Source organism: Miscanthus floridulus, unplaced genomic scaffold (assembly GCF_019320115.1).
Source record: "Miscanthus floridulus cultivar M001 unplaced genomic scaffold, ASM1932011v1 fs_225_1_2, whole genome shotgun sequence".
Classification (NCBI taxonomy): Eukaryota; Viridiplantae; Streptophyta; class Magnoliopsida; order Poales; family Poaceae; genus Miscanthus; species Miscanthus floridulus.
In genome coordinates, this window is record NW_027096411.1 from 1 (window position 1) to 60,000 (window position 60,000).

Here is a 60,000-nt window from a genome sequence, read left to right on the forward strand (position 1 = left end):
TTGTAGAAAAAAATAGAAAAGAGAAGAGAAAATACTCCTCCGCTCTAAATTATAGGCTATATTAGCTTTGTCATGAGTTAAATTTATTTTAGCCTGATCAAGTTTATACACAAAAATACACTACCAACTACGAAATTATTTTTGTTAAATCCACTATACAATATGTATTGATAGAGCATCTATTTGGTATTAAGTACTCCCTCCGTCCAGAAAAGAATATAATTCTCGTTTCTCAAGGAGTCAAGCAATTTAAACTTTAAATAAATTTATATAAAAAATTACTATCATTCATAATACAAAATAAGTATCGTTAGATTAGTTATAGAATATATTTTTATAATAAATTTTGTTTAGAGACATAAATGCAGTGTTCGCCTAAATGGATTAAATGGCCTGTAAATGGTAAACGGTGGTAAATTGTTTGGTTTAGGGGGTAAACGGAAATTAAACAGTTGACCATTTAAACGGTAAAAAAAACAAAAAAAACGGTCTAAACGGAACGGAGATAAACAACATTAAACGGGCTAAACAGCTGTTTAAACGGCCGTTTAGGCGAACACGAGGTAAATCTAGTTTAGTTTTGTATGGATAAATTTGTATTCTTAAGTTTATTATATTTATAAATGTATACACTTGATATGTTACATGCATAAATAGCTATATTTGGTTCTTTTCACATTCATAAATATATATACATACCAAAATCATTTATTTTTACTCGGATAAATATATATAAATGCTAGAATACTTGATTTTTTACATGCACATATATAATTATATGTATTTTTAAAAAAAATACAAAACCGTTTAGACCGTGTAACTTCGTTTAAACACCGTGTAAACAGCCGAAACGCTAAACGAAGGGCGACCGTGTAAAGACCGTTTACCGTTTAGGAAAACATTGCATAAATGCTAATATTTTTTCTCATCATGTAAAAGGTTTGCGCGTCTTTGTATTAAGGAAGAGGAAAGTTTAATGCAACACGCCTTAGCGACGCCCTAGGGGGTTAGAAGAGTTTTACACGGATGCTCAAACCCACCCCAGTGTACTAAAAGTTAAACTATTACATTGGACACTGATCAACCCAAAATGCGACGCCAGCTAGAAATCCTATAGCCGGGCTACCGAGCGGCGGCGTCGCTGCTTGCGCGGACCTACGTCACCGTCCGGTGGGAACAACTCACAAAACTCCTGCATATTGCCAGGGTCGTCGCCGTAGATTTCTTCGTACGCCTTCAAAGCCGACGTGGACGGAGAGGACATCCCGCTGGTTAGTCCCAGGCGCTTCAAGATAAGGTGCTCACCTCATTTGAACGTCGGAATATGCGACATGCTCTGTGTCGCTATCCGCCTGCTCCTCTTGGGATCGCGAGCGGTGCACGTCCATCGTGGGCCATATTTTTTCGGAACGTTCTTAGCATGTGTTTCGTTAAGAGGAGTTAGAAAATGAGTACACGCTCAACAGTACTAGATGGCGAGTTGCCACCGAGCATGCGCATAAACACGAACACAGATCACCGCCGAACGGTGGAGCTTACACGGTCGTACTAACTAAAGGTACAATGGTGCGATGAAGAGCAGTAAAGGCATGCGCGCGTAGGGTTAGTTGGCGCGTGCGGCCACCAACGACTTGGGCCCTGTTTAGTTCCACTCCAAAATATCAAAATTTTCAAGATTCCCCGTCACATTGAATCTTTGGACGCATACATGAAGCATTAAATATAAATAAAAAATAAAACTAATTACACAGTTTAGACGAAATTCACGAGACGAATCTTTTAAGCCTAATTAGACTATGATTGGACACTAATTGCCAAATAACAACGAAAATACTACAGTGGTATTTCGCCAAAAATTTTGCCATCTAAATAGTACCTTGAGGCTAGTGAAGCCGGTCGTGATCCAGGCGTTAGCCTCATCCACAATGAGGTGGAAAAGCTGCAATGGCGTCTTGGAGACCCCGTCATGGGCCATATCATCTCTGGGCGGTTCCAAGAGGCCTTCGTAACTCGCTCGGTGAAGCTATTATTTAATATAAACTCGGTCAAACTTGAGTTACTTTGATTGATACGGATTCCATAATTGTATTCATTCCTGGACGCAGGGAGTATAAATAAGTTATTTTTCTATTTGGTGTTTTGTCTTTTTTCTAAAAAAAGGAATCAGTCAAAATTTAAGAAGTTGAACTCAGTATCAAGTTCAAGTAACCAATAAAATTTGGAAGGGGAGTAAGATATAGAGTAGTAAATACAATTAAAAGTGTAATACCATTATTTGGTATCTAATAATTATTATTTTGAGAAAAACAAGTCACGCATATTACCATTGTTTAAACTTTGAAAATTTGAGTTAAACTACGATGTTTTTTTATTGTCGACCATCTCGTGAAACATGCAGAATAGTGTCACCAGGACAGGAGATTCCACACATTCGTAACAAGACATGGAAACGTGTACGAAAGGTGAGAGATTACAGAGATCAGAGCTCTAATCCATCACGCAACACCTTCCTTCACCTGTCAAGTTTCCCAGTCCTAACCAGAATCGCAGGTTTATGACAAACAGACAAGCAAAGGAGGATATCAGATATCAGCAATACAAATACTAATGCGATTTTGTTATAAGAAATCATAACAAATTAACAATGCTGGCTTTCTTGAACTAAAGGTTCAGCTGGATGCTTAGAGCAATACGGTATACCTTCTTTATTTTTTGCAACTCCTTGCTTGAGTTTTAGTGGCAAAAGAATGGCTTTATTTTCCCAGTAAGCAACATTTCGTTTGCCGCCGAATTCCGGCAGTGCCTTGTTCTCTGCATGCACTAACAATCAAGCATGTCAGGGCGTAAGATGTTTCAGAAGCAAGCAAAGACCAACAGTGCCAAAGAGGCGCCTGCGCCTACTCCATCTCTTGCTTTTCTGCGCCATTCTCTCGGTGCTTCAGATATCCAAATCCCTCATCGCAAGCCTTCTCCTTCAGCCTGCTTACCGCCTCCTAGCCTCCACCCCCTCCTGATCGCACCCGTCATCATTCTTATGCTCGGGCAGTTGGGCGCGCGGTTCGTCGTCTCGAGCTTCCTGGGATCGATGGCAGACCATTTCGCGGTGATGGCAGGCCGATTGCTGACGGAGTCGAGTCTTCAGTCCGCCATTGGTGAGGCCTCTGCCGTGCCCTCGACCACGTCGGCTCCGTGCGATGTGTCTGTCCAAGATGGCAGGCCAGCGAGCGGTGTCTTGGTAGAATGCAGAATCTGCCAGGAGGATGACGACGAGGCCTGCATGGAGGCTCCTTGCTCCTGCAAGGGAAGCTTGAAGGTAGAACGCATGCATCATCATGCTAATCCTACTTCGCTTCAGCAATTAGTTTTAAATGAGGTGTTCTATTGCAGTACGCCCATCGCAAATGCATTCAAAGATGGTGTGACGAGAAGGGAGACACCATATGTGAGATATGCTTGCAGGTGAAATTCATTCTTCACCAGGAATCTAGTACTCAGCAGAATCAAATTTACGCAAACACAACTGACTGTTACCTTCTGATTCACGGCCATGCAGCAATTTGTACCAAATTACACTGCCTCTTCGAAGCTGTTTCAACGCGGAAGAAGCACGATTTTCTTCAGGTACCTTGTTATTATAGGACTTCACTTGTTATCTCTACTATAATAGACCAATCAAATTTATACTAGGTCCTCCTAGAAAAAAGTCCCTCGCTGAGAGCCTCCAACCATTGTGCACCTAGAAAAATACACACAGTAATTCACCTACATTAAAATTAAGGGCTAATAAGACACCTAAACCAAATCCGATGACCACGATTAGATGTGGGATGCCAAGCTTCTCACCCCCACGCCCTCCTCGCACGCCGCACGCCGCGACTGTGATTTAACGCTCGAACCCAATCATCACCGAATAAAAAAAACGCGTTCAAAACCTTCCGAGCCGCCACTGCGCCATGCGACGTTGAAACATTCCGATCGCCCGCGCCCACGCCCACACCCTTCGTGGAGAGGAGGAGGAAGCCGCGGTGCCTATACGCGCCCACGCCCTTCGCGGAGGGGAGGAGGAAGCCGCAGCGCGGGGCAGCCGTCGGCCTCGGGGGAGGCGTCTTCGTCTTCGGCCGCGGCAGCACGTGCTGCCTCCGCCGCCGTCGCATGCGCCCCGACAGCCACACCTCCGCCGCCCGCTGTTGCCTGGTCACGCAGGCTGGCGCAAAGCTGCGGGGCCACGTGTACAGGCGCGGGCCGCACAGGCGCAAGGTCACGCAGGCGTGTGCAGAGGCGACGGGGCCGCGGCGACGCTCGAGGACGTGCGGAGACGCGGAGGCATGCGGGGGCCAGGACCGCGGGGCCACAGGACGGCAGGACTTGCGGGACGCACGATTCACCAGACCCCAGGACGGCAGGACTCGCCACCCTCGACGCCCCGCTCTAGGACGCATGGTGGTGGCCCTTGCCAGGCCACGCGGAGCTGCGCTCGATGCCCTACCCTAGGCCGCACGACGGCGGCCCTCGCCAGGCTGCCCGGAGTCGAGCTCGAAGCCCTGACCCAGGCCGCGCGACGGCGGTCCTCGCCAAGTTGCTTGGAGCCCCACTTGCCGGCCCGCCCCGTGCTGCGCGGCGGTGCCCTCACGACCTCACTGGATCTTTGTGCTCCGCCACCTGCAGGTTCTTCCCTCTCCCTTCCCTGAGCCCCTTCTGATTCATAATCCAATACTGGTTCCTAATCCAATAGGCTTTGTGTTCTGCCATGGATTTGTACTCCCTGAAGATGTTGGAAAGCGTCCTTTTTTAAGCCCTGAAGATGTTCGACAAATGGCAGAGTTGAATGGCGCACTCATGGTCAAGCAATGCATCTGCACCAAGGTACCTGGCAACAACAGAATTCTTTGATTCTTGTCAATTTCAGGTGTCATCACCAGGGAATTAGTTACAATCTAATCTGCATTTCTAGGATGCTTCTCAAGGTCAGTATACCCATGCATCAGTACATCAAATATATTGAATATAACGAATTTTGCAAAATCAGAGGTATAGCTATGACATGACCCTATTAACAACAGAGAGGATTACCATATTTCGTCACTTCCATGTTTCTGTCATAGGTTGTCAATCATTAGACTACGAATTTGATAATGATGAGTTTCATGCAACTGTTCATGGTACCATGCCATATCACAATCTGAGGCCTGACCTTGTTTTGAGGACCCTCCTACTTTCAATTCCAGAGAAAAAATAGTATGAAAAGCAACCAGTTTTTTTCTGTTTTCTTGCTGTATTCTGAAATGATATGTTTGGAAAAATGGTCACGGGGAGCATTTGTATCAACCTACATTTGGTTACTGCTAGTATTCACAAATTCTGACAAAGCTCATGTGGAGGAAGCTTTGCACAGACAGGGTTTACTGTGTTCACAAATTACTAGGACATGGCAGTGAGTATTCTTTTCTCTTCTCTATGTGCAAGATGGTAACAGTGAAAGAGCTAGGACTTCAACATGGCACTATGGACAGTGGAGCCAGTATTTTCTTTTCCATTCTTCATCCATATGCGAGAGTTACACATATTTTAGTTTAAGAGTATAATGTTTGGTGTAGGTTTTCTAATGTGGGTCCTTAAATGATGCAAGCCAAATTTAGATCCCCTTATAATATTCAATTATTAAGCCATTGCGAGAGCATTAGAGTTTCCTCATCCTCTGTTCTTTGTTTGACGTCGCTTTAGGAGCTCCTTTTCTGTCTCTGATAGATGTAGTGTCGTCGAGCCATTTGCTATCAAAATCATTGAATGCTACATCACCAAATTATATTTTTCCAGGTGCCAAGATTTATGGTTTTTAAAAAATTAGGCAAAGAATAATTTATGTTTTCAGACTTAGGGCAGGAGCTCTACCTAATCAATTCAATGAGAAGGGAGACTAAAGATTAATTATATTTGAGTTTTACTATATGGAAAAGAAAAAAAAAGCATTGCCAATCTAAATCCCCTACAGGATAATACTATTTGAGTTTTTGGCACTTTCTTGCATATAGGATTAGTACTGTTGCACTGGCATGAAATTTCACAAGTTTATTTTCCCTAGCCTGTCCAATTGCACTGCACTCTTTTGTCATTTCTTTAGAATGGACTTTGTTGGTTGCTTTGAGTAGAGGGCCACACTGTTGTTATCTAGCTAAGATGTGCATCTCTGCTAGCTCTTTTTTGGGTGTCATATTTTGGTGCACGATTTATGGCAGTAGTTATTGAATGAATATATGCTGATGCAGTGCTTCCTAGAGTTTCCTATTTGAAAAGGACGCAGTGCATTTCTTTTACATCAATCAATTTATGTATATTGTGATTGTGATACACTTATCCTTAATCCTTCGTTCTATCTGACCTACTCAGGTTTGGAGTTCAGTCATTATCCTTGGGAAATCGGATGGATTGCATCTCCAAAATAAAAACTTTGGTAAGCCTGCATGGTATGTGATGTACTTCTTCCCTGATTTAGTATGTGCTCATCTTCATCTCACATTCAACAATCGTCCCTCCAAATGTTTTGATTTTTCAAAAATTTCAGGGGTTATTCCTGTTTAGAAATATCAGCAAATTGATTTCAACCGGAAAGAAGTTGAAGATTGCATCAGCTATGACCTCCATACAATTTAAGGTGCAACCTATCTCTTTTACTTCACAAATAAAGTGAAAAGAAGCAATACTCATATTATTGTTTGTTAACAATGCAGCATCGAGCCATCAACGAACAGCTCCAGTGTATTAATCTCAAGAATAATTATATCTTTGCTTGAAATCTCGGACATTCGAAAATATGGCCCGTAGCGTTAGCACGGGTAATATACTATTATTTGTCTTAGAGTTTAGCTATAAACAATTGCTAATACTAATCTAATCATTATACACTACTGAAAAACGATTTTTAGACTGGTCCATAATTTTTAGGACTACACTACTTGATTTATGGCGGAGGCGGGCGCCTGCTGGATGCCCGGCCTACAGCACCAGGATCGCCGCTGCCATTGCTTGCTCTTTGCGAGTTTTACTGATGGGTACGATTTATGAATGACAGGTGTCAGGAGCTGTTACGATGAGAAAATTAATAATTTAGCTTATTATCTGTCATGTACAGCTATCAACTTCCCTAGGGATGGAATTCTTGGCGGACATTTTGAAGAGCCGTGCAAACGAATGTTTTGACAGCTTCGCTAAAGATCTCTAAGTTATGATTAAGGACTTAGACAGAATGTAACTTAGATGGTTAGTACGAGAAATAACTTTACTATGCCTTCTTATGCAAAAGTGTTTCTCAGATTGTAAACATGCTCAAATACAACTGTGTAAAAGTTGAACTATGGAAAAAAAATCATTGGTTGTTTTCATGTGGATCCCCAAAATAAAATCATGACGTTAGCACAGGCATTATACTAGTCACACGAAAGAATGCTTGGAACTGACCACTGACTAGGAATGTTGCATGGAATAACACCGTTCTCATTTCTCAATTGCAGTGCTCCTGGCTACATTCAAGCACGGCCAATGCTGAATGCAGATCAATCTGCTACATCAACAAGCTATGGATATGATCAAACTCCAGCTCCTAACGGCGTACTATGTTGTCGCATAATCGCTATAACTGTAAGTGGTTGGTGAAAGATACGGAGTACATGCTTTCTATTTGTTGGGCCCGGCATCTTCTGCACAGATGAGCCGATCGCTCATCGACGTTCTCACACACTATGGTTAAAGGTAGAAGAAGAGGAAGGGAGAATAGAGCGCGCGCACACACAGCGCAAACACCAGCGTTGGTCGAAGCTCTGCAGAGAAGATGGCAAAACTGAATTCTCTCTCTTTATTGAGTTGCGGTAGGAAGCTATATATACAACTCTACCCATCTAATCCTAGTACATAGACATGTCAGGCTACCATACTGCTACAGTACTAGATGTGACAGCAGGGCTGACTTTGACGCCTGTTCCTGTTGTGGCTACAGTGCGGCAGGGAAGCCTTTCGGCGCCAGCCCCTGCCACGGCTACAGTGCAACAACAGGGGGATCTCTTTCAGTCCCTGCCCCTGCCGCGCGAATAGAGGGAGGGCAGCAAATTACTTTATAATTTTTTCTCTAATCCTGCTGCTAACCCTAGAACTTCCACCATGTTGATCATCTTCTTCAGCCGACCCGAGGAAGACGAGCAAGCCAGAGGTGCACCGCCGTCCGTCGATGTCCCCCTCCATGTCTGCATCGTTGAACACAGTGAGCTGCAGCCCACTCCCACCGGTCTTGGGGAAGACGATCCCCTAATCCACCATCCCCTTGACGTAGCGCAACAGCTGCTTCACCGTGGCCTAGTGATCCTCTCGGGGATCCTCCATGAAGCGGCTGATGTAGCCCACGACGAACGCAATGTCCGGCCATGTGTGGACTAGGTAGCGCAAATGTCGACGATGCTCCGGTAGAGTGTTGCATCTACCTTCACCGTGATACTGGCCTTCGTCAGCTTCAGCCGCTCCTCCATCGGAGTCACGCACGGCTTGCACTCAGCCATGCCGCTCCGCTCCAACAGCTTTGAGGCATACACGCTCTAACCGAGCGTGAGCGCCTCCTTCCCCTGTCTCACCTCGATGCCGAGGTAGTAGGAGAGCGCGCTAAGATCGCTCATTCGAAAATGAGCCATCATCTCGCGCTTGAAGCTGTCGATGTCCTCCGCACGCACGTCGGTGACGATTAAGTTGTCCACATACACACCGACGACGAGCTCCTCCTTCCCCCGCCGCTGCATGTAGAGTGCGTCCTCGGTTGCACACCGCGTGAACCCAAGCTCGCCCAGCGTGGCGTTGAGCTTGACATTCCACGCTCGCGGGGCCTGCCATAGCCCGTAGAGTGCCTTACGCAGTCGGAGCACCCTGTGCTCCGCTCCCTTGATGGCGAAACCCAGAGGTTACCTTACAAAGACCATCTCCGCCAGCTCGTCGTTGAGGACGGGTGATTTTATGTCCAGGTGATGGACGCACCAGTCCTTTGCTGCTGCCAAAGCCAGCAGCAGTCGGATAGACTTCATGCGCGTTACCGGCGCAAAGACTTCCTCGAAGTCAATGCCCTCGCGCTGGGCAAAGCCTCGGGTGATGAGACGCGCCTTGTGCTTGACAATGGCGCCGCGCTCGTCCTGCTTGACCTTGTACACCCACTTCAGGCCGATCGGATGGCATCCCGGAGGTGGACCAACGAGCTCCCAAGTCTCGTTTTCCTCGATCACCTTCATCTCCTCCAGCATCGCCCATCGCCAATTTGCATCGCGCTCGGCCAGTGCGAACGTGGGTGGTTCCTCTGCACTGATGAGAAGCAGCTCTGGGTCATTGGGCAGCTGACCCGCCAGGCCTGAGGACCCTATGCCACCGACGATGCCATCCAGCCCGTGGAACAGCACCTCCTCACCATCGTGGAGAGCATCTACGAACCCGGTGATGTCGCTTGGAGGTGAGGCGAACTCGATTGGTGTCAATGGAGTCCCCTGTTCCACCGTAGTGGTCGCATAGCACCTAGAGTGCTCGGCACCCCGGCTGTAGTGCTTGGCACTACTCCTAGATCGCTCATCACCACTTCTGGAGTGTTTGGCACACTGCAGGAGTGCTTGAGACTAGTCTTGGAGTGGTCGGCACCACTATAAGACCTCCTGGCTCCGCTACGGGAGCGTTCGACATCCGTCCTAGAGTAGTCGGCACCACTTCTGGAGTGCTCGGCACCTCTCCTGGAGTGCTCGGCTCTGTTGCTAGAGTGGTCGGCACCTCCTCTCTAGCGTCTCCACCACCGTGGATGGCCAAGTGCTCGACGACGAAGGTGTTGGTGAAGCTGCCAGCATCCCCCATGCCTGGACTATCCCAGCCCAGGCCGCCTTCTCGTCGAACAGGACGTCGCACGAGACAACCACCTTGCCTCCACGTGGGTCGTAGAGCCGGTACACCTTGGTGCCTTCCTCGTAGCCTAGGTGCACCATCGGTGTGCTCCTATCCTCCAGCTTGGTGAGGACTAGCTTTGTCTTCCCGATGTGGCCAATGCAGCCGAATATCCAGAGGAAGGACACGCTCAGCTTGCGCCCAAACGAAGCATCGAACGGCGTCACGCCCTTTAGGGCCTTTGTGGGTGCGCGGTTGAGGATGAACAGTGCCGTGGTCACTGCCTCACCCTAGAACCTTGCCGGCATGCTCTTGGCCTTCATCATGGATCGAGCCATGCTGACCACTATCTGGTTCCGCCACTCCACCACTCCATTCTGCTGTGGCGAGTACGGCGCGATGTGGTGTCGCACCACACCCTGATCCGCGTAGTACGCAGCGAACTCCACTAAAGTGAATTCATCGCCGCAATCAGTCCGCAGCATGCGTAGCTTCTTGCCACTCGCTGCCTCCGCGTGCACCTTGAACTTCTTGACCACTTCCGTCGCCTCGTCCTTGCTCATCAGGAGTTGTAGCCACATATATCGACTACAATCTTCCACGAGTAGGAGGAAGTACCACCAACCACCGTTTGTGGCTGGCATGATTGGCCCGCAGAGATCATTATGGATGAGCTCGAGAGCATCCGCCGCGCGATACTTGGTCGCCTTTGGGAACAACAGCCTCCTTTGCTTTCCGGCCAGACAGCAGTCACATAGCTCGCCTACGTGCTTGATGTGCGGCAGCCCTCGGGCCATCTTCTTCAGTCGACCGAGCGTGTCGAAGCTGAGATGGCCGAACCAGGCATGCCACAGCCATGGCTCCTCGGTGTGCCGTGCAGCCAATCAGATGGGCTACTTCACCTTCAAGTCAAGCAGGTACACCTGGTTCTAGGACCTCTTCACCTTGGCAAGAAGCCGCTGCTCCCGATCCCTGATCTTGAGGACGCCTTCCTTGATCAGTACCTTGCTGCCTCGCTCATCTAGCTGGCCAATGCTGATGATACTTGAACGCAGCTGCGGGATATAGTACACATCCGTCAGCGCGTAGTGCTCACCGTTCTGATACCTGAAGATGATGGTGTCGCGCCCTCGGATCGCCACCCTTGAGCCATCACCGAACTTCACTGTGCCGGTCACGTTGCTGTCGAGCTTGGAGAAGGCTACCTTGGAGCCCATCATGTGGTTGCTGGCGTCGGAGTCTAGGTACCACCGCTTCTCCTGCTCACCGCCCACACGTCCAGGGTAGACTTGGGTGCGCGGTTCGTCGACGTTGACAGCCTTCAGAGCCTTGTCGTGCCCTTTGAAAGGATCAAGATGCCCAAGAGGGGGGGTGAATTGGGCTAATTCGAAATTCTCTTGCAATAAACAAATCCTACGGATAGCCCAATTAACCCCTTGTGCCTAGAAAAGTGTTTCTATCAAACTAAAGCACAACGAACTCACCACCTATGTTCCAACCTTACTCAAGCAAGCAATTCTATGGATGTAAAACAAGTATTGAATTGCTCAAAATAAATACTCAAAGTAAGTGCTCAAAGTAAATAGGGAGAGAAAGGAACGCGGCGATGTTTTGCCGAGGTATCGAAGAGTCGCCACTCTCCACTAGTCCTCGTTGGAGCACCCGCGCAAGGGTGTAGCTCCCCCTTGATCCGCGCAAGGATCAAGTGCTCTCTATGGGTTGATTCTTCGACACTCCGTCGCGGCGAATCACCCAAAGCCGCTCACAACTTGAGTTGGGTCACCCACAAGCTCCACCGGGTGAACACCAAACTCCCAATCACCACCAAGCCGTCTAGGTGATGGCGATCACCAAGAGTAACAAGCACGAACTCTCACTTGACCACGCGAAGCCTAATGAGAAGATGGATGCACACTTTGCTACTCTTGATTTGCTAGTGAGGCTACTCTCTTGGATTCTCAAATCACAAACACCTCACTAGGACCTTGCTCTTCTTGGCATTCACAAACGTGTTTCTCAGCTGTTGGAATGAGCAAAAGTTGCTCCACTCACGAGTGGAGCTTCTATTTATAAGGCAGCCTGAAAAACTAACCGTTATGAGCTTCTGCGGGACGACCGGACGCTCCGATCGTGATGACCGGACGCTCCGGTCAGTTCAACCCGCGAACCAGCATTCAAGTGATGACCGGACGCTGACAGGGTCCGGTCAGTACCGACCGGACGCGTCCGGTCGCTCTTGGATGCTTACTGTAAACGACCGGACGCTGGATACTCATGGTCCGGTCACATTGACCGGACGCGTCCGGTCACTCTTTTCCAAGTCTGGACCCTTACTGGAGTCGACCGGACGCTAGCTCTCAGCGTCCGGTCACACGACCTTCCAGCGTCCGGTCACAACAGACTTAACCACCTCAGTCAAACGAACTGACCGGACCCTGCGGCCAGCGTCCGGTCGCACCGGAGCCAGCGTCCGGTCAGTGTTTGACCCTCCATTCACTTCCAACTTTCGAACATATGTGAATGAAGTTTGCTCCAAAGGATCTTAGGCATTCATAGGAGCTACCTAGAGCTAGTTTTAACAAGTGTGCACCACACCTAACTCACTAGACTCAACTAGGTCAAGCTACCCGTTCATACCCCCCTTTATAGTACGGCCAAAGGAAAAAACAAAGTCCTAAACTACTCTAAATGTCTCTCCAACTCCAATCGACACTTAGAACTAGTTATCCTTAACCTTGTCGTCCATCCTTTGAAAACCGAAACGATTTCCATCGTAGGGGCATGACAACCTCGATTGCCCAATCGATCTCCATTACCATGACCTAACTTAGTTTCCTCTGCAAAACACACGTTAGTCATAGTAATCTTGTATTGACATTAATCACCGAAATCCAACTAGGGGCCTAGATGCTTTCAATCTCCCCCTTTTTGGTGATTGATGACAATACTACCTCGAGTATGTTATGGAGTGAGGTTTTTGACGGGCTTGGTTCATATAAGCTTTTGTCAATAAGAACAAAAGAGTTAGTCAAGCTTATATGACCCAAGCCAACACAATGTACTCAAAGGATATGAATTAAGCATGAGTACTAATAACAATGCTCATTTGCTTCGAAGTATAAACGCGGAAGCAAAAGCAAATGAGCATAACACAAGTGATATGACATATAGATAATGCAAAGTAGAAATCACACATGTCAAATATCACAATCACGTAGATAGCACTATCACATATATATAATAGTATGCATGAAAGTAAACACACGAATGCATAAGTAATAGTGTATCACACAAATAAAACTCCAAATGTATATAATAAGCTAATACTAGATAACTAGCTCCCCCTAAAGCTCGCTCCCCCTGAGTCTACATACTCAAAACCCTCTCCCCCTTTGGCGTCAAACACCAAAACCTAAGGGTCGGTCGGCGGGGCTGCAGCGGACGAGTCGGGCGCTGAAGTACGTGGAGCAAGATGGAACTGGGCGCCATCATCATCTGACCCTGAGCTCTGAACTGACTGACCCTCTGAAGCAGGAAGAGTCACTGAAGCGGTCTGGGTCTGAGCTGGGGCTGGTGCTGCCTGTGATGCTGCAAGAATGTCCGTCGTAGGATCTGACGAGGCGACAGACGAGGGGAGCCTCTGAGTAGTCATGATGGCTGGAGCTGCTGTAGATGGACCGGCAGTATGCATGTGAGGCGGAGTAGGCATGCCGGTCAACTCGCTGAAGGATGCTCCAAGACTCCTGGAGACTGACGACTCAGGCACGAACAGCGAGGAAGACTGCTCTGGTGAAAAACCCGTGTGGTAAGGAGTGAACTGCGGGGCTACACCAGGTGAAGCTAACCACTGGGACACCTGTATAGGAGGTGAAGTAAACTGAACTGGAGGCTGTCCCTGACTCTGAAGCCCGATGGGCTGTACTGCTGGAGTCGTCGAAGTGGTAGGAGGCTGTGCAACCTGGGGCGAAGGCTGTGGCAGTGGACCCCAATAGCTGTCACTACATGCTGCATGAATCCCATGAGCTGCTGCTGCATAAGTAACTGCTGGTGCTGAAGGAGCTGCTGCTGACGCTGGAACTCGTCCTGACGAGCCTGAAACTGAGCGAAGTTGGCAGCTGTCTCCTGTGCCTGTCGTGTCTGATCCTGCTGCATCCGCTCAAGAATAGCTATGAGAGCGGGGTCTGTCTGTGGAGCAGGTGGAGCAGAACTAGAGCTACCGGCCTCTGCATCGTGTCTGCGTGGAGGCATCTGAGGTATAGGCTGGTAGTCGTCGTCGGAACTGTCACTGTACTCGCTCACCTCCTGCTGTGCCTCTAGCTCCTCCTCCTCAGTAGCTGCAATCCCTCTGATGATCTCATCCTGCTGAGCTGCAGACTCTGGCACGTCGGGGCGACGGCTAGGCTGACTGGGTGCCTAAGGAGTGGCGTGTCTGATCCTTTGTGACAGGTTGTAGGCCGGGAATTCTGTAGTGGCACCTGTATACTCATCCATCATGCCAGGGGGCTTATCCATCACAACTCTACGGATGAGGAAGGTGATCCAGTGAGCATAGGGAAGCTGCCTGCGACCCTTGAATCCCTCAGCTATAGTATCCTCCATCTCTGACAGAAGGAGGTCCCAGATGTCAAACACTGTCATCTGCATGATGGCATTGAGAAGCCAGAGCTGTAAGCGAGTTAGGCCCTCTCTGTATCCCAACCTGGGGAGCAGTGTCCTCCTGATGATGGCCTCTAGAATTCCTCGCTGTAGGAGTCAAGTCACTGGGGTTCCTGCTCGACCCCTCACCGAAACGGCTCCTTGAAGCAATGCCGCACTAGATCTGTAGGGGGCACCTAGCCCTCCATGAGGACGCCTAGGAGGCTCCCTGCTGTACCATAGCAAACCTCATGCATCTTTACTAGGCTGCTCCTGTAGTCTCAGTATCTCCCTGGCTCTACCACTAGTCACTCTGTGGTCTTTGCCGTTGAAAGCAAAGTGAATGTATCTGTGATGAGGATCAATGTAGAGCGAGGCATAAAACTGACGGACCCAAGATGGTACAGTATATCCCCTGTCCGTCCAATCAGATCTGACAGTCCTGGCAAATATGACAAGTATTGCCGAATGCTCTCTCCGGCTGCTGCCACAATGGACTCTATCTGACAGACCCTCTGTGATCTGAACACTGCCCCACTGTTAAGATATGCATTGTAGAAATCCTCATGCAGTGGCGTGTAGAACCCCTCAGCTGCTCTCTCATCCCTCCTCGGAGGAAACCAAACCTCAAACTCGACAAACCGCAGCTGCTGAACCTGCCTGGCTAGTAGCGGCCCTCAAGTCGAGGTGAACCACTGGAGGCGGACCCTGAGGTCTGGGCGGAGGGCGTGAACCCCTGCGCCGTGTAACTGGCCTCGGTGGAACTGCAGCACTGGTACGACTCGAGCGGCGTAGCTGAGGTGCCGGCTCGGTCTCCTGACTCTCCTGAGTCTCCTGGGCTGGCTGAGGCTCTGCTGGTGGAGGCTGCTGCTGTGCTGACGGACCCTCCTCAATGGCGACCCGTCGTCCTGCAAACGTGGCAGTCCCAGCTGGACTACCATGACGACGCTCAACCTCCTCAATCGCAGCTCTGACTGCGGGTGAAACTGGCTGATCTGCAATGACAACTCCGCTGCGGGTACCACCTCTCTCGGCACGGTCTGCGGCCTCTGCAACAGCTGCTGCTCTCGCTGTCTCGGTGTCGGGGTACTTGCGCTTCTTGGATGTCAGCTGCTTGGTTGACTTGCCTTTGGATCCGGCTGGCTGGCGAGGCGGGGGCCTCCGATCATCATCACCTGGGCCACCACCAACATTCTTGGTGCGAGCCATCTGAACTGACAAAATGGTGAACTGTCGCTGATGAAGATCAACTGAACTGCTACGCTTTCGAGGCTTGGCCTCGATCCTTACTCGTGAGCTTGGCTCCGAGTTGACTGTCAGCTGCCAGACGAAACACAACGGAACCGACTCGCTGCACGATAGAATAGATGGATATACAAATAAATACCATATATCTACTAGATGCGAAATCCTAATAGAGAAAGCAATGTAGATGCGAAATTGAATCGAGTGGCTTTCTACCTGACAAACGGCGATCCGAGAAGAGATAAGATATCACGTGGGGGATACTCGGAACCGGGCTAGGGTTAGGTCAAATGCCCTGAATGCAATGGGGAATCAGTGACTTCAAATCGATCTAGGTCACAATTTGAGATCAAGAGTGAAGCACAAGACTTGCCTTACCAATCAATGGGAGGATAGGGCAATAGCGGCGAAGATTGGCAGCCTCGGCAACGATGAAGCAACGAGCTAGGGCGCGAGGAGGCCGGCGAGGCACTGAGCAGAGGCAAGGCAAGGCCGGAGCTCGGCGGCGTTTGGCTGCGACGGGCCGGTGGTGGCGCGGGACAGCGGTGAGGGGCTCGGTGGCGTGCTAGGCCGGGGCGCGAGGCTCGGCTGCGGGCTCGGGGAGGCTGCGGCGGTGCGGCTAGGCAGGGGCACGACGGCGCGGACGCGAAGTGACCGGCGCAGGTGGCTACGGCGGAGATGCGGCGGCGGCTCGAGCTAGGGTTCGACGGAGGCGCTGGTTAGGTCAAGGCAGAGGACGCGGGTTAAGTAATCCCCCAAGAACGTGACAGAAAAGGAAACGGGGAAAAGAGACTTGAAGTCGCGCGAGATCCATTGACCGGACGCTCCGGTGGTAGCGACCGGACGCTATCACTCAGCGTCCGGTCGATTCCAGAGAGGTCCAAATCCTCTGGAATCGCGACCGGACGCGTCCGGTGATCCATGACCGGACGCAGGCAGGGTCCGGTCAGTACAACTTGACCTTCCTCCATTGACCGGACGCAGAACCCTTTCTGACCGGACGCACAGACGCAGCGTCCGGTCACTCCTTCAACATCAGTTCACCTCCTGTGAACTGACCGGACGCTGGACAGCAGCGTCCGGTGCAGCGTCCGGTGCACCTTTTCCAGCAAATCTTCAACCTTCCTTCGCGCTGCCTGTTCCCAATCAAGTCCCAACTTGAATAAGATCCAAATAAACACCAATTGGGACTTATGTGAGTGACCTCTCTCAAACCCTCATATTTTTCAAAGTATTTTGCCTTAGGCTATAATTCTTTTTAAGAAAATAGGCAACAAGAGGGCAAATGGAACAAAACGACAAAACAACATTCATGCATATGTAATGTTTGTAAGTAAATCTAGTTGCTTGTCAAGTTTGATCCAAGGTTAAGCTTCTTCACACGCTCTTCGGCGGTTATCTTAACCATGTTAGACAAGCCCTATTTGCATTGCCACAAATTAAACATGTTGTATATTACAATGAATGCAAGGGACAACACAAGCTCAATATTTGGTGAAGTTACTAAAATCAAGTACATTGAGCTCGTTCCGCAATCTACAAAATGTAGCCTCATCTAGTGGTTTAGTGAAGATATCCGCTAATTGATCTTCGGATCTTACACCTTCTAGTGATATATCATTTTTAGCTACATGATCTCTTAGAAAGTGATGGCGGATATCTATATGCTTGGTGCGAGAGTGTTGAACCGGATTATTTGCAAGTTTTACCGCACTTTCATTGTCACACAAAAGAGGTACTTTCTCTAGAACTACTCCATAGTCTAGTAAAGTTTGTTTCATGTATAATATTTGTGCACAACAAGCACCCGCGGCAATGTATTCCGCTTCGGCGGTGGACAAAGCCACACTATTTTGTTTCTTCGAGGACCAAGACACAAGTGATCTACCAAGCAAATGGCACCCTCCGGATGTGCTCTTTCTATCAACTTTGCATCCGGCATAGTCCGAATCGGAATAGCCAATTAATTCAAATAAAGCTCCTTTGGGATACCAAAGGCCAATGCTTGGTGTGTGCTTAAGATACCTAAGGATTCTTTTTACGGCAATTAAATGTGTTTCCTTAGGACAAGCTTGAAATCTAGCACACATACACACACTAAACATGATGTCGGGCCTAGATGCGGTTAAATATAACAAGCTACCAATCATAGAACGGTAGAGAGTTTGATCAACCGAGTTACCTCCCTCATCTAGGTCGAGATGTCCATTTGTAGGCATTGGGGTCTTGATTGGCTTACATTCATCCATCTTGAATCTCTTGAGAAGATCTTTTGTGTATTTCTCTTGAGAGATGAAGATGCCTTCTTTCATTTGCTTGACTTGAAAACCAAGAAAGAATGTAAGCTCACCAATCATTGACATCTCGAACTCCTTAGACATCAATTCACCAAATTCTTTGCATGAGTCTTCATTTGATGATCCAAAGATGATATCATCAACATATACTTGACAAATGAAGATATGCCCATCAAGCTTCTTGGTGAATAGTGTGGTGTCGACCTTCCCAATGGTGAAGCCCTTCTCAATAAGGAAATCCCGAAGGCGCTCATACCAAGCTCTTGGGGCTTGCTTAAGCCCATATAGTGCCTTGGACAACCTATAAACATGATTAGGATATCTAGGGTCTTCAAACCCGGGAGGTTGATCAACATAGACTAGTTCATTAATAAAGCCATTTAAGAATGCACTTTTCACATCCATTTGATATAGTTTCATTTCATGATGTGATGCATATGCAAGAAGGATACGGATGGCTTCTAATCTTGCAACCGGTGCAAAGGTTTCTCCAAAATCTAAACCTTCAACTTGAGAGAACCCCTTTGCAACTAGTCTTGCCTTGTTCCTCACAACAACACCTTGATCATCTTGCTTGTTGCGGAACACCCACTTTGTTCCAATGACTCTTGCATCTTTTGGTCGCTCTTCAAGATTCCAAACTTCATTGCGAGTGAAGTTGTTCAACTCTTCATGCATGGCATTGATCCAATCCGGATCTTTAAGAGCATCTTCTACCTTGGTAGGCTCATAGCAAGAGACAAAAGAGTGATGAGCAACAAATGAAGTAAGTTTTTGAGATCTAGTCATCACCCCCCTTTGTTGGACTCCCTATGATGAGATCTTGTGGATGATCTTGTAGGAGAGGTGTATTTCTTCTATTGACCACTTGAGGAGGAGGTTGTGGAGCATCAACATCTTGTGCTTGTACCACCATTTGCTCATGGGAGATATGAGTATCTTCATTTTCTACTCTCCCAACTTTATCATCATCTTGTGGTACATTTGATGAAGAAGGTTGGTTAATGACTTGTACATCATCTTCATCATCTTTTGGCTTGATGTCTCCCACCGGAATATTCTTCATAGCCTCCCTCAATGGTTCATCACCTACATCATCAAGATTCTCATGTGCTCCTTGGGAGCCGTTAGATTCATCAAATTCCACATCATATGTTTCTTCAACCAAGCCGGTGGCATGATTAAATACTCTATATGCTTTGGACTTCAATGAGTAACCAACAAGAAAACCTATATCACAACGCCTTTGAAACTTCCCTAGGTGTTGCCGCTTCTTGTAGATGTAGCACTTGCAACCAAACACTCTAAAGAAGGAGACGTCCGGCTTCTTCCCATTGAGCAACTCATATGGTGTCTTGACAAGGAACTTTTGAAGAAATAGGCGGTTGGATGCATAACATGCGGTGTTGATTGCTTCCGCCCATAGAGCTTCGGGGGTGTTGTACTCATCTAGCATTGTCCTTGCAAGAGTGATCAAAGTCCGGTTCTTCCTCTCAACTACACCATTTTGTTGAGGAGTATAGGTTGCGGAGACTTCATGTTTGATTCCAACTTCATCACAATAAGCTTCTATGTTTGTGTTGTCAAACTCTTTGCCATTGTCACTTCTTATCTTCTTGAGCTTCACTTCAAATTCATTTTGAGCTCTCTTGGCAAACTTCTTGAAACAAGATGCAACTTCGGATTTGTCATGAAGGAAGAACACCCATGTATATCTTGAATAGTCATCCACAATCACAAGACAATAGAGATTTCCTCCCAAACTCTTGTATGTTGTTGGTCCAAATAAATCCATGTGTAGGAGTTCTAGCACTCTTGTGGTTGACATGAAAGCTTTGGTTGGATGAGTGTTTGCAACTTGCTTGCCGGCTTGACATGCACTACAAAGCTTGTCCTTCTCAAACTTCACATCCTTCAACCCTCTCACCAAATCATTCTTCATAAGCTTCTTGAGTGAGCTCATCCCAACATGAGCAAGTCTTCTATGCCATAGCCACCCAAGTGTTGTTTTGGTGAATAGGCAAGTCTTCAAGTTTGCATCTTCGGAGGTGAAGTCAACTAGATATAAGTTGTTGTATCTAAATCCATTGAATATCACTTGATTGTCATCTACCTTGGATACAACAACCTCCTTCTCGGTGAACAAGCATTGAAAGCCAAGATCACACAATTGCCCAACGGATAGCAAGTTGAAGCTTAATGAGGCAACATAGAGCACATTGGAGATGGAATGATCATTTGATATTGCCACTTTGCCCAATCCTTTAACCTTGCCCTTTGAATTATCTCCAAATGTTATTTTCTCTTGTCCATCTACCTCTTCATCTAGTGAGGTGAACATACGAGGATCACCGGTCATATGTTGAGTGCAACCACTATCAATAACCCAATGACTTCCACCGGTCTTGTAGTTCACCTACACACAAGAGATTCAAGCTTTAGGGATCCAAGCTTGTTGAGGGCCCTTCACCTTCTCAACAAGTGACTTAGCCACCCAAATTTTCTTAGGCCTACTCTTGTTTGGGGGACCTAAGAACATGACTTTCATCTTTCCACTCGAATCTTTTCTAAGCATGTAGTGAGCATTGAAAGCAAAGGGTCTAGCATGCTTGGGCAAGGGTTGTGGTGGTGGAGTTTGACACTCATGAGCAAAGTGGCCTTCTTGTCCACACTCAAAACATCTCTTTGGCTTTGGCTTTGGCTTTGATTGTTGGTGTTGAGCTTGAGCCTTTTTCTTCTCTACACTTGCCATATATCCAATGCCACTTCTATCCATCTTCATGACGGTATTCATGAGTAGCTCACTTTGGAGATGCTTGCCTCTAGCAAACTTGCTCAATCCCACTTTGAGATGCTCTTTCTCCATCTTGAGCTTCTTGTTCTCTTCCTTGAGAATATCATTGTTCTTCTCCTCCTTGAGTTTCTTGATTTCTTCTTTTAGCTTCTCATTCTCAAGGATCACCTCTTTGTCATGATCAAGAGTTTCTAGCACAATGGTGTTGTGACTTTTCATCTCTTCAAGATCTTTCATGAGCTTCTCATTGTCACTCTTGAGCTTGACAAACTCATCATAGTCATTGCACTCAACCACTTGCTTGCCCTTGCTACTAGATCCATGCTCAATGCTCTCATCAATTAAATCATCACATGAGGTAGCTATATCAATCTTAACAACATGGTTAGTAGCATCATGTGGCTCATTTGGTAAGAATTCTTGTGCAATAATAAGAGTATCATAATTGATCTTTAGAGTTGTATATTCATCTTTTAGCTTATTGTGACTAGTGATAAGCTCATTGTGCACCCACTCAAGTTTATCATTTTTATCTTTAAGCTCTTTCTTAGAAGATTTGAGCTCCTTGAGTTTGGATGATATAGAATCATTTGTTTCTTTGAGCTCATCATTAGCCTTTTCTAATGTATCACACTTAGCTAAGAGTGAATCATTTTTAGCATCAAGTTTTTCATTTGTAGCTCTACTCTTTCTAATGATCTTAGTATATTTTCTTAGTATTTTGACAAGATCATCATATGTAGGTGAGTCATCATCATCGCTATCATTATCATCATCACTAGCATGTTCATCATCACTACTATCATCACTCTTAGTTACCTTGCGTTCACCTTTGGCCATAAGGCATAGGTGTGTAGAGGATGATGGCGATGGTGGCGGTGAAGATGCAATATCAATAGCAATGGCGGCCACCTTTTCATCGTCACTATCATCATCGGATGATCCACTTGATGAATCAATGTCCGTGAGCCAATCACCGACAATGTAGGCCTTGCCACTCTTCTTCTTCTTGTAGAAGTCCCTCTTTTTGCCATCTCTCTTCTTGTATGGCTTGTTCTTCTTCTTTTCATCTTCATCACTTGAATCATCTTTCTTGCCCTTGTTCTTGAACTTGTCTTTCTTGGGCTTTGTGCATTGATGAGCTAGATGGCCAAGTTCACCACAATTGTAGCAATCCATCTCGGAGATTGGCTTTCTTCTTGAGCTTGTGAAGAACTTCTTCTTCTTGCCATCAAACTTGATGCCACTCTTATTGAGCCTTTTTAGCATCTTGGTGGTCTTCTTCACCATGAGGGCAAGGCTTTCTTCATCATCTTCATCACTTGAGCTCTCATACTCAAGTCTTGCTTTGCCCTTGTCTTGACTAGCTTTGAATGCTAAGTCCTTCTCTTTCTTCTTTGTAGAGGATGAGCCATCTTGTGGTGTGATGTGCATGTACATCTCATGAGCATTGATCTTTCCCAAGATTTGTGTCGGTGTAGCGGCGGAAAGATCACCTTGATGTAGCACGGTCACAATGTGCCCATATTTGTCAATGGGGAGGACACTCAAGATTCTTCTCACAACGTCGGATGGTGACATTTGAGTAAGTCCAAGCCCATTGACTTCCTCTACAAGAACATTTAATCGAGAATACATCTCATTAGCACTTTCTTTGGGAAACATCTCAAAAGAATTTAGCTTTTTAATCACAAGATGATAGCGTTCCTCACGCTCACTCTTGGTTCCCTCATGGAGCGCACAAACATCCGACCATAGTGCATGGGCGTCTTTGTGGTTCCTTACACGATTGAACACCTCTTTGCAAAGGCCTCTAAAAATGGTGTTGCGAGCCTTTGCATTCCATTTCTCATAATTCACTTCATCGCCTTGAAGTTGTGCGGCATTCCTAGGTGCGGGGAACCCTTGAGAGGCGGCTCTAAGAATTCCAACATCTAGAGCTTCTAAGTATGCCTCCATGCGAATTTTCCAATATGGAAAATCATCTCCCTCAAAGATAGGTGGAGGTCCATCCCCGTGAGACATCTTGCTCTAAGCGATTAAGCTTAAAAACGTGAGCACGAGGCTCTGATACCAATTGAAAGGATCAAGATGCCCAAGAGGGGGGGTGAATTGGGCTAATTCGAAATTCTCTTGCAATAAACAAATCCTATGGATAGCCCAATTAACCCCTTGTGCCTAGAAAAGTGTTTCTATCAAACTAATGCACAACAAACTCACAACCTACGTTCCAACCTTTCTCTAGCAAGCAATTCTATGGATGTAAAACAAGTATTGAATTGCTCAAAGTAAATACTCAAAGTAAGTGCTCAAAGTAAATAGGGAGAGAAAGGAACGCGGCGATGTTTTGCCGAGGTATCGGAGAGTCGCCACTCCCCACTAGTCCTCGTTGGAGCACCCGCGCAAGGGTGTAGCTCCCCCTTGATCCGCGCAAGGATCAAGTGCTCTTTACGGGTTGATTCTTCGACACTCCGTCGCGGCGAATCACCCAAAGCCGCTCACAACTTGAGTTGGGTCACCCACAAGCTCCGCCGGGTGAACACCAAACTCCCAATCACCACCAAGCCGTCTAGGTGATGGCGATCACCAAGAGTAACAAGCACGAACTCTCACTTGACCACGCGAAGCCTAATGAGAAGATGGATGCACACTTTGCTACTCTTGATTTGCTAGTGAGGCTACTCTCTTGGATTGTCAAATCACAAACACCTCACTAGGACCTTGCTCTTCTTGGCACTCACAAACTGTGTTTCTCAGCTGTTGGAATGAGCAAAAGTCACTCCACACACGAGTGGAGCTTCTATTTATAAGGCAGCCTGAAAAACTAACCGTTATGAGCTTTTGCGGGACGACCGGACGCTCCGATCGTGATGACCGGACGCTCCGGTCAGTTCAACCTGCAAACCAGTTTTCAAGTGATGACCGGACGCTGTCAGGGTCCGGTCAGTACCGACCGGACGCGTCCGGTCGCTCTTGGATGCTTACTGTAAACGACCGGACGCTGGATACTCAGGGTCCGGTCACTACTGACCGGACGCGTCCGGTCACTCTTTCCCAAGTCAGGACCCTTACTGGAGTCGACCGGACACTGGCCCTCAGCGTCCGGTCACATGACCTTCTAGCGTCCGGTCACACCAGACTTAATCACCTTAGTCAAACGAGCTGACCGGACCCTGCGGCCAGCGTCCGGTCGCACCGGAGCCAGCGTCCGGTCAGTGTTTGACCCTCCATTCACTTCCAACTTTCGAACATATGTGAATGAAGTTTGCTCCAAAGGATCTTAGGCATTCATAGGAGCTACCTAGAGCTAGTTTTAACAAGTGTGCACCACACCTAACTCACTAGACTCAACTAGGTCAAGCTACCCATTCATACCCCCCTTCATAGTACGGCCAAAGGAAAAAACAAAGTCCTAAACTACTCTAAGTGTCTCTCCAACTCCAATCGACACTTAGAACTAGTTATCCTTAACCTTGTCGTCCGTCCTTTGAAAACCGAAACGATTTCCATCGTAGGGGCATGACAACCTTGATTGCCCAATCGATCTCCATTACCATGACCTAACTTAGTTGCCTCTGCAAAACACACGTTAGTCATAGTAATCTTGTATTGACATTAATCACCGAAATCCAACTAGGGGCCTAGATGCTTTCAATGACGATCACTAAGAGTAACAAGCACAAACTCTCACTTGGCCCAACCAAGCCTAATGAGAAGAGTGGATGCACACTTGCTACTCTCTATGCACTAATGAGGTCCTTAATCTTGGATTAGTAAATCTCAATGACCCCATTAGGCACTTGCTCTCCCTTGCACACCAAATGGTTTCCTCAGCTGAACAAATGGGCAAGAGAGCCTCAATGCACGAGATGGAGGGGTATAAATAGGCCCAAGCTAAGAAACTAGCCATTATCCTCCAACTCAGTAAAGTCGGGGTCACCAGACAGCAAGGTGGCGCACCGCCACCCCCTATCCGGTGCCACTCCAACGGCTATATTCTAACTAGCCATTACTGGGCTGGCACCGCCACTCCAGGGGTGGTGACCAAGCCACCGAAGCATCCCTCTCTAGATAAAAATGGCGGTGGCACCGCCACCCCTGGGGCGGTGCTCTGTTCGATGCCCCTTCAGCCAAACACCGAAAAAATAGAGCCTCTGGAAAATTATGGCGGTGGCACTACCACCTCTAGGGCGGTGCCCTGTCCGGTGACCGCCAGAGCTGTTTACCCAAACTAGCAAGCCTCGGGAGAAAAAGGGCGGTGGCGCCGCCACCCCCTAGGCGGTGTACCGCCGCACCAGGGGCGGTGTACACCACCAAGTCTGGTGCCACTCCTAGCGCTGCCCTCCGCTTCAAGTACCGATTTGAAACGGTTTCCAACTTCTGATGATCTTGGGCTTCATCTGAGCTACCTAGTGCTACATTAAACAAATGTGCACCACATTCTTCTCACTAGACTCGTCTAAGTCAAGTTACCCATCCATGCCCCCCTTTATAGTACAGCCAAAGGAAAAACAAAGTCCTACAACTAATCTAAGTGTCTCTCAATGCCAAACGACACTTAGAACTAGTCCGTCCTTAACCTTGTCATCTATCCTTTGAAAACCAAAACGAATTCCATCGTCAGGGGCATGAATACCATAAGTGCACAATCAATCACCATTACCATGACCGAACTTATAATGCCTCTGCAAAACACACGTTAGTCACGGCAATCTTGTGTAGTCATTAATCACCGAAACCCAACTACGGGCCTAGATGCTTTCACATATGTTTCACACATATGTTGCATGTGTTTTATTCAGATGTTGCGTATGGTTGCAATTGTTTTCAAGTGTGTTTTAGGTGTGTTTTTCAATTGTTTCAGAAGCATGTTTTAGGTGTTTCAACTACCTTCAGATGTATGTTGCAACCATTGTTTTTGGATGTTTTAAAAGTATATCGGGTGTTGCAACTTTCCTCCTCCCACCTTCTGCTGCATCTCGCGGCTGGGAGCAGGGGCATAGGCGCGTGGTGACGTGGGCGCGGCGGGTGCGCTCTCCTGTTGCGCGATGCAGCAGACGCAATTCTATTCAATTGATCGATTTTACATGAGAGAGCCACGCGGGTTTGCACACGGGAGCCGCGTCCGGACGCAGGCCTAGGGATGGACGTCCGGGCGCTAGGCTTGCCATTAATAATTAACTAACTTAATTAAGGGGTGATTAACTTTGTTTAATGGTAGACCCAAAGCAAACCCTTACCGAAGAAGAAATTTGCACATACCCGATATATTAGAGTTAATCACTTTGTTTACCTCGACAGGCAGAGTACTTCTGCAAATCGGTTTATAAAACTAAGAAGCCTTAAGCTCTTATAACCCTAAATCCACACTCGCACCACATCATTTATTTTATAATAAAGTATTGATGTGTCTTGTGCTCTTATACATGTCTGGTAATATTCAGTAGAGGTTCAATGATGCTTTTATGAGAGTAGGATCATTACTACTTTCTACTTGAATCATGATATGATGATAATGAATTAGAGACCGGGTAGGGACCGACGTTCCTGTTGGATTGGCAATCAAGGCTAGGCCTTGTGCGCATACTTAAGCCCCCAGGAAGAAGAAGAAGAAGAAGAAGAAGAAGAAGAAGAAGAAGAAGAAGAAGGAGGAGGAGGAGGAGGAGGAGGAGGAGGAGGAGGAGGAGGAGGAGGAGGAGGAGGAGGAGGAGGAGGAGGAGGCGAGAAGTCCCTAATATTCATTTCTGCATTGGCACAGGCATGACTTGTCCACAAGATTCATAACAAGCTTTAAAAAGTTCAAAACCGCATGCTCGAAGAGGGGAGATTTGAGCAAAGCGCCAATCACAAGTGTTATCTCTGCTCCCAAGAGAACAGTTTCAAACTTATACAAGTCTCATGGTCTTGTCAAAAGATGACTTTTCTTATAAAATAAAACGTCCTGTCCAATTTTAGGACTAATAAAATAAAACAAAAAAACGGTTCTCGTTGTTAGTGTCGCAATTGGGAATTGGGAATTTGGGATTCCCTTTCTCACTCACGTGCGTCGGTGCGTGTGCGAAACATTTGTTGTACTTTGTTTTGGGCCCATCTAAAGCTGGGATGGTCTGAATAAGCCGTGATGATACGATACTTAATTTGTTTGGTCCTGGCCCATGTACCATCATGATGATTCATGGGCTCATGGCCTACAAATTGTTGATAAATTGGATGGAAATTTTGGATAGAAAATCAAACTGAATCTCGTGTTAAGTTAATTAAAACGTTTAAAACCGCAGGCTGCACGAAGAGGAGAGATTTGAGCAAAGCGTCGATCACAAAAAGTGTTGTCTCCGCTCCCAAGAGAACAATTTCAAACTTGTACAAGTCTCAGAGTCTTGTCAAAAGGTGTCTTTTCTTCTTGAAAAGAAAAGAAAAGAAAACGTCCCGTCCAATTTTGGGACTAAAACAAAACAAAACAAAAAAAAACGGTTCTTGATGTAAGTGTCGCAGCAGGCAACTGGGCGTGCTACAACTTGTGTATCTATCCAGTATGATCCATCCCAAAGCGACTGCTGACGAACCACGCTGTGTAAAAAAAACTTGCAGACTGATGACTGCAACAAGCAAGCACATTGATGAGTGTCAGTCAGGTAAGAGAGGCTGCGATGGATCATCTGTCCATGTTGAGATCGATCCCGATGTTCATCCCGTTGTACGCGATGGGCGCATACATCCACGTGTCGTCAGAGCTCAGGAGCTGCAGGATCATAAGAACATGTAGCTGTTAGCGGGATGAGTTGACGACGCGGCACTGAGATGAGATGGAATCAGATTCTGCACGCAGATCCTCTCACCCTGATCTGGAGCTGCAGGAACTTGACGTAGTGGACTGCGTCCTCAAGCATGGTGCTGATGTCCACCTTGGTCCCGTTGGGCACCAGGTTCTGCAGGATCTTCAGCCTCTCGTTGATCCTTTCCCTCCTCTTCTGCAAACCCAAAGAAAAGAGCAGCAATGGTCCATGTCAGGTTCAGTTACAAATAGGAGCGATCGATACATCGTCATCATTTCATCAACAGAACAGGAGGATGATCATATGGAGTAAGTACCCTTGCATAGATGCTCTGGGGTTCAGTCGTCGCGCCACGGCCTGCCCGGCCCTTGCCTTTGGGGCGACGAGCATCGGTGTCTGCAGACTCCAGAGAGGCATTCGAATCGCTGTCAGAGGTGCAGCAGCTCGTCGGGCTTCCATTTGGGATGGCCATGCTGGAGTCTTCGTCTCCACTCTTCTTGGCGTTCTTGGCTCGCTTAGTTTCACCAACATTCCGCGCGCATTTCCGCCCCTGCATTTACACGATTTCAAACAACCAGCATTTGCATTAGAAATCGGAGCGCTCAGCTATCGATGATATGATATGAAGAACATCACTGGTCAAAAGGAAGCTGATCACCAAGACTTACTCTTGTTTGGGTGTGGCCATCGTGCTCTTCTGCCATGTGCTTCCTCTTGCTCTTGTTTGTCGTGGCACTTACTGAGCCAAGCATACTGATGCTCGGATCATCCAGATCCTGACAGCTCGGATCACCATTCCCATAACAGTTGAAGGAATGGTTTGCAGCCACATTCAGAAACTCAGCTGCACCATGCTCCTCCTGCACTGAGCCCAGGGCATCCGCTGGTGCAGTGCAGGAGCTGATCCCAAGGGCCTCATTTGAGTTACTAAAAAAATAGTAGCCCTCACATGCAGGTGGGATACTGCCACTGTATGCATTGGAAGCTTGATCAGGCCAAGGCAGGTCATGCTGACCTTCCTCGCCATGGGAGGGGAAGGCACCGAGCAGCTGCGCCATCACCTCCGACTCCTCGCCGTGCGACAGGAAGTCGAACTCGGTCCAACCGACCTCGGTGATCAGCCCTCCAGCCTCCATTGTGATGTGCAATGAGGCCCAGAGGTCAGAGGTGGTTGTGTAGTGTGTAGGTGTTGATGTCTGAGATGCTCGCTTGCTTGATGAAGACTATTGCACAAGTGCAGGTGCTTTTATACTGTTCAGGAACCAGAATTCAAAAATGTTGCTGGAGGCAGGAGCATAATCTTCAAATTTAAAAAATGTGACTATGATTAAAGAAATGGCGGTCCACGGTTGGGATGAAGTAGTTTATGGCCACAAGTTAAGGACTAGAATCAACCAAGGTGAGGTATGTCCTGGGGAATTTGAAGGTTAATTACAAGATCAGAAAACTTCAACTGCTAGCTGGTAGACAGGACAGTGACTTATCCAAGATTACAGTGCCGTGGCCTGTCTTCTGTGAAGGAGGTTCAATGATTGGGGACACTTCACTAATCATTGGCTCATCAAGGGCTGTGACAAGAAGTCTATGATCTCTGAATAGGGACAGGGTTTACCTCATGAAAAGATAAAATATAATAAAAGAGTGATGCTGGTTGGGGGAGATGGAATAAAGAAAACAGGATATGCAAAGAGAGGCTTGCACGAACATGGTGGAGGGAATCTGAACATTCTTTACAAACTGAAGGAGATATGCTAACTCCTCTGCTGATTATACAGGAACGGTGGTACATTCTTCAATGTAGAATGTACCGACGTTCTTCTGCGGAACTCGCAAAGCCTCAATCATTTTCTCCTTGCAGGGGCAGGGGGGGGGGGGGGGGGGGGGGGGGGGGGGGGGGGTACTCTAGATCAAGGCTATATTTGAAACAAAGAGCCAATCCAGTGAAAATTTTCTGAACTAGATTTACATAGCAATAAGTATGTGCCTATCTAGGCTGCTAGAGTCTCATTCCATGCAGTTCTAAATGAAATCTAGACCACATCAGTATACAGGTGAAAAATACTGAACAAATGCAAAGATGCTGTATAGAATGCCACCTTTGTAAAGGTTAAACAGGGCACCAGCTGCAGCAATATTACCAAAGGCCTTCAGAAAACTCATTCAGATTCTAAAATTCAGATTATGGCACATTTTGTGAATCGAAGAGCATGTGCATCATCAAAATGGAGGCCACAATTGTGTTCGAAAATAAAATGGAGGCCACAATGTAGGTTTCCACATAAGGTGTCAGGTTTCCGCAATGCCCGACAAATCTGATTCTGCTGGAGATGCGCTGCTGATATCCTCATCAACAGCAAGTGATCTGCATCCATCTAGCAATTAAGAGCTGCACATGACTCAGATCCACCATGGTGTACAAATCAACTGTACTTCTGGCATGTCCTCAAAAGGGACTTCTTGCCTCTCCTTATCAAACAGCAACAGCTAAGATGCTGGGAAGGAAAATGATTCCAAGGGAACAAGATGAAGTTTGTTTATGGCCATGATTCTTACCCTTTAGCTGTACGAAAGAAGGGATGCCTGCAATGTTATACGGCAAACTGCACGGGTATGCATTATACAATACCTAAACAACCAACAACATATCAATAATAGCATAGAAACGAAGGACATAATATATGATCATTGCCTATTAAGCACTTCAGTTTATTTTCTGACTTCGCAAAGTTCAACTTCAAAGCATGGGAAGGCCAAATTGCTTGTGGCCTCACTCCTTTGGAGATCATAAAAGATATTTTGTTCATAACCTATAAACTAATCGCACAAACTGGCACCAATAAATTATGACAGCCGATAGCCTTGCTCTGCTCTGCTTTCCTGAAGAACAGCTGCATTTTATGATGAGTACGTTTGCTTTCACGGAATAACTATATCGAGCTATGATATTTCAAACATTTTTTTTTTGTTTTTCTCATCACACATTATTTATACTTCAAAATATAAGATACAATGGCGAGGTAGGTTTGGGAAACTATGAAACAAGCAAATATAGAAAGGACTGCAGTGAATTCTATAGCAAATAAACGAAGGAACTAGTAACTTGACTATTAAACGATCACCATCTCCTGTATTCTAATTCACTTGATACATTACTGAGCGAACTAAGATTTATGTCACATTCATTGAGAACATTAATGTGGAATTGTTTTTAGCTTTGATTGTACCTATTGACTTACACAATCGCTAATATGTTATCATACTCAGAGGCCAAGTCCTATAACGTTTTGTATCTTCTAGAGCTAACAGAAAAAAACAATGGCACCGAGCACAAATCATGTGAAGGTAACCAGTAATAGCTCTACAGTGTAAACTAAACTAGTAACGCACAGACTTTTCCTGTGACTTAAACTTTGTAACTTTAGGGAGAAAAAAAGAAAGCGCATTGGTAATTTGGGCAAGAATGTATCACTAACATTGGTGTGTCTTATATTTTGTAAAAAACGATGTGTGTAGCGTTGTGTTAGAACTGTGTTTTTCTTTTGTATTTACCTTCTTCCTAATTGAGAGAGGAAAAAATAGATGCAAATTGCAGGGGCAAGAAACATGCACCTCACATGTAAATTGCAGGAACCAGAACAAAATCACATTAGTTCATGAAAACCACGAGCATAACTAGTCACACAGCAAGTGAAGTCAACTACATGAAAGAATGGAACATGCAGTTAAAAATCTACCATACTCCTATAGGTTCAGCTGGTCTTCTCATTAAAATGACATAAAAGAAGATATCCCAAAAAGATTCCTCTATATCTTAACTGATGCTCAGAGAGTAAAAAGTGAGAACTTCTGCATAGTTTCATCAAAATGACACCATTTTGGTTACCTGTAGAAACACAAATGAAAATGGGAACATACATGGAGAGAGATTTCACAGGGATGGATAGGCACTCAGAACCATAAAACAAAGAAATATCAATACTTGATCAACCTAATAAAAAAAACAGATCACTCACACCACTGATCATAAATACACAGAAAAGACCTACTTAGAACGAGCACAATCAGCTAATGCAAGGCATAGAAGTCAAAGTAAACAGATTGACTATCAAAAGATAATGGAACAAACTAAAAGTCAAAGATCACACAAGTAGAGTTCATAGTCAAACAAAAAGATAATAGATGATTGAGGAAACATTTCCTGAATCCATAACAATATTCATGTCAAATATGACTCCGGCAAAAGCATCATTAATTTACAAACTAAAAGCTGGTAGGCAGATAGCATTGTTCTCTAAAAGGAATGCAGTACTCTAGGGTTTACTTACGGGAATAATGATACTTTTTATAAAGCATACAAACTAATAGACCTATTTCAGGTCACAAAGCTATTAGCAGAGTCCACCAAGGACACCTTAATACAGATATAGGCAGAACACTCAGTTGTAGCAATGATGAATAGGTAGGACAGCAAAAGTCGGCCAAATATTTCAGTGCCATGAAAGCATATGCATTGCCTAGAATAAAATGCTTGAAGTAAATATAGTTAGTGAAGATTCAAAATCCTTCTCAGTTATGCAACTAATTATCTTTATGTGGTCAATTCTGTCTGAGGGATTCCAAAAAGGTTCAAGCTACAAACTGGTATAATCAAGAGTCAAGACTCAAGACACCATGCTAAATGCCAGTTGAGATAAAGGAAATTGCAAAAGGCATATGGAGTATGTGTATCAAACTGCATAACAATCAACAGTCTGGGAAAACAGCGTTCATGTTCACCAGGAAAAATACTGATTTAGACTTTTAGAGCCCGTGACCACCAGGGCCCTTAGCTTGCCACCAGCAGCATGATCTCCCAAAATCAATTCAGAAGCCCATCTCCATACACCAGCCATTATTCAATTATTATGATGGCAACTTTATTTCATCAACAGTTGCGCTGACAAAACAAGAAAGTAACATTACTAGAACAAACAACAAGCTCCAATCAGGATTATCCTTAATTGATGTGAATAATTAGCACTGTTTTGACAAAACATAAGCCACAGTTTACAAGGACCAGCAATCATGTCTACATTGACAAATCATTCAGGGGATCACAATTTGGAATAAAACTTTATTACACGTCAGCCAGAAAATAGCTAACATGGTAACATGGGAACTTTGTTGTTTCCAGAGAGGGAGCATCAACAGCGCCAACTCTAACTCTCTGAGAAGTCCCAAGTTCCGCTCAAGCGTCTGCTTCCACAAGGACAAAAATTGGCCTGTCCCCAAGTTTGTCTCGGCCCTGAATACATGTTGTAGTTAGAATAGTACACAACATAATTCTCATGATAAGTAGTGTTAGATTTTTCCTAGTAGATTAGAATGATTGTTTAGAGTGCAGGAATTCCTGCGTCTAAGATGGTAGTGCCATTATGGTACGTGAAAAATTATATTAGCTGCTTTTTACCCTTTCCTACTCACTGAAAATTTACAAAAACAAAGTTGTCAGGGACTCAGGGGTCTATTTGGATCCAAAAGAAACTCCCAATAAGAGCATGAACAAACTACACAGTGGTATATGCATAATATTTATCTACAGCCGACCAGGGAAATTGATGCATCAAAGCAGAATATACCTTCAGTTCTGGCAATTCAATGACACAAGCACACTCAACAACCTTTGCTCCAACACGTTCTGGAAAGGAAAAGGGATACGAATGAAATAAATAAATTAGCATACAACAAATTGCAGGAAAGCGATGTCAAATGATACTAAGAATGCCAGAAAGTGCAATTCCTTGAAAGGCATATACAGCGGCAGAGGTTGCCAAAGAAATGAGGTGGGGCAGGACTTAAATTAAGATGGTTGTGTCAGTGTATAATTAAGATTTAAGTAGTGACACTAAGCATATCCTTCAACAGCTTTTGGGATTAGGGGTGGGTGGGTGGAGAGAGAGGAGGCTGGCCAGCCTAGCTTCAGAGAAGCTCCTCCCCTGTAACAACAAATTAAAGCTCATAAAAAATCGTTTAGATTTCTTGTTCCAAAGTATCTAAGTATCCGTGCTAAGACTTTTTTAATCTCAGATAAGAATTTGAAAAAAGAAGATTCAGTGCAATGTTTACTAAAAGCTAGAACTGTGAGAGAAGGGAACTGTCACCATGAATTTATAAATATGTAACTTCAGAAAAATTAAAACATCGTTTAAAATGATTTTTTATGATAAAAAAGATTTAGATAACTATGGTAGGACATTGTATACACAGTAAAAAAATACAACACAAGATGAGCTCACCAATAAGTTTGACAGCTGCACAGAGTGTCCCACCAGTGGCAATAAGATCATCGACTACAAGAGCCCGATCGTTGGCCTGTACAGCTCCAACATGCATTTCTATCTTGTCAGTTCCGTATTCCAAAGAATACTCTTCGGAGATCACCTCGCCTAGTAGATAGATGAAAGAGTGTTAGCTATTTCAACCATCACGAGCACAGACGTAATGGTACAACAACAACAACAGAGCTACAGTACAACAACAGAGATACTAAGTTAATGATGGATATGCAGACCTGGCAACTTCTTTGGCTTTCTCAAAGGTACAAATTTTGCACCGATGGCTAAAGCGATAGGAGGACCGAAAATGAACCCTCTAGCTTCAACACCTGTTTTAACATGGCACCAAATACGAGAAAATGAGAACCACAGAACATACAAGGCCACCCATTTCGTTGCTTATACAATTCTGAAGTTTTGTATTGAAAGCTCGTATAGTCAGTGTCCAGAAATGAATGACTTTGTAATACATTACCAGCAACTACAGTGATCCTTTGGTCCTTGTACCTCTCAACAAAGAGGTCGATGGTGTCACGGAACGCCTTGGGGTCGAGTAGCAACGTCGTGATGTCCTGGAACATGATCCCTACACAGAAATGAAGCAGCATATAATCGATCAGGACACGAACAGGCACCGTAACTATTCACACACAGAGAAATCTAGATTGTGACAGGGCATGGGAGATGTTTGTAATCGAGTCCCCAGTGTGCAAGAATCTGAGGCGGGAGTAGAGCAGCACGCGCTTTGCACGCGAAGGCAAATAAACCCCAAGAAAGTGCTACTCTACTCTAGTTTTACTAGTAATGTATGCATTGACGCGAGTTTTATGCAGTTTATTTTATTATTTAATCCCAAGGAAAGTGCTACTCTATATTCCTACGGTTTCAGTAAAAATATATACCCCGTTCGGCTGACCAAAAGCCGGCGTTCGGCTTTTTTTTTTTCAGCCGGAACGATGTTCTCACCGTATTTCAGCCGGAACAGTGTTTTTCAGCCTAAACAGTCGAGTTTACGCAGTATAGTTAAAGCAAACTCCGAAATCCCGAATACGAAGCTGACGGATCAAATCGACTCAGCACTCATCCAGCAACCCATCCACCCACGCGAGCGATCCAGCAGGAAGAGAGAGGGGTTAGGTAGGGTACGGAAGCGGGGGGTTGAACCAACCCACCTGGCTTGGGGAAGTCGGGGATGACGCGGATGGAGGAGGCGATCCCCGCCAAGCGCGCGTCGGCGGACGCCATCGCCACCACCGCCTGCGCTCGCCTCCCGCCGGTGACGCGCACGCTCAGTGGAGCCGCGACGCTGACGCGGGGACGGAAAGGCGGCGCCGACGCGGACGGGGACGGGACGCGAGGCTGCTGGCACTGGAGGAAGAGCATGCTCCGCTCCGCTGCTCTTTTATTTTTATCTGGGCCTTCCCGCGGGCCGCGCCGGCCCGTGTCCGGTATAACCGTGCCCAGGAGCCGCGTCTCCGTCCGACCGTCCCTGACACGCGGGGCCGAGCAGGCTGTTCGGGCCCACGGACCAGGTGCCCCGCGTGACGGCGTGAGGGAGAGAGGGAATCGAAACCTTTGCTTTGGCCTTTGGGTAGGGGCTCGGTGGGTCCCATGCGGCGTGGAGTGGGGCCGGGGGCGGCGTGGTTCGTGCCTCCGGCAGCGGCAAAGGCGCCAACCGGCAAACCGGTCCGGAGCGTGAACGACGACAGCGCGCGTGGGGTTCGTTGGTCGGATGACATGTGGGGCCGGGAGGGACCCGCGACGCCTGGCGGCTCGTCTCCTGCAGCGGCCGGAAAAGTGGGCCTACTCAGCAGCCAGCGGTGCTGCTGCAGGTCATGCAGCGGACCTTTTTTTAAAAAAATCTGGAAATTCCATTAGTGGTCTGCCATAAGATCGGCAGCGACAGAAACATTGGGATGGAACTTGAAGTTAGCTCCTCTCCCTCAGAACACGCATACCCCAGCTCAGCCAAAGCATGAGCAACTCGGTTACATTCTATACGTTTGAAAGAACAAACAAAAAAATGAAAAGTTTGTAGAAACAATCGACTTCAATTCTTGCACCAGTCCTCCTTCAGGTTTCGCAAAAGATTCCTTCGATGCCAACTCTTTCTGTAGCATGAGCGCATCAGTCTCCAAGATTTAGCCGGCTAACCCCCAAACTCAGTGCTGCTTGGACGAGCTGCTATTACTTCTGCATGAAAGGCGCTCAGCAGATGATTGATTCTTCCTCGGCCTAACAATACCACATCGCCATCACTGTCACGTAAGATGAAGCCCCTTGACTTGTCAATTGTGGCCCCGTTCGGCTTACCTTAAAAGCCAGCTTGTTCGGCTTCTTTTTTCAGCGAGAACAGTGTTTTTCTCTCACAACAATTCAGTTTTAGCTTGTTTTTTCAGCCAAGTGAATGGGGCCATCCTAGAAAATATAGGATTTGGACATGGCCACATCAATGACACCAACTGAAAAATTGGGCATTCGCCTGTACAGGCTCATTTGGATGCACTCATATTCACACCAATTCATGTTTTTTTTACAACACACCAATTCATGTTTGTTGAAGTGAATTTGAGTGAAAGTTTATTAATTTTCCACCTCCATACGTGTAGATTGTGATAGATACCAGTGCATCCAAATAAAACCTACCTAGGATCTGGACTGGATAGAAAAGTCTGCATAAACATGACACTATTTTGCATGTGTAGAAACTGCATTCCAATTTCCACATCTTCCTTTACATTAGAAAAAAGGAAGAGGAAGACAAATATTCGATTGAACACATCGAGTATATATACACAGTATATTGTACAGATGGGTTCAGCAGATATAAAATCAGCAAAAGAGATTGTTGGACTGAAATGGGTCCTAATCCTCCCTAAGCAGTTCCGACTGTACTAGGAGATGCATGAGACCTGCACGTTGCTGTTAGCTGACGGCTAACTAGTTACGCGGAATGTGTTATACATAATGTGTTATGTATGTACACTTGTTTGGGTGACATATCAGTCCGCTGTGTCATCGGAAGGACGAAATGCTTGGTGATGTGTCCGGGCTGGGTGATCTCAAACTGTCCTTTGCCCCTGTGCTCAAAGACGATGAGTTGCTCCGGAGCTCGGACAGACGGGCTTTTTCACGCAATAGTTTGCACTGCATACAGCATACGTTGCAAATGTTAAGGAATCAGTCGCATGAAAACATAGAGTTAACATATGAGATTGACTTCAGACTTCAAAGTTGACCTACATAACGCTGTGTGTTTAACTGTTTATATCAAGTGGACACAACAAACCAGGCAAGGAAAAAAAAAGTTGTTGTGTTCTTTTCAGGACCAAAGTACTCCAGTTATATCCCTCCCACCCAATATTAAGATTCAGTCATTTCAATTCAGAAATGAATTACCACATTATTCCCCACCAAATATGAAGAGTCAATCAGCTCAATTAAAAATTGAATTACCACATCATTACCCACCAAATATGAAGAGTCAATCAGCTCAATTAAAAAATAAATTACCACATCATTACCTTTAAATTTAGATCCTCAACTTCGCCTTCCAAAGAAGCAATACGGCACTGGAGCTGATTTAAGCATTCCAATGCTTTCAAAAGACTGGCGTCAGATTCAGAGTTCATAACTCCAGCAACCTGTACAACAGCAGGATTAATGTTTGGCCTTGTAATCTAACAGACCTGTATCAAGTGCATGATAACATTACTTCTTAAGTTCCTAGTAAGATACTCATGTATACCTTCAGAATACTGGAGCATAAACTTGATAGATTTTCTGCCAATTGACTTCTATCTTGTTCGCTCTCCTGTTCACAATCGATTGTTTGTCAGTGTCATCAGTCTTCACACCTTTTTTTGCATAACTATTTGCCGAATAAAAAGAAAGCAGACACACATCTAATTTCTTCCTCAGAAGCTCTTCCTCCTCTATCTGTTCGCGTTGATCTTTTCCATCTGAAACCCTGTAGCGGGCAAGCTCTTCCTTTGTACGGGTAAGGATGCCCCCCAGCTGTTTCAGCTTTGCACTTAGCTCTTCATTCTGCCTTTTCAGCAGGATATTCTCTTCCTATTCAGTGGTGTGAAGATGCATAAGATGATCACACAGGGAAACACCAATGTTCACAAAAGCCAAATTAAGTACCAAAAATAATCATTACCTTTGTTTTGACATGGTGATTTATTCGAAGCTGAAGATTCTGTTGTCTGGTAAGGTTCTTCACATCACCTTCAAGATTAAGGATGATAGTTTTGTAGTTTGAATTCTCAGCCTACAAATTACCAACCAACAGTAATTACAAAAATATACCATAAGGAGAGAGGAATAAGAATGGTCCTCTTGCAATAGAAAAATGAATGATGTACCTTTAACAACTCTATTTCAGCTATCATAAAGTGTTCTCGCTGTCGTAATTTCTCTATAGTAATGCGGGCAGTTCCAAGTTCTGATTGTTTCTGGTTTATTTCGTCAAGCCAACTGTACCATAAAATCAACATGTCGTCACCATGACCTATTATTGAGATGCTAAGAGGTCACAGATGGTGAAGTATCTACCTCTGTCTCTCTTCAATCAATTCATCAAGCTGCTTCTTCAACTTCATCATCTCATTGGACTGCTGAACATATATGTTAAAATAAATGCTAAGAAGGAAGATTAGTTGACAAAAACTATTATGCAGAACTTACCTCTTTACTTTCCTGTGCTTGAGAAGTAATCGACTCTTTTGTCTCCAGCTTTTGCTGGTTGTCAGCTAGAGCCTGCAACATAATTGGTTTAGATGCATAACTGAAAATATTTTACGATGAATGAGGTACACAAACCGTATACCTACCGCCCAAGTTGTCATGTTCATTTTAACCCCAAGCATATCACGAATCACATCATGCGTCATGCTCTCTGTTGTTGCTAATTTCGCGTTCAACATGAATATCTTCAAACAAAATAACAAATATAGGTTAGCAAAATAATAAAAAGTAGAAAAAAAGAAGTGAAAAGCTAAGAGTAACCTCACCTCCCTTTGTCTACTAACTGCTATGCCCTCGAGTTCCACAATACGTTGCTTTGCAGCACTAAGCTCTTCATCTTTCTCAGAATTCATTTGCTGTACAAAGCCGATGCCGATACATTTAAATGGAGAACCAGAACCCCGAGGTTTTGAGTTAATCTTCTCTTGTCTCCCGGAGCAAGCATATGCTGAGGAATTGTCTGTCTTAACCTGTTGTGCCATGACCTCCAGCTCCATCAACTAACCAGATCATTTTTCATTAGTTTTATTTTGATTATTAATAAGTTGAGTTCTTCAAAATAAACAGACACACAAAGTGCTTACCTTGCGCTTGTATTCTTGTGCTGCTGCCTCAGCATGAATGTTTATCTCTGAGATATGTTCCTTGCACTGAGCAATCTATACAGAGAAAAAAAAATAGTCCTGAAATCTATAACATGGACTACACTTTACAGCAGTAAAACGAATGCATGAATGACTAATAAAACCTTGCAAGTGAGCTGGTAAACAATTAACGAATCTGTGATTACCTCTGCTTCCTTCTCAGAAACCTCCTTTCCAAGTATTCTAATAGTCTCCTGAGCACAGAGAAGCTCATTATGCATATCTGTTGGGTGCCTGCAAGAGAGTCAGGTTGAGCGTGGTAACTGTTTCTCTTACAACTGTAAATATATGTAGCTTGTAATAGAACTGATAATCATACAAACCTGGATGAGTCAGCTAAATCAACCACTCCATCTTCCATATATCTCCTTGCTTTCCCAGAGGGTGGAACAGCTAGCATTTGTTGCCTAACTTTCTGCAGCTCAACTTCTAGTTCTTCTCGCTGCATTCTTTGCCGCTCTGCTTCTTCCTTGACAATGTCCACCTTAGGAGAAATAACCAAAATTAGTGTTGAGAAAGAATAAACGTTCAAAATGATGACAAATAAAATTGAATGGTTAATCGACACTTAAATAAAAAAAGCAGCACAACTTACTTCGCTTTCTAAAGTACATACAGTATTCTCAAGTACTTCAATTGACTTCTCCAATACCTTTACTTCTTCATCCTTCCCTTCAGCATATGCCTTATGTTCCTCAGCTATCTGCAATTTTCAATGGAATTGGGACAATTATATTCACAGAAACAAGAATTAAAAACCATTTCAATGAATACACATCAATTTAATAATAATCAAATAAGTTCTAAACACCTGCCGAGATTCTGTAGCAATTGCTTCACTTTCTTCTGCAAGTGCCTGAGCCATCTCCAGCTTTTCTTTCAAGATAAGCAACTCAGTGTCACATGATGCCTTTTCATCTGAGAGTTTGGAGAAATCATTTTGCAAGCTCTGAAGACAGACATCCCTTTCATCAATTAAAGTTCTCAGTTCAATCAACTTTTCTTCAAGTCTTCCAATGACTTCACGTTTATCAGCTAACTCCTCCATAGTGCAACTAATCTCTTCAATATACTGGAGCTGTGATTTTAGTTCAGCATTCTCCATAGAAACCATGTTTAATTCATCAAACTTCTTTCCCAGTTCCTCCTCTAGGGCACCAACAGTTTCATTACACTTAAAGATTCTTGCTTCTAATTGTTGCCTATCAGAAACGACATCATCAAGTTCAAGCGACTTACATGCAAGCTCTTGTTCCAAAGATTTTATTACTTTTCTCAACTCTGTAATCTCAGTTGCTTGATCTTTTGCAACAGATGCAGACTCTTGTAACAGGCTAAGATCAAATGATAAGCCCTTTGTTAATTCCTCTTTCCTGATTAATTCTGATTCGAGAAGAGAATTCTGGGTGCTTAATTCCTGAGCTGATACTTCAATGATGTCTAAGTCATTGGATAACTTGCTCACCATGTTAATTTGCTCAGAAATGTAATTGTGCACATGATCAGTAACCAGTTGCAAGCAGCCTTCAATGGTGACAAATAACTTATCAACTTCAATGTTAGCCATTAATTCAACCATGCGCTGATCCTTGCACAAAATATTTCGAATTTCCTGCTTCAACGTTGCATTTTCAGAACTGAAATAATTTTCTCTAGTACTTATGCGATTCATGGCATCAGTTTTCAGTTCGAGCTCCCTACATATGGTTGCATGAGAGCATTCCAGCTCCATCAAAGCTTTGTTTTTTGCATCCAAATTTGTTTGGAAGGATGTGATCCTAGATTCTAAGGAGGCAATTGAATATTTAAGTGTTGTGTTTTCCTCGTTCATGGCATGCAGAATTTTCATAGATTCTTCACCATTTTGCTTCAGGTTCTCCAAATCAACCCTTGCCTCATTGTTCTCCTCATGTAAAGTGCAGATCGCAATATTCTCCAAATGCAGGTCCACTTTCCATAAAGTTGCTTCTGCCATCAATTCTTCAAGGACATCAGTAAACATAACTCTTTGTTCTTGCAGCTGTAGTTTGTGTTGCTTCAGTTCCCAAGCCAAAACAGTAGACTCAATATCCTTTGCCATAATACTGGTCATCACCAAATCACTTCGATAATCTGCAAGTGAATTGCGCAGCTCAAATTCGTTGAAGCCTTGAATATTATTTAAAGGTATGTAGTTATCTGTTTGAAGCAGATTCAACTCTACAAGCATTTTATCCTTCAACATTTCACTGAGAAGCAAAGCTTCATCCAGTTGGTCGCGCAGTTCTTCTTTTTCTTTGGATTCAGCTTCCAAGGCACTCCTATTTGTAGCATCAATCTCTTCAATCAAAATGGAAAGCTCGCTGTGCATGGAATTTGATCGTGCCATCATTGCTTCTTCTTGTGCTTGCAAATGCAGAATCTTGTTCTCAAAAGAATCTAATCTTGAGTTCAACTCGGTTGCTTCTTGTTCCTTCTTTGCAATACGACTGAAACTATGGTTGATGTCAAGCAATAACTTCCCTTTGAGAACACTGCACATTTCTAGTTCATTCTTGGCTTTGTCGTTGTGCTCTCGCAGTTTAGATATCAAAGAATTAGACTCACAGAGCCCGCGCTGAAGGAAACCATTTTCTGCATTCAACCCAGTGATTCTCTCCAAAAGAATCCCCATGTGACAGAGGTGCAACACAGAAATAGCACAATCTTTGCCAATTATCTCCAGCCAATTCTCCTCTACCCATTTTCTGGTCAACTCTGCAAACTGCTGGATCCTTTCCTTCATCCACTCAACATCAGAAGAAACAAACTCAAGCTTCTGTACTAACAAATTCTTCAGAAATCTAATGCCATCTTCCAGCTCAAGAGCTAGCTCATTTGCTTCAAGCAAGCCTGACTGAAATTTCTTTTCCATAAGCTTGTAACTTTGTTCTTTCATATCCAGCAGCCTCTTCAGACTATTAATTTCACTTAACATGCCTTCCCTTTCAGCAATAAACAAAGTTTCCCTCTCTTGATACTTTTCTGCTTCGAGTTTTGCCTTTTCGTTCGCTTCAACCAGTGCCTTGACCATAGAGTCTGCATCACTTATAGTTGCTTGCGCTTCTTCAAACTTGGCTATAAGAGTTGCAGACTCAAAAGATTTCTGGGCCACAACAAGTTTTGCCTCAGAAACCTCAATTTCAAGTGCCTGAAAAAATTATGATGTGTGGATATGATCACAGAGGCAGTGAGGAATCCGGATCGACTAACTCAAGGAAAGATACAACAAGCCTTCATCATCAAACGCAGACCTATAACTGTTATATACTTATCTCCATAAGCAAACAATGTGTCGTGTAGGGCCAACCGGCCAACACGCATTGTATTGCATAAAATATAAAAGGGCAGACCCAGTGCCAGAGGCTCCCACATGAGTGGGGTCTGGGGAAGGGAAAAACCGAGGCAAGCCTCCCCCCCAAAATCTACGGAGAGGCTACTTCGAACCCACGACCTGATGACTCAGTGAGACAGCTCTCACCACTGCACCAGGGCTGCCCTTCATATTGCATAAAATATAAATATCCATAATCAACAACAGATAACAATTGAAAGTTTGCAATTCAGGTCACAACAGTATGACATATGTACCCTTGAGTTCTTTAACACTTCTGTTAACAAAACATGGGCGACTGATGATGTTTTAAACCAATGTGGCAAACCCCAAAGGAGCTATTTTACGAGAAATTCCATAAAGCATCATAAATCATTCTATTTTTAACTGTTACTTGTTGCACATTACCACATTCTACATGCCAAACATACAGTATACAGCACATAAGAATTCTTTTAGTGGAGAAAAAGTGAGGGGGGGGGGGGGGGGGGGGGGGGAGAGAGAGAGAGAGAGAGGTACTTTTGCAAGGAAGAAAAAAAGGCTAAATATGATAAATTACTACACTAACTGAAACGGAAGATATTGTTATTCATCAAACCACAAAAAGCTTTTTAGAAACAAAATACTTTTATGGAGAGAGCATGATGGCCTTTCAATTATTACCTCTTTTTCTTCATTCCACGAAATAAATGACACATCTTGTTCTTGGATCTTTGTATTCAGCTCTTTCAATTTAGCTTCATAGGATCTTTCTTTTTCAATTATTTGTGAATTCAATCTAAGGACCTCACTACTTAGATCTTTAATTCTTTTTTGACTCTCCAAATGAAATTCTTTCACATTTTCTTTTTCTTGAAGAAGTTTAGCCATTTGAGATTTCATTATCTGCATTCCTAGAACTGCAAGCTCCATTTCCTTGCTAAGTTGGCAAAGAACCTCAACATTTTGCCGCTCCACAGATTGGGACGCTTCGTTGATCCTAAGGTCGACCTGCAACATGGATTAAAATATGGTCATACCCTGAATGAATAAAGATCGCCAGTCTTAAATTGACATAAATTGATCAATGTGAGGAACTTACTGACATATAACAGTGGATTGTATTGTTCACCTTGATTACCAAATAACAAGAGCATTAGCTTACCCGGTCCTCCAAGTTCAAGTCTGAATTTTGACAGGTGATCTCTTCAGGGCTCATAGAAAGGCTTGATTGCAATGTATTGAATCCAATTTGAAGCTCACGTACAATACCATTTGCCTTCAGAACTTCTGACATCAGTCTTAACAAAACATTGAACTCTTCATTTTTTAGCTTCCCAATAGACTGTTCCTTGTCCTGAGTCTGACTCAATAAATGAGCAAAATGTACCTTTGACTGGTCTAATTGTGACTCCAGCCGATGAATCTCTTCTCCCATTGCCTTTTGTAAAGAAACATAGTTCTGTACCAGAACCTCCTTCTGCATAAATGTCTCAATTGATTCATCCAACAAAAGGTTTATTCTGTGAATTTCTTCTAATTGGTGATCGTTCACAAGTCCTTGTTCAGATATTTGTGATCTTAGAAGATATATTTCTTTTTCTTGATCACATTTTTCCTGCTGATGCTCTTCATTTACAGCCTGCATTGCTCCTCTTAAGGACCTTAACTTCAAGTCTAAGTCACATCTTATATTATCTGCCTCTTTCAACCTGTTCTGAAGCTCTTCAAGTAGCTCATCTCTTTCAGATATACCACTACACATCTTCTGAACTTGTTTCTTGATCCATTTTCTTTGAGATAAAGATTTGGAAATAAAGGCAGCCTGATCAGAAGCTTCATCTAAAGCTATATTTCCATCCACAAGACAGCTTCCAATGTCACCAGCTAATCTGTTCCAGTCATTGGTCAATACTTCAATTTCCTTTTCTTTTTCCTTGATCACAGAAGAAAGTATTTCGTTCTCTTTCAAGACCTCAATGAACTTATCATTCAATTGCTTTATTTCTAGGTGAAGTTCATTTATTCTTTGTTTGGCTAACAAGTCATTTTTGTTGCTTGCATTTAGTTGCTGTTGGAGTGATACCAGATCTTGTTCTAAGCATTCAATCACCTTAGCTGTTTCAGTCTCCACCTGTCTACGAACTTCATCCATTTCTTTCTCAGCAAAACAGTGTGATGCCTGATCTATTTGGTACCTTGTATTTAATTTCCGTGCCTTCTCAAGTGAAGCTTGCATTCTTTTAATCTTTCTCTGCAAAGGTGAATCTTCTTTATCAAAACACTCAAGAAATCTTGCTCTGGGCTCCTCTTTGGTCAAGTAATCCTGTCTATGGTTGAGGTCAAGTTCATTGTTCAAACTTGAGATTTCGACACACCTCTTCTTCTTAAGTTCATCTATTTCATTTATCAACATAATCTGCTCTGATTCAAGAGCTTCAATAACAGATCTTGACTCATTCAATTCCCTTTCCATGGCCTCACAATGCTTACACGATTGGAGGATATGTATATTTGCTTCTTGCAGTTCATCACCTAAACCAGCTGATTTTTCCTCAACTTCTGCACGGGCTGTTCTCTCTTCGACAAGATCAGCTATTTCCCTGTGAAGTGATTTACTTGCTTCAATGACAGAAATTCCAACCAAGAACCTTTTTTCGAATATGCAATTACCTTGTTAGTGCTCTTTTTGATTCGAAGGAAACTTGCAAGTCGCGTCTACGTGTCTCTAGTTCTTGGCTGGTCCTTTTCAGCTGGACATAAAAACAGAGATTTAAAAAAGAAATCTGTTAATACATCACATGGAACAGTAGACTTTTAGTAAATACAACTATAAAGAAACAATTTAGTGCTCCTCTAGAGGGCAAAAGGATACCTGCATATGCAAAATTTCAGCATCATTTCCTGGAGCTAGACCAGTGCAATGCTGTTCGCTGTCCTGAAATTGTCCAAAAAGAAAAAAAAACTTTGAGTAAACTTGTAGGGAGATTAAATGTGCACAGAGAACTAAATACAAACTTAACCTTGGTTTTGTCAGAAAAGATATTTTGTTGCTCAGTTTCTATCCTCTCTTCAAGTATTTGTGAAACCTGTCAGGGCAAGGAAAGTTGAGTAAAATAAACAGAAGAGTGCACCTACTAGAATTACAAAATAAGGTTTAATAAAGACCTGATTTCGAAGCTCAGAAATTTCATTCAATAGAAGCTCCCTCTCCCCTTCGTCGAAGAACTGCTGGGACCTATAAATACACCAAAATATTTACTCCAGTGCAACATTTCTGTGTCTGCATGCAAAGTAGAATCATGTGCTTAAAGTGTAATATAATTATATGTGCATACTGCATACTTCTTCAGTTGGCTTGAGAAACGAATATTCTCTAGTGCAAAACGAGTTACTTCTGGATTTTTATCCATTCTTGCCCTAAGAAGTTCAACTTCTTGTGACAAGGTTTTGTTTTCTTGCAGTAGATATGATTCTGCTGGCAATTTGTTGTTCACAAGAGCATCCATTCTATGAATCTTCTCATCTCGAAACTTAAGCATCATCTTAGCCGATCTTGTGTCATCCTCTCTTTGTTTAACCTTTAGACACATCCAAAAAAAACATATTTATGTCACCTTACAATTTTTTATCGGTTGGTATTGCAAAAAGTATTTTGTTGTCACCAGAAATTACCAATTCATTCAACTGCTCAATTTGAAGTTCAAGTTCCCTTATAGTATTTTCTGCAGTTGATTCTCTCCGCAATGCTCCGGCTAGTGCTTCTTTCAGTGACCTCACCTGCAATAAATTTATGTATATATAAGCGAACAAATTTCTACTTTGGTCGATTTCTGGTGATACAAAGTAAAAAGAATAAGACCACAAGACCATGTAACTAGAGATGTGTTTGCTTGTTTATGTTCAATAATATTCAAAGCCTATGGTGGGGCGCCTTTGGTGTCCCAGCATAGTAGGTCCCAAGCCCTGATAACGGAGGAGGGTTGTGTTAGGCGCGGCGAACCAATGTAAAAACTTAGCCACTTTAATGGAGATGAAACCTAAAAGAATCCCGTTGGGATGTAACCCTCTTAGCGACGTGTCATGTCGGAACCCGGGTATGGTGTTAAATGAGCAAGGGCCGGGTCGTCACCCCCGTGACGCGCCGTGTCGCGATCTGGACACGGTGTCAAGTGAGCAAGGATCGGGTCGTCGCATCCTTAGTGGCGCGCCACATCGGCGTCCGGGTGTGGTGCAAAATGAGCAAGGTCTTCACACCTACCTCGGCGGGTGCGAAGGGTAAGGAAGCTAGTCGAGCCAACTAGGATCCTTTTAGGTAGCTGGAATATAGGGTCCCTTACAGGTAAATTAAGAGAGTTAGTGGACATAGCGGTTAAGAGGCGTGTAAATATCTTATTCGTCCAAGAGACTAAATGGAAGGGGTAGAAGGCGAAGGAGGTGAACAATACCGGCTTCAAGCTCTGGTACACAGGGACAACTTCAAATAAAAATGGAGTAGGAGTTTTGATTGATAAGAGCCTCAAGGATGGTGTGGTGGGGATAGGATCATCTTAGTTAAACTTGTCATTAGTGATATGGTCTTAAACGTAATTAGTCCGTATGCCCCCCAAGTTGGCCATGATGAGAGTGCTAAGCGGCTTGTCTGGGAAGACTTAGATCGTTTGGTTAGAGCTGTCCCTAGTAGCGAGAAGCTCTTTATAGGAGGTAATCTTAATGGCCATATAGGTACATCAAGTGCAGGTTTCGAGGCGGTTCATGGGGATTTCGGATATGGTAGTAGAAACCAGGAGGGAGAGGAAGTCTTAGACTTCGCCATAGCTTTTGATCTGATGATAGCTAACACTTTCTTTCGTAAGAGATAGTCTCATTTAGTGACCTTTAGTAGCGGCCAGTACTCTAGTCAAATCGACTTTATCCTTACAAGAAGGATGGATAAACGAACATGCGTAGACTGGAGAATGTGTGGTTGCTCAACACAAGTTAATGGTGGCTGACTTCCGCTTTCTGGTGCAAGCTCGTGGGAACAAACAAACTAGGGTTGTTAGAACGAAGTGGTGGAAATTAGAAGGGGAGGCATCAAAGGTCTTTACGAAAAAGGTCATTGAAGAGGACCCTTGGAATGATGAAGGCGATGCAAACAGCATGTGGGAGAAGATGGCAACATGCGTTCGGAAGGTTGCTTCAGAGGAGCTTGGAGTGACCAAAGCGAGCGGATGCGACTCGAAACACACTTGGTGGTGGAATAAAGATGTGCAAAAGGCTATTAAGGAAAAGAAGGAGTGCTATAAGCGCTTGTATCATGACAGGTGTGCAAACAGCATAGAGAAGTACAAGGTAGCAAAGAAGACTGCAAAACGAGCGGTGAGTGAGGCAAAGGGGCAGGCCTATGAAGACCTTTTTCCGACGTTTGAGTACGATGAAAGGAGAGAAGGACATTTATAGGATGGCTAGGGCTCGCGATAGGAAGACAAGGGACTTCAACCAAGTTAAGAGGGAGCAGCTCTTGGTGAAGGAGGATGAGATCAGACATAGATGGCAAGAGTATTTTGACAAATTGTTCAAGGGTTATTTGGATTCATGCCATTATAATTTTCGATGTTTGGAGAAACGCCATTACTATTCGCCTATTTTGAAACATGCCATTATAATTTTTCATTTCCCACAAATATGCCACAGAATACATATGGACACGGCCTGGGCCCAGCTGCAGGCGTATACGAAGACGTATACTTCATCACAGCCTCTCTCCCATGTCACTGACACGCGGGCCCCACATGTCATCTTCTTCTTCCTTCCCTCCTCATCTTCCCTTGCTGAGTGCGTCGATGGCGATGGCGAGAAGAAGCAGCACGCGGCCGAGCAACAGCAGCAGCATGCGGCCGAGCGGAGCTCGTAGCCTGGGCGGCTCGCGCCTTGATGCCGGCGCGCCGCTCCTGCTCGCGAGCCCGCCCACCCACAGCAGCCGCTCGCGCTCGCCCGGCCACAGCTCTGTGCCGTTCAGCAAAACATCCAAGTCCGGTTTGGCGTTCATATCTCGGCGATGGAGTTCTAGTCGGCAGGGCGTAGGAGGCGCGCCGCTGGTATGCGGGCGTAGCCTGGCGAGCACGGCCTACGCAGGTAGCAGCTGGTGCGCTCCTCGGACAGGGTTGAGCAGTGCCGTTGTGGTTGGATCCTGTGGCGCTGGTCGGAGTCAAGGCGACGCGAAAGGCGACGCGGGCGTCCATGGAGGCCGGCAACTCAAGTATAGAGTCGTCCATGGTGCCTGCTTGGCCTCACCCTCTACCGCTCCATCCTCTTCCTGCTCTGCTGCTCGCTGCTGCTCCTAGGGTGGACACCGCGGCGTCAGCGTCCAACACCTCCCGCACCGACGCCATGGCCCGCGGCCCCTCGCGCCTAGCTGCCGGCGCCGCCGCTCCTGCTCACGAGCCTGACCGCTCGTTGCAGCCGCTCGCGCGCGCTCGCGAGCCTGGCCTCCCGCGATGCTATGGCCGGAGGGAGCTCCGACTAGGCCTCTCCTCGACGCCGGCAACCATGGCCCGCGGCCGCTCACGCCTCTCCGCCGGTGCCGCTGCTCCCGCTCGCAACCCCAGGCCGCGAGCTCCGCTCGGCCGCATGCTGCTGCTGCTTCTCGCCATCGCCATCGACATCGACGCGCTCAGCAAGGGAAGATGAGGAGGGAAGGAAGAAGATGACATGTGGGCCCGCGTGTCAGTGACAGGGAGAGAGGCTATGATGAAGTACCCAGCTCGTGTCCATACGTATTCTGTGGCATATTTGTGGGAAACAAAAAATTGTAATGGCATGCTTTAAAATAGGCGAATAGTAATGGCGTTTCTCCAAACATCGAAAATTATAATGGCATGAATCCAAATAACCCATTGTTCAATGGTGAGAACGAGAACACCACCGTTCAGCTGGACGACTCGTTTGATTACACTAACAGGCGCTTTGTGCTGAGGATTCAAGAATCGGAGGTCAGATTAGCCTTGAAAAGAATGAAAGGGGCAAAGCGATGGGCCCTGATGGTATCCCAATCAAGATGTGGATGTTAGTCGCTGAATTCTCACTCTTGGTAGTAGCAGAATTCTTACTCTCATCGAGAGAGGATGACATTAGGAATTGGGACAATTTTCTAGTTTATTTCTTAATGCCATGCCAATCCGAGGGGTTAGGGATACATATTTATAGGCTGCTTGCCAGCCAAGCATATGCCAAGATGCTAGTCTAAGATGCTGTACTAAATGCTAAGATAATGTCCTCTAGATGCTAGTCTAAGATGCTATCCTAGATGCTGTCCTCTAGTCTAAGATGTTGTCCTATGCTGTCCTAAAAACAGACCATGCAGCCACAAAGACTATATGACCAGCACAGCCCCACAATGACCAACACATGAGACTTATCCCATCATTCTCCCCCTAAGTCTTGTGCGTCGTCTTGTGAGAAAGTTGAACCATCCCGGTCCTAGAGCAGAGCTCAAGGAACTTGATCCTTCCAAAGGGCTTGGTGAGCAGGTCCGCAAGCTGGTCCTTGGTGTTGATGTAGTTCGCCTTGATGCTCCCTTTCTCCAAACAGCCTCGGATGAAGTAGTACCTCACCCGGATGTGTTTGCTGCGTTCATGGAAGACGGGGTTCTTTGCCAGGGCCAGAGCGGACTTGCTGTCCACCCTGAGCTCCACCGCTCTAGTGTCTCTGCCGAGGAGATCACCAAGCAGTCGAGCGAGCCAGAGCGCCTGAGTCGAAGCGGTGGAGGCCGCTATGTACTCGGCCTCGCAGCTGGACAGGACCACCACCTGCTGCTTGATTGACTGCCAGCTAACGAGGCACTTACTGAGGAAGAAGAGGATCCCGCTCGTGCTCTTGCTGGTGTCGATGTCGCCAGCGTGGTCGCTGTCGCTGTACCCGACGAAGTGTGCCGCCGCTGCTTCCGCCTCCGCTCTGGCTGCTGCCAGCCTCGACGCCCTTGCCGCCGCCGCAGCGGTCTCTGCCGCCGCTCGCTCGCGTTCCTCTGCCGCGGCAAGTTCGGCCTCCTGCCGACGCCGCGTGCTCAAGGCGACCGAGCGCTAAGACTGCCCTGCGGACATGACGCGCTACCGGGGGGCTGCTGCGTGGAGAGAGGGCTGCTTCAGACGAGCTGGGGGAGGAGTGAGCAGGAGCGGCCGGAGCTGCTGCTCGCAGGTAGGGCTGTTGTGTGGCTGGGAGAGGAGATGAGCAAGAGATGCTCAGGCTACAGGATAATACGGCTCCGATACCAGTTGTTAGTCACTGAATTCTCACTCTTGGTAGTAGCAGAATTCTTACTCTCATCGAGAGAGGATAAAACTAGGAGTTGGGACAATTTTCTGGTTTAAGATGCTAGTCTAAGATGCTGTCCTAGATGCTAAGATGCTGTCCTCTAGATGCTAGTTTAAGATGTTGTCCTAGATGCTGTCCTCTAGTCTAAGATGTTGTCCTATGCTGTCCTAAAAACAGACCATGCAGCCACAAAGACCATGTAACCAGCACAGCCCCACAAAGACCAACACATGAGACTTATCCCATCAGTGGAGATGTCTCAGGGATATAGCTATAGTATGGCTAACCAAGATGTTCAACAATATCTTTCGATCGAACAAGATGCCTGAGGAGTGGAAAAGAAGCATACTGGTACCAATCTATAAGAACAAGAGAGATATCCAAAGTTGTACTAATTATCGGGGAATTAAGTTGATGAGCCACACTATAAAGTTATGGGAGAGAGTCATCGAGCAGCGTCTGCGAGGAACGACGCAGATATAAACAAACTAATTTGGTTTCTTGCCTGGAAGGTCAACCACAGAAGCAATCTTCTTAATAAGACAGGTTATGGAGCGGTTTAGAGAGCAGAAGAAGGACCTCCAATTGGTTTTCATTGACTTGGAGAAGGTTTATGACAAGATACCAAGAAATGTTATGTGGTGGTCTTTGGACAAACATAAAGTCCCATCAAAGTACGTGACCCTCATCAAGGACATGTACAACAATATTGTGACTAGTGTTCGAACAAACGATGATAAAACAGATTACTTCCCGATTAAAATTGGATTTCATTGAAGGTCAGCCTTAACCCCGTATCTCTTTGCCTTGGTAATGGATGAGGTTACTAGGAACATACAAGAGGATATCCCTTGGTGTATGTTATTCGTTGATGATGTAGTGTTAGTGGACGAAAGCTAAGCGGGGTAAATAGAAAACTAGAGTTATGGTGGCAGACTCTTGAGTCTAAAGATTTTAGATTGAGCAGAACTAAAACCGAATGCATCAGATGCGACTTTGACGGAGTTGTACAGGAGGAGGAAGATGTGAGTTTGGAAGGTCAAGTACTGCCTAAGAAGGATACCTTTCGGTATCTGGGATCGATGCTATAGAGGGATGGAGATATTAATGCGGACGTTAGCTATAGAATCAAAGCAAGGTAGATCAAGTGGCGACAAGCTTCTGGCATTCTCTGTGACAAGAGGGTACCACAAAGTTAAAAGACAAGTTCTATAGAACGGCGATTAGACCGGCTATGTTGTATGGAGCAGAATATTGGCCTACAAAGATTCGACATGTTCAACAACTGAGTGTTGCAGAAATGCGTATGTTGCGATGGATTTGCGGTCACACAAGAATAGACCGAGTTCGAAACGATGATATACGTGATTGCCTAGAGTCATGATATACGTGATTTATTTGTGCATTTTGTGAGCATTTAAACTTAATAATAATAATAAATTTATTAAATTAAAATTAATATAAGGTCTACATACATGTTTGTGCATTCATGCTGATGCATATTTATTTTGTGATGCTTTGGTTTGATTGAAATTTGTAAAAGAATTTGAATTTAACTTGAAATTGGATTTGAAATGTGTTTAAAAAAAGAAAAAAAGGAATGTTACCCCCTCTCTCTCCCTGGCTTTTGGCCTGCTCGGCCTCACCTCTCCCGCCGCCCAACGCGCTACGCGCGGCTCACCTGCTCCCTTCCCCGCTTCCCCGCAGGCCCAGCTCCCTCTCCCGCGGCCCGCACTGGCAAGCCGGCCCAGCAAGCCGTGTGGTCGCTCTCCTCTCTCCCCTATGACGCTGACGAGCCGACCCCGCATGTCAGCGCCTTCCCCCACCTCTAGCTCGTGGCCGAGTCGGACACCGCCGCCGGGAGTCCGCATCCGCCCCGACTCCACCCGATTGGCGTGCGCCCCACGCAGCCCTACCCCTTAAATAGCAGCCCCGTGTCCGCCGCCTCCTACCGAGCCCTAACGCAAGCCGCTACCTCGCCTAGAGCTCGCAGCCACCGCAAGCCCTAGCCGCCGCCGCCGAGTTCAAGCCGTCGAGCTACACGTCGCTGCAGTTCCGCCTTCGTCCGCGTATAGCCCCTTGGTGAGTTCGCCTTCGTCTCCTCTTTGATCTGGAGCTCTCGGTTCATCAAACCGTGGCCTCTAGGGTCCTAACCATGTGCGTCGGTGAGTTCCTTCGCCGCCGGCCATGGAAGCCGCCGCGCCCGGCACTGTTCCAGCCGGCAGCCTCTCTCTCTCTCTCTCTCGTCTAATCTGAGCCGTCCAGATTAGATCCAACGGTTCATAACTCACCATACCCCTTTGTCTGTCACATTAGCTAAAGAACCCCTTGGTTTTATCTAAATAGAATCCGCAGTCCATAGCGTATTTCCATAATACGTTTTCTCTTTCTGAAAACGTAGATCCCCTCTGTTAGATTCAAAATATGTTTCCTTTATTTACAGTTTTGCCACTAGTCTTATTTAAGCTATAACTTCTTCGTTTTAACCCCGTTTTGATCCGTTCAAGTTGCGTTAGATTTAAAATTTGAGGTTAGATTTAATCTATTATTTTAATAAAGGAAATCTTGTTTAATTCATAACTTCTTCGTTTTAGCTTCGATTTTCGTGATCTTCACGTCTATGTGTTCGTAGCAAGATGTAAATTTGTTTTACAAACTTTTCATCTTGATTTTATGTTGATTGATGTACTGTTATAATATATAGTCTTTGTTTGCTATGCATGATTGCTTCTGGATGCTTGTATGTTGCTGTGATTATCGAGTATAAACAGTGAGCAATTCGTGGGTGATCAAGAAAACTACTTTGACGAGCAGGATCAGCAGGAACACTTTGTTCAAGGCAAGTATAGCATGGGAATATCATTGTTTCCTATCAACTTTAATACATTTAATTCATATTGCATATGTCACCTTGATAGGGATTCCCTAAAATTGGACTTATACCTTGTCTCATATGGGATATGCATTAGGTAGCTTTGCTAGTGCTCAACTAAACCATGATCTTGTAACTTGACTAATGGTATATGCAATAAACATTAAAATATGACTTTTTAACAACTTAGAAATAGGGGGTTGAAGTATTTAGCTATTTTTTAAATGCTTCAGATTTCTCTCCCTAAGGACTTATCTGTAAGTGATCATCCGGGACTTACAGTACAGCTGTGAGGGTCACATGGCTCTGGCTTTAGCTCAGTATGAGGACATTTTCTAGCTTGTTAGAGGTTACCTTTATGGCGTAAGAATGGCTTGCCGAATCGGGTATAAGACAGCATCTGCTCTTATGTGTATAGCCGTGATATAATTGTGCTATTCGACAGGGGTTCCTGTATCTGTTTGTCGAGTGAATCTAATGGCCTTAACTTGCTAGACGAACCTTTGAAAGGCTTCATAGTGAACCATGTCTGCTCATCTTGGAAGTGTTTTGGGAGTAATTTATCTGGGCATATGGGTATCACGACTCACAGTGAAAGTATACAACCTCTGCAGAGTGGAAAACTGGTATATCAGTCATGCTCACGGTCACGAGCGGCCTTGGAACCCTTATGAAATAGATGATCACTAAGAATTATCCGTTTATACTATTAATTATTCATGTTTATATTGATCATGTGTTTATTATGGGATTAAAATAACTTGTTGCTACTCTTATGCTAAAATTGTGACAATTAAAAGCTTAATGTTGTTAAACCTGTGTCAAGCCTTTTGAGCCTCATGAACCCCATGTTATACTTGTTGAGTACGACACGTACTTACGCTTGTTTATTTTTTATTATTTGGATAAAAATCCCGGATGGGTAACAGATGGCTATGGTAACAACGACTTTTCTGAGGATTACTAGACTTGTGGTAAACCAGTTGATGTCCATGTGATATGTAGCTTCCGCGAGAGATTTTTCTTTATACTTCCGCTACATTTATGTGAAGACTCCGTCTTATTATACGTGATGTAATAAATACTTGTGATGATACTATCTATAATTTGTCGGCTTATGTATGTGATTGATCTCTGGACGCACATAAGATTATGCATCCCATTTTATCCTTAAAATCGGAAGTGACAGCACCAATTGAAGAAAAGCTTGTCCAACATCGGTTGAGGTGATTTGGCCATGTCCAAAGGAGACCTCCAGAGGCACCAGTGCATTGTGGAGTCCTAAGCCAAGCTAATAATATGAGGAGAGGTAGAGAAGACCGAAATTGATATGGGGGAGGCAATAAAAAGAGATTTGAAAGCTTGGGATATATCTAGAGATCTATGTTTGAATAGGAGTACTTGAAAAGCAGCTATTAAAGTGCCTGAACCGTGACTTGGGGCTCTTGGTGGGTGTCAACTCTAGCCTACCCCAACTTGCTTGGGACTGAAAGGCTATGTTGTTGTTGTTGTTGTTGTTGTGAAGCTCAAAATAAATGTTCAACGCTGACAAGCAATCAACATGCAAAACTAAGTCATGAGATCCAATGGACAAATATCAAATGAACACAGGTTACCTGCTTATTTGAAAATTGAATATCTTTCAAAAAGTGTCCGTTGTGGGCATCATTATCATTCTTATCATCCACACTCATGTTTTCACTACCATCATCAATATCACCTTCACAAACATCAGCTGAGAAGGATAAAGATCTAGTGACATGTTGACGCTTGAGGACAGCAAGCTCCTCCTGATAGAAGGACATTCTTTTAGTTTAGGATCATGACATATGGAACAAAAGGTAGATCTAAAAATCTCCATACATCACCTTTAGGAGACGTATCTGATGTTGCAAAGCTAACACATCTCCTGAAGCGTCTTCATTAACAACCGCCTTAAAATTTGAATGGGAAAGAATTGCTTGTGGTTAGTGACCTAAGATGTTTTAGAAGATAAACATACTGAAATGGCATATACTAACATTGTTCTGAATGAGCCTTGCACGCTGAGCAAACTTTAGGGTACTGAGTGTTTCATTAGCAGAACTGTATGAACACACAAAAAGGAGATATCACAATATTTAACAAGTTCACATACATTTGTAATTATACCAGACATAAGAATGATTACCATACTGAAGGGCTGACATTTGCAATTATCATAGTTTTCGAGTTCCCACCAAGTGAATCCTGCATATCGTAAATGAAATAAAATGATTTCAGAGATCAAGGAAATTCAGATATATTGAAACTTAACATGATGTGTCAAGGTTGTTACTTGGAGAAAAAATGTCAATCTTGAGTCCCTATATGGAATGTGTCTTTGTTTGCCATGCGCTAGATCAACTAAACTCATTATCACAAGACTGCAATGCATTCATGATAACACTTGTGACTGAGCGATCGAACAAAAATTTGTCATGCCATAGAATATTATTCATCTAAAAGTTTGAGTAGCAAGTTACAAACCCAAGTGTTGATAACGATTTGTTAATATTAACAGATTCCTTCAGCCGCTCACCTTCTGCTCCAGATGTCCTCTGCCTGTTTCAAGTGGATTATCAAGAATCATGATTGAACTGAGCACAATATACTCCGACACAATTGACAGAATAGTCTCCTACCTTTCAGACCCAGCAAGATCAACAAGATTTAGTCTTGCAAACCTTAAGTTAGATGCTGAATCCTTCTCCCACCTACTCTCGATGATACAGGTGAAAACACTGTGGGAGCGGCTACTCTCACGGTTCATATTTGTAGCAGCCACTCTTCTGTTGGCAGAACCCTGAAGCAGGTTTTGACCAAGCGGAATATTTTGAATATGATCAGTTTACCAGATATTCACAAGAAAAATATCAAACAGCAAACATACTTACCTGCATCAAGAGTTTTATTATGTCACTGACACAGCCAACTTCCAATTCGGTCAAATTTTCGACGTACACTCCATTCCTTATATCTTCTCGGAGCTGCACATAAAAAAAGTTAGTAAATAATCATGGTGTCATGTTGAAAGGTCATGTCAACTTGAAGCAACAACACAAAATCTTACTGGGAGATTTGTGGCAGAAGGATCAAGAAGATCTGTAATTTGTTCATTATATATCTCCAGGAAAGAACACTTGCAACTGTATTTGAGTTTCTCATCTCTCCTGCTCTCTTCTTCCTATCAATTTTAGTTTCACATAACAAAGCAATGATTATAGCACATTCGATACTTTCTTTACGCAAAACTGCAGGAGTTCCCCACAGTGCCTTTTCATATGCATTATAAAAACAAGGTACGGTGAAAAGTGGTACATCCGTACATGGGATACATGCTCATCTAATCAGTAATAGCTAATGAACTATGTATGTTTGAAACTATCAAAGAGACAAAAAACAACTTTATAATATTACCTCTTTAATTCTGGCAAATAAGAACTCAAATGTGCGTGGTGTCATCCCTCGGTCTGGACTAGGCCTCACTTCCAGATCGCTTATTTCACCAAGCATTGTATATGTTTTTCCGCTTCCAGTCTGCAAACAACTGAAAATTCAAAGGAGGGAAAGCATTCCTTTGGCAACGAGTAAATCACAAATAAATTTGGTAGAGACCTGTCCGTAAGCAAACACACAGCTGTTGTATCCAGCCATACAGTTCTCAACCATTGGTAAACCAGCAACTCTGAAGAGCACCTCCTGGAAAAGCAAACTCAGCAGTTAACCACAAACCAAGAACTATAACCCAATCACAAGTCAAACTGGATTCTAGCAGACCTGATCCACTGCTTCACAAGCAACATGGTCAAATGTAAAACGAGTTTCAGGATGCCCAATCCAAGTGATAGTCTGCGCACTTTCTTGTTTCAAGCATCGATAATAACTGTGCAGGTTCTTCTCATTATTATTTAGTGGGCGCACACGAATGACAACCTGGAAAATGAACCACAAGTTAAGAGTGTTTGCTGAGGTTGACTCTCCAACATATGGACGTGTTTAAAACTCAAAGATCAAAGAGACGGGAAAAGTAAATAAACTAACCAATTCATCTTTAGGATACACACGCAATCAGTAACTAAGGAACATTTATACTACTCTACACAACCATGACCAAATCAGCGCAAGTGCTAGTGTTTGTCCATTGGATGCATCACCATTTTGTGTGCTATAAGTCATATACCAAAAAGGTGAATTGTGTGATCTGGGACCAATATATACACATGCATCAAGAACACACTTCACGAAAACTCATGAAATTCCCAAGATAGCAGCAAGAGATGTGCAGTAGATGTAGTTCACCTGCACATTGTTGTCCATCCAGAAGGAAGGGTCCTCTCGGAGCTCGAAATGAGGCACCTCCGCGGAATTCACCACCGTGGGCGGCCCAAGTGACATCGGCGTCCCCCTCCCCGCCATGGCGAACCCCAGGCCAAACCCTGCCCCCCTGGGCCCGCCACCGCTCATGGGCGGCCTCGACCCGCTCATCCCAATGCTGTGCGCCGGCTTGGCGACGCTCTTGGTGGGCGTGCTGTGCGTGGACCCGCCCTCGGAGGCCGTCGGCGCCGCCACCGCCTTGCCGCGATGCGCACGGGGCGTGGTCATCGCGCTGTGCGGGGTCGCCCCTGCGCCGGGCCGCGGTGGGGCCTCGTCGGCGCGGTGCGGGACCCAGCCGAACCGGCTCCGCCCGGCGGCCTTCTCGGGGGTCCGGAACGGGAGCTTGGAGGGCGTCGGCGCCGGCGACTCGGGCTTCCGCTTCAGGCCGGACGCCGGCGGCTGGATGGCGAGCAGCGGAGGGCGGCCGGGGTCCGTGGCGGCGGCGGCAACGACGACGGCGACGGCCGCCTCATCTGGGGCGTCGCCCGGCGCGTTCTCGTCGTTGTTGCCGGCTTCCGAGGCGGAAGCCTTCGCCGGAGTTCGGCGGAGCGTGGCGTGATCCCTCACCATTCTGCGTCAGCCCCAAACTTATATATAAGAGTTGGCACCAAGAGGGGTGATAATAATTGGTAAAAAATCCACCCGCCCGAAACACAACCGAAGCAAGCTGTTGCCAAATGCCTGGGAGGACGAGGCGGCGGAGGCACCTGAGCGGGGCGGAACAGGCGGAGGCGGAGGCGGTGAGCAGGAGGATGGCGAGGCGGCGAATGATGCTCTATGTCGGCTGCCGCCGCGGCCGCCTTCTGGAAGCTGGAGGAGGAGGAGGAGGAGGAGGAGGAGATCCGCGTCAGAGGTGCAGGAGATTTCAAATTTTGGGCGGGTGGAGAAATTCAGATCGCGCCGCACTCGATTCGAACCACTTGGGCGGAGTGGAAGAACAGGAGGAAGGGCGGAACGAACGGCGCCGCAGAAGGCGCAGGTAGAGAGCAACGGGAGCTGGCCCTGGCAAGGAGTACCTCCTTCTAGAAGGTTCTAGAACCTCCCTCCTCTCCCTCCCCCCGTCTGCTGCGTGAAGAAGGGTAGGAGGAACAGACGAACAGTGGCGAACGGCGCAGTGTATTATGCGGTGCCTTTGCCCGTTGGTCGAGACGGGTCCCGAGTGGGGCCCGACGGGATTTGAATCGAGGCGGAGGCATTCGAAACGGACGGCCGAGATCTTATCTCCGGAGGCAGTGGACGGCGCGGATGGGATCACGCGGTGGGCAGTGCCCCGCGAGGAGGGTTCGAATTTGGAGGGTCATCAGATCAAGCCCCCGGAGACAAATGAGAAATCTTTGTTTAAATTGACAGCGTTTACCATCTTTGTTAAATTATTATTATGCCCCGTCTGATCGAAATTAGGGTCTCCATGGGGGCAGTGAAAAAGTTTACCGTCGTCTATATATTATTGTCCAGGAGCATATATTGCAAAGTTTACATGCTGCTAATAACATTAATTTTACCGCCGTCCATATATGGCTTCATCAAACGATAGAACTTGGCTCACAATCCGACAGAGATATAAATAAATAAATATATATATACACACACATATAGAATGTTGCAAAATCTATACTTAAAAAATTTGTGTACCACAATATTTTGCATATATAGTTACATATATATTTGAGTTACCTTGTTTTGACTTCTGAGTACAGTATTAAAACTTACATATCACATGGGTAAGGATTTTTTTTACAATCACACGGTACAAACACCGATAACCACGCCT

General features: G+C 45.2%; 5 protein-coding genes across 8 annotated transcripts; 1 reads left to right on the forward strand and 4 right to left on the reverse strand.

Annotated features, from left to right (window-relative positions):
- Positions 1-3,082: 3,082 nt before the first annotated feature.
- On the forward strand, positions 3,083-7,275 carry LOC136530879 (uncharacterized). 4 transcript variants are annotated; one of them, XR_010777902.1, is made up of 8 exons: positions 3,083-3,313; positions 3,388-3,459; positions 3,554-3,621; positions 6,385-6,448; positions 6,560-6,649; positions 6,726-6,830; positions 6,921-7,046; positions 7,127-7,275. XR_010777902.1 is itself a non-coding variant. In XM_066523589.1 (6 exons), the coding sequence occupies exons 1-6, from the start codon at positions 3,086-3,088 to the stop codon at positions 7,103-7,105; spliced, it is 561 nt and encodes a 186-aa protein (XP_066379686.1). In that variant the 5' UTR covers positions 3,083-3,085; the 3' UTR covers positions 7,106-7,275. The 4 variants fall into 4 exon arrangements, 1 of the variants encoding a protein (XP_066379686.1); XR_010777903.1 differs by having other exon boundaries at positions 6,940-7,046; XR_010777904.1 differs by lacking the exons at positions 6,921-7,046; positions 7,127-7,275 and having other exon boundaries at positions 6,385-6,461; positions 6,726-6,780.
- A 3,539-nt stretch (positions 7,276-10,814) lies between these two features.
- LOC136530878 (uncharacterized) lies at positions 10,815-13,537 on the reverse strand. Its single transcript, XM_066523588.1, has 2 exons — positions 13,408-13,537; positions 10,815-11,224 (listed from the first exon to the last, which is right to left on the reverse strand). Exons 1-2 carry the CDS (start codon positions 13,535-13,537, stop codon positions 10,815-10,817), a joined length of 540 nt encoding a protein of 179 aa, XP_066379685.1.
- A 13,888-nt stretch (positions 13,538-27,425) lies between these two features.
- LOC136530875 (transcription factor bHLH139-like) lies at positions 27,426-29,002 on the reverse strand. The gene is made up of 4 exons (XM_066523584.1): positions 28,298-29,002; positions 27,946-28,179; positions 27,693-27,824; positions 27,426-27,595 (listed from the first exon to the last, which is right to left on the reverse strand). The coding sequence occupies exons 1-4, from the start codon at positions 28,763-28,765 to the stop codon at positions 27,509-27,511; spliced, it is 921 nt and encodes a 306-aa protein (XP_066379681.1). The 5' UTR covers positions 28,766-29,002; the 3' UTR covers positions 27,426-27,508.
- Positions 29,003-32,605: 3,603 nt separating this feature from the next.
- LOC136530877 (adenine phosphoribosyltransferase 1) lies at positions 32,606-35,368 on the reverse strand. The gene is made up of 6 exons (XM_066523587.1): positions 35,116-35,368; positions 34,419-34,529; positions 34,180-34,272; positions 33,905-34,054; positions 33,248-33,306; positions 32,606-32,913 (listed from the first exon to the last, which is right to left on the reverse strand). Exons 1-6 carry the CDS (start codon positions 35,324-35,326, stop codon positions 32,857-32,859), a joined length of 681 nt encoding a protein of 226 aa, XP_066379684.1. The 5' UTR covers positions 35,327-35,368; the 3' UTR covers positions 32,606-32,856.
- A 1,323-nt stretch (positions 35,369-36,691) lies between these two features.
- On the reverse strand, positions 36,692-59,223 carry LOC136530876 (kinesin-like protein KIN-12F). The gene is made up of 37 exons (XM_066523585.1): positions 58,937-59,223; positions 58,155-58,800; positions 57,633-57,788; positions 57,471-57,554; positions 57,273-57,392; positions 56,926-57,039; positions 56,750-56,842; positions 56,498-56,658; positions 56,343-56,417; positions 56,152-56,239; positions 56,005-56,063; positions 55,856-55,919; positions 55,703-55,768; positions 55,451-55,624; positions 46,346-46,450; positions 46,016-46,251; positions 45,839-45,908; positions 45,694-45,759; positions 45,546-45,608; positions 45,344-45,423; positions 43,836-45,273; positions 43,355-43,681; positions 40,151-42,508; positions 39,935-40,042; positions 39,663-39,823; positions 39,486-39,573; positions 39,280-39,354; positions 38,962-39,195; positions 38,782-38,880; positions 38,636-38,707; positions 38,504-38,562; positions 38,314-38,425; positions 38,109-38,219; positions 37,847-38,017; positions 37,692-37,757; positions 37,468-37,587; positions 36,692-37,090 (listed from the first exon to the last, which is right to left on the reverse strand). Exons 2-37 carry the CDS (start codon positions 58,797-58,799, stop codon positions 36,959-36,961), a joined length of 8,250 nt encoding a protein of 2,749 aa, XP_066379682.1. The 5' UTR covers position 58,800; positions 58,937-59,223; the 3' UTR covers positions 36,692-36,958.
- Positions 59,224-60,000: the final 777 nt, after the last annotated feature.

What these genes read in the sequence shown, in the direction of transcription:
- LOC136530878 (XM_066523588.1), bottom strand. Translation starts at nt 13,537, where the DNA reads ATGACTACTCAGAGGCTCCCCTCGTCTGTCGCCTCGTCAGATCCTACG. An exon ending in GACTCTTCCTGCTTCAGAGG is followed by an intron (nt 11,225 to 13,407) that starts GTCAGTCAGTTC and finishes ATCCTTTCAAAG; the next exon opens with GGCACGACAAGGCTCTGAAG.
- LOC136530877 (XM_066523587.1), bottom strand. Translation starts at nt 35,326, where the DNA reads ATGCTCTTCCTCCAGTGCCAGCAGCCTCGCGTCCCGTCCCCGTCCGCG. An exon ending in TGCAGCTGTCAAACTTATTG is followed by an intron (nt 33,307 to 33,904) that starts GTGAGCTCATCT and finishes TTTCCTTTCCAG; the next exon opens with AACGTGTTGGAGCAAAGGTT. An exon ending in TTGAATTGCCAGAACTGAAG is followed by an intron (nt 32,914 to 33,247) that starts GTATATTCTGCT and finishes ACATGTATTCAG; the next exon opens with GGCCGAGACAAACTTGGGGA.
- LOC136530876 (XM_066523585.1), bottom strand. Translation starts at nt 58,799, where the DNA reads ATGGTGAGGGATCACGCCACGCTCCGCCGAACTCCGGCGAAGGCTTCC. An exon ending in AAATCGTTATCAACACTTGG is followed by an intron (nt 56,240 to 56,342) that starts GTTTGTAACTTG and finishes AATGCATTGCAG; the next exon opens with TCTTGTGATAATGAGTTTAG. An exon ending in CGTGGAATGAAGAAAAAGAG is followed by an intron (nt 42,509 to 43,354) that starts GTAATAATTGAA and finishes TAATTTTTTCAG; the next exon opens with GCACTTGAAATTGAGGTTTC.
- LOC136530875 (XM_066523584.1), bottom strand. Translation starts at nt 28,765, where the DNA reads ATGGAGGCTGGAGGGCTGATCACCGAGGTCGGTTGGACCGAGTTCGAC. An exon ending in ATGGCCACACCCAAACAAGA is followed by an intron (nt 28,180 to 28,297) that starts GTAAGTCTTGGT and finishes GTGTAAATGCAG; the next exon opens with GGGCGGAAATGCGCGCGGAA. An exon ending in TCCTGCAGCTCCAGATCAGG is followed by an intron (nt 27,596 to 27,692) that starts GTGAGAGGATCT and finishes ATGATCCTGCAG; the next exon opens with CTCCTGAGCTCTGACGACAC.
- LOC136530879 (XM_066523589.1), top strand. Translation starts at nt 3,086, where the DNA reads ATGGCAGACCATTTCGCGGTGATGGCAGGCCGATTGCTGACGGAGTCG. An exon ending in TATGTGAGATATGCTTGCAG is followed by an intron (nt 3,460 to 3,553) that starts GTGAAATTCATT and finishes ACGGCCATGCAG; the next exon opens with CAATTTGTACCAAATTACAC. An exon ending in TGACCTCCATACAATTTAAG is followed by an intron (nt 6,650 to 7,066) that starts GTGCAACCTATC and finishes TATGAATGACAG; the next exon opens with GTGTCAGGAGCTGTTACGAT.